The 71,871-nt window shown below is 40.5% G+C and overlaps 6 protein-coding genes across 15 annotated transcripts in view; 4 read left to right on the top strand and 2 right to left on the bottom strand.

Annotated features, from left to right (window-relative positions):
* The window catches only part of LOC129761428 (uncharacterized), a 1,533-nt gene extending 353 nt beyond the window's left edge, over positions 1–1,180 (top strand). The window contains exon 1 of the mRNA XM_055759147.1: positions 1–1,180. This exon is cut by the window's left edge and continues 353 nt beyond it. Within this exon, the coding sequence (XP_055615122.1) occupies positions 1–1,180 (1,180 nt within the window).
* A 347-nt stretch (positions 1,181–1,527) lies between these two features.
* Positions 1,528–3,108, bottom strand: LOC129761427 (uncharacterized protein K02A2.6-like). The gene has a single exon (XM_055759146.1). It carries the CDS (start codon positions 3,106–3,108, stop codon positions 1,528–1,530), a length of 1,581 nt encoding a protein of 526 aa, XP_055615121.1.
* A 166-nt stretch (positions 3,109–3,274) lies between these two features.
* Positions 3,275–5,490, bottom strand: LOC129761426 (uncharacterized protein K02A2.6-like). Its single transcript, XM_055759145.1, has 2 exons — positions 4,598–5,490; positions 3,275–4,529 (listed from the first exon to the last, which is right to left on the bottom strand). Exons 1-2 carry the CDS (start codon positions 5,488–5,490, stop codon positions 3,275–3,277), a joined length of 2,148 nt encoding a protein of 715 aa, XP_055615120.1.
* Positions 5,491–5,751: 261 nt separating this feature from the next.
* Positions 5,752–9,332, top strand: LOC129762277 (uncharacterized). The gene is made up of 2 exons (XM_055760395.1): positions 5,752–5,956; positions 6,016–9,332. The coding sequence occupies exon 2, from the start codon at positions 6,237–6,239 to the stop codon at positions 9,315–9,317; it is 3,081 nt and encodes a 1,026-aa protein (XP_055616370.1). The 5' UTR covers positions 5,752–5,956; positions 6,016–6,236; the 3' UTR covers positions 9,318–9,332.
* On the top strand, positions 9,299–12,701 carry LOC129762281 (uncharacterized). Its single transcript, XM_055760410.1, has 2 exons — positions 9,299–12,392; positions 12,452–12,701. Exon 1 carries the CDS (start codon positions 9,351–9,353, stop codon positions 12,204–12,206), a length of 2,856 nt encoding a protein of 951 aa, XP_055616385.1. The 5' UTR covers positions 9,299–9,350; the 3' UTR covers positions 12,207–12,392; positions 12,452–12,701.
* A 9,722-nt stretch (positions 12,702–22,423) lies between these two features.
* On the top strand, positions 22,424–68,031 carry LOC129762334 (gastrula zinc finger protein XlCGF8.2DB-like). 10 transcript variants are annotated; one of them, XM_055760558.1, is made up of 14 exons: positions 22,425–22,622; positions 28,669–29,114; positions 29,199–29,282; positions 29,338–29,421; positions 35,643–35,726; positions 35,783–35,866; positions 35,923–36,006; positions 36,063–36,146; positions 37,194–37,277; positions 37,336–37,419; positions 37,476–37,559; positions 37,616–37,848; positions 38,727–39,240; positions 61,422–61,549. In XM_055760558.1, exons 1-12 carry the CDS (start codon positions 22,600–22,602, stop codon positions 37,702–37,704), a joined length of 1,314 nt encoding a protein of 437 aa, XP_055616533.1. In that variant the 5' UTR covers positions 22,425–22,599; the 3' UTR covers positions 37,705–37,848; positions 38,727–39,240; positions 61,422–61,549. The 10 variants fall into 10 exon arrangements, with proteins under 10 accessions (XP_055616551.1, XP_055616533.1, XP_055616509.1 ...); XM_055760534.1 differs by having other exon boundaries at positions 37,909–39,240; XM_055760523.1 differs by having other exon boundaries at positions 37,616–39,240.
* The last annotated feature ends 3,840 nt before the right edge of the window (positions 68,032–71,871 follow it).

Below are 71,871 nucleotides of genomic sequence, written 5' to 3'. Positions count from 1 at the left end.
TGTGCCGTACGAAACGAGGTATCCGATGATTCTGCCGAGATATCATCGTGTGACGTGTCTGATGATCGACTACTATCACCGCAGATATGGACACGGTAGCAACGAATCAGTATTGAACGAGATCCGCCAAAAATACCATGTATCTAGACACCGGGAAGCACTTCGTCAGATATCCAAGAACTGTGTCTGGTGCCGTGTTTACAAGAGTAGACCAAAAACGCCGAAAATGTATCCGCTACCGTCAGCAAGATTGTCGCCGCATGTACGGGCTTTCACTTTCGTTGGCCTCGACTATTGTGGCCCGTTCCTGATCAAGGTCAACCGATCAAGTGTTAAGCGATGGATCGCTCTTTTCTGCTGCCTAACAGTCAGAGGTGTCCATCTGGAAGTTGTACACACTCTGACAACAGAGTCGTGCAAACTGGCTATTCGCCGATTTATTTCCTGCAGAGGTTCCCCACAGGAAATATACAGCGATCAAGGAACTAATTTTGTGGGGGCAAGGAGAGAATTGGCCGAATCGCTGCGAAACGTGAACCAAGAGTTGTCAGAGACGTTCACCAACACTCGTACTAAATGGCACCTGAATCCACCAGCGGCGCCACATATGGGCGGAGCCTGGGAGCGTCTCGTCAGAACCGTCAAGGCCGCATTGGCGGCTCTGAAACTTCCGAATAAGCCGAATGAAGAGACATTCGCCACATTTGTAGCTGAAGCAGCATCAATGGTGAACTCAAGGCCGTTAACTTATGTGCCATTGGAGGACGATTGCCAGGAGTCTCTTACTCCAAATCACTTCATCCTGCTTAGTTCATCCGGAGTTGTGCAGCCTACGAAGACGCCGACGAACGAACGTGATACTTTGCGCAATAACTGGAAACAGATTCAAAGCCTGTTGGATCAATTCTGGTCTCGATGGATCCGCGAGTGCCTACCGGTGATTGCGCTGAGAGGAAAGTGGATAGAAGACGTTGAGCCAATTAAGATGGGGGATCTGGTGGTTATAGTAGAGGAGACAGTCAGGAACAGCTGGACTAGAGGGCGGGTTGAGCGAGTGTACCAAGGTAAAGATGGGCGGATCCGCAAAGCAGATGTTTTGACCAACAACGGAGTCTTCCAGAGGCCCGTTACGAAGTTGGCGGTGCTCGATCTTGCAGACCGTGGTATAGCTGGATCATAACACCAGCAATACGGGGCGGGGGATGTTGCGAGCGAACCCCGTTGGGTCGATGAGGCAGGCGAAATGTCAAAGCTAGGTGACAGTGACATAACTGACAGTGCGAACTGTTGCATATGTGGGTGGTTTCCCGAATCGTAGTAATAACACGGTTTGGATAACATATAAATCTAACGTTTATTTAATTGTATTCATTACAAATAATGATTATTAATCGAGCGATAAAATGTACGCGACTTGCGATTTCGTTATTCTGTCTCTAACTGACAGCTCGTGTACACTCAGGTTGGAAGTTAGACAAGTGCATACATAACATTTCCTCCCTCCTTTAAGGAAGAAATCTAAGCAAACTACGGAGAAAATCGAAGAGGGGGACGACGCTGTCTGTCTGAACGGCGTAGCATAGGTGATGAGTTCTCACTTGATCGCTCCGGACTGTTACTCGGTGTCAAGAACCGTGCATCTGGCGTATCCGTCCAATTGGAAGACGACTCTGACATTGAACTGGATCGTTCGTTGATTGTCGGCTGGCGTGACGTCATGATACCTCCGTAAAAATGCATCCTACGGGATTTGTCACCTGATTCGCATAACATTGGTTCGTTCGCAATTGGTATGTACCTTTCGTTATAATCTTTGTCGTGGAAATGTCGAATCTGATCAATATGACGTTTGAGATGTTTACCTTCGTAAATAATGTCGTAGTGCAAATCTCCGAAATCTCCCAATCGAGCAGCAATAATTCCCGGAATCCACTTATCCATTCGAGGATTTCCTGATAGACAATAAACTCGCTGTCCTGGGGTGAATGACCGGAACGAAGAGTTAAACGATGCTTGTTGTTTTTCAGAAACCTTTGTGCTGGCATCTAGTGGTCTAACTAGATCCAACCGTGTTCGGATGTTTCGACCTAGAAACAATTTCGCTGGTGATTCTCCGGTTTCGGCATGTGGAGCTTTTCGGTACTGTTGCAGGAACTCGTTTAAGTTGGCTTGCAAAGTGTTGGTTGTCGTTCCCATCGCCTTCAGTGCTCTTTTTATTGTCTGTACGTAGCGCTCGGCCTGCCCGTTCGTAGCTGGATGGTAAGGTGCAGAAAACTTGTGATACTTTACACCGCCTCGCTGGAGAAACGTCTTGAATTCCTCGGCAGTGAATTGTGGACCGTTGTCCGATACAAGGGTGATAGGTGCTCCGTAAGCAGCGAATAATGTGTCGAGAATGTTGATAGTAGCAGCTGCTGTTGTTGAGGTGGCGATTTTGACTTCCACCCACTTGCTATATGCATCAACGACGATTAGCAGCATCGCACCCGCCACTGGGCCTGCGTAGTCGACATGGATACGCTCCCACGGACCGTTTGGATACTCCCAATGGTGACTGCTGAATTTCGGTGGTGCTGGTGCATGTCGTGCGCATTCTGTACAGGATTTGGCTGTACGTTCGATGTCTGCATCGATTCTTGGCCAGTATACAAAGGAACGTGCTAGTCCTTTCATTTTGACGACTCCGATGTGTGCCGCATGTAGGTCATTCAGGATTGCTTCACGCAAAGTTGGTGGTATGACGACACGATGTTCGAAAAGTAAACAGTTGGCAGCTAGGGTGTATTTTACTTCCGGGGCCTTGTAGTTTGACTGCGCGAGATTTCGTCCTAATTCCAGCTCTCGATAAATCTTTCCAAGATGAGGGTCTTTTCGTGTCTCGCGTGCAATGTGTTCAGCGCGCACTGGCAGCTGCTGGATCTGGTTTAAAGCAAATTGTTCGAATTCGTCTTCGTTATTCCTTCCCTCGTGCAGAGATAATCTGTCGACATCGGTTTGTGTAGATTGACTTGGAATTCTGGAACAGTAATCAGCGTTTGTGTTCTGACTGGTTGGCTTGTAGACCACATCGAAGTTGAAGTGAGCCAGATAATCAGCGTAGTTCGCCATTCGGCTAATGCAAAGTGTGGGGAGTGACTTTTCTGGATGTAGTATCTGTGTAAGCGGCTTGTGATCCGTGATCAGCGTAAACTTACGCGCGTACAGATAGTGTAAGAATTTCTTTACATCCCATACGATAGCGAGAGCCTCCTTGTCGATTTGCGGGTATTTTTGCTCAGTGTTGGACACTGGCGTATGCTATCGGTCGCTCCGTTCCGTTGATCAGTCGGTGTGATAGAACGGCACCGAGACCAGTTTTGCTGGCATCTGTTGCTAGGATTAGCGGTAATGCTGGATCGTACTGCATCAGCACTTGCGGAGAAATTAGAACCTGTTTCAAGTCTTGATAGGCCATGTCTGCTTCGGGTGTCCATTTAAATGTATCAGCAAGCAACATATCACGTAAACGTCTGGTTCTAGAAGAAAGATTGGGGATAAATGAGCTGTAGTAGGTTGCCTTACCCAAAAACAGCTGCAGTTCCTCCGGAGTAGCCGGTCGTGGTGCATCACGAATGGCTTCGATATGCTTGTCCGATTTATGTAGACCATGACGATCTATTCGATGACCTAGGCATTCGAGTGATGGTGTAGCGAAGACACATTTCGATTTGTTGAGCTGCAGACCGTTTTGCTTCATCCTCTCAAGTGTTGCGGTGAGAGCTAGCAGAAGCTCGTCGAAGTTTCGTGCAAAAACGATAATGTCGTCGTAGAAGCTGACGACGTTATCTAATCCTTGAAGAACGGACTCCATGCGTCGTTGCCAAATAGCTGGTATATTAGCAGCTCCGTATACAGCTCTTGTGGGACGAATGAGCCCATGCGTCGTAGTGTTGAGGGTAAGTACATGGCGAAACTCATTGTCGATTGGAAGGTGCGTGTAAGCATCGGTTACGTCGAGGTGACAAAACAAAGCAGCTCCCTTCATTTTGTTGAAGATCGTTTCAATTTTCGGTATCGGATGTTCGTCAATTATCATCCTTGGGTTGACAGTCGGTTTATAGTTACCGGTGATTCGGATGTTTCCATTTTTCTTTACAACGATATGGGTCGGCGATGCCCACTCGGAATAGTCTACTTTTTCGTAGAATCCTAAAGCGAGTTTTTTGTCGATCTCCGCTGCATATCGATCACGTAGTGCGAGAGGTACGTCTCGTGCTTTCACGAAAACTGAAGATACATTAGGTTTTAGATGAATTTTCGCTGATGGTCCTATGAGCTTTCCTGGAACATCGCTGAAGATGCTACCAAAGTTATCCAGTAAAGCCGACAGATGCGTTGCTTGATCCGGAGTAAGTTCAGTGCTCGTAAGTGAATTGACGGATGTGTTTGAAGAGAAGATTCGATTCAGATTGATTTCGTCAGCGAATTGCGCGATCCATTCGCGCCCAAAGAGAGAGTCGGACTCTCCGGACACAATGTACAAATTCAGTCTGCGCGTCAGTTGATGATATGACCAGTATAACTTGAGAACTGTCTGTCTGTTGGTAGCAGAGAAAACTTCGGTTTGATTCTTTTCAGCGTCGATTCAGCAATGATTCCACACGGTGCTCCTGTATCTAGTTCCATTTGCAAGCGACCGTCGATTGCGACGTTGATCATTTTCTTTCCGGTTGAAGAGACATTGTGGATTTTACTCAGTGACTGTATCAAGTCGACTTCTGAAGCTGGATTTTCATGAGTTTGAACCTGATCAGTGGAAGAGTATTGGGACTTCGATTTTCCTGATCGGCAGACTTTGGCTATGTGGCCCTTCTTGTTACAGACGTTGCACGTGACGTCACGGAAACTACATTGACTCCGCAGATGCTGTCCACCACAGCCGTTGCAGGAACCTGATCCACCAGCATTGTTCGGGTGACTTTTGGTTCGATATCTGTCGTCTGATTTATTTTCTTGTTGTTCCCGGTGAGAGGATGTCGTGGGATGATAAGGTTGGGGTTTCTTAGCTCTCGGCTTCTCGTAGCCAAGTTTGTTAGTAGCTTCTGAATACGTCAATTGTGTGAACGTGTTGACTTCTCGTGTCGTGTTCCGGGTTGCTTCCAGCATGTGCGCGATGTCGTACGCAGCGTTGAACGTTTCCGGGTTTTTCGCGATGATTTCGTCACAGATATCTCGTGCTTCAAGTCCGTGTAGAAGTTGTTCGATCAACATCCGGTCCAGAAAATCGCCATATTCGCAGTAGGCGGCACCTTGCTTCAAACGAAGAACGAACTGTGCGACGGTTTCGTCCTTTTGCTGTATGATGTGTCTGAATTTGACGCTCTCGACGAATTTATTTTTCGCACGATCGAAGTGGTTGACCAGGGTGTTACGTAACTCGGTATAGGGAATCTCAGCAGGATCACGGGGTGTAACAAGGAATTTCAAAGTGTTATTGAGTTCAGCTCCCATGTGAACTCGTGCAAAGGGTGCAAACTGGTCTTCTGGAATGTGACTCAGCTGCAAGCCCACTCGAATCGGTTGAAGTAATCAGCGACGGACGTTCCTTCGGATGGACGGTACTCTGGCATTGTGAACGGTGGTACTTTCGGCGATGGAGCAGCAGCGTCTCCGGCCGGAACCTGTTGACCAGCATTGACCTGATCGATGGCACCCGCGATGGATGCTTTGAGGGCTTGCGCGATCATTGCGGATAGCGCCTCTGTACACACCGCTACGCACAGTCGACTAAGGCCTACCTGCATGAGTTAACCATCTTGCGACGAAATGTCAGAAAAGGCACCAGAGTGAATAAAAACAGTATAGAAAGGAGAAAATAGATAAACAAAAGGCAAACGGATGAATTGAGTTGGATAGTTTTTGAAAGTGTATTGAAATTTACAGAGAAATCGTTAGAATTTCTAAAAGGAATTTATTGGTAATATTTTAAAAATTGTATAATTAAAGAATAATGTTGACCAATCGATGTTTTGATAGCCGCTGATAGCCAAATAACTGCTGGATCCTGAGAGACCTGAAAAAAAGAAAAATATTGTAAAATTAATAAAGAAACTGTAAAATGTAAGTAGAACCTGAAAAGAAAAGAAATGAGATTAATTAAATACATAAAATTTCAGTTTCAAGCTGCGAAACAAGAAAATTGCTGCTTTGAAAATTAGTTTGTTGTGACGACCCCGAACAAACTTGAAAATTTTACAATGGCAGAATTGACCCTTTCACCCGAAGCTGCCGAAAAGACGGGTTACAATTGTGCCGCTTGTGAGCGACCGGATCACGCAGAGAAGGATATGGTGTTTTGTGACCAATGTCAAAACTGGTATCATTTTGGATGTGCCGGTGTAACGAATGCGGTAAAGGACGATTCATCGTGGATATGCGGCAAGTGCATGAAAAATGCCGCTGGTAGTTCCGTGACGTCAGAGTTGGAGCAAGAATTGAAAAGGCTCGAGGAAGAAAAAAGAGTCCAACAGCTAGCTATGGAGAAGGAAAGAGTCCTGCATAAACGGCGCCTGGAGCTGCAGCAGGAAATGTTTCTGATGCGAAAAAAACTGGAACAGGAGAAACGCGAAATGGAGTTAGCCTTCGAAAAAGAGCAGTTGGAGAAGGAAATCGCTGAGGAAGAATCGTTCCAGAAGAAAAGTGAGCAGATGAGAAAGGAGATGCACGGTAAATTGAATAAGCTTAGACAGCAACGGAGCAAGGATTTCGATAGTGGTGTGAAAGAAAAAACGGAAGAAGCTGAAGGTTGTGAAGATGATTGCTCGAGTGACAAAGAAAAGCCGAAGCAGTCGGGACTGGAGAAAACAAAGCCAGGAAAAGCAGAAACCGAAAAAAAAAGGTCGGAAAAAGGCAAACCTGGGAAAATGGATCTGGTCGAGACTGGCAACGGAGATTTTCGAGGAGCATATCAAAAATACTCCACTCCAAAAACATGTTTAGTTCCGTTGGTCACATCGCCATCATTGGAGGAAATTCCGCCTGTCGACGCGGAATCCGTAAAAGGTGATACACAGGAAAAGATCGAAAGTAAGAAGAACGACGCGGTTTCAAATGACGTGCGAGAAGCAAATGAGGACGATAGTGAATCCAGCGAATCAAATGAGGATCACGAATCGGTGACAGTACAAGCTGGTCAAAACAAGCAACAAAGATGTCGTCGAGGACCTACCAAAGCTCAGCTGTCCGCCAGGCAGTTCCTGTCGAAGAAGTTGCCGGTATTTTCCGGAAAGTTAGAGGACTGGCCGATGTTCATCTGCAGCTACGAAACATCTAGCGAGGCTTGTGGGTTTTCGAATGTCGAGAACCTGGCTCGACTACAAGAGTGCTTGAAGGGCCAAGCATTGGAAGCAGTTCGTAGTAGGCTCCTACTTCCAGACGCAGTTCCACAGATCATTGAGACTCTCCGGATGTTGTACGGTCGCCCGGAGCACCTTCTAAATATGCTATTGGTGAAGGTGAGAAAGGCTCTCCCACCGAGAGCAGATCGTTTGATAACGTTCATCAATTTCGGGATGATTGTCCAGCAGCTTGCAGATCACCTGGAAGCAACGAAGCTTACTTCTCATCTTCTGAATCCCATGCTGATTCAGGAGATTACCGAAAAGTTGCCCGCAAGTACACAACTTGAGTGGGTGCGGTATAGAAGGAGAGACCGTGTAGTCACGATTCGAACTTTAGCCAACTTTCTGTCCGAAATCGTGAAAGACGCCAGCGAGGTGACGTCATACTGTGAAGCACCTGTAGTTGTAGACCACGCCAATCGAAAGTCCAGAGGAAAGGATAAAGAGCACGAAGGTTTCCTCCATGCCCACTGTGGACAAGAAAACGCCAACAAAACTCAGGCGCCGAGGGTGAGAAAGCCATGTATGATTTGCGACCGTACTGATCACCGGGTAAGAAATTGTGTAGCCTTCCGGAACCTCTCCGTACCACATCGTTTGGAAGCGGTGCGTAAATGGAAGTTGTGCTCGATGTGTCTCAATGAGCATGGAAATGCCCGCTGTAAGCTGAATTTCCGCTGTAATGTCGGGACCTGTAGAGAGCCTCACCATCCTTTACTCCACGCGGCAGGCCCGGAATCGGGATCGAACTGCAACTTTCATTCGTTTCAACGCAAGCAATCGGTGATTTTTCGAATGATTCCGGTCACATTGCACTGGGGAAATCATACAGTGAACACAGTGGCTTTCCTGGACGAGGGGTCGTCCTACACATTGGTGGAGAAGTCGGTGGCTAGCGCTCTTAGGACGAATGGTGTAACGCAACCACTTCGTGTGACGTGGACGGCTGGAATGTCCCGATTGGAAAGGAACTCGCAGAAAGTAGAACTGTATATTTCGGCTCGAGGTTCAAGTCGCCGGTTCCACATAAAAGCAGCTCATACCGTGGATAACTTGAGGCTTCCCCAGTCGACGCTAGCCCTGACGGAAGTAGTCAAGCAGTATCCCCATCTTCAAGATCTATCCGTGGTGGATTTCCAACATACTGTTCCGCAAATTCTGATCGGACTGAAAGACGTTCACTTGTGTGCACCGTTAGAATCACGAATCGGGAAAGCGGAAGAGCCAATCGCTGTGCGGTCCAAGCTTGGTTGGACCATATTCGGACCTGTAAGCGGTGGTGTTGAGTCGAGCATCGTTGGTCATCATGCGTGCAGCAGTGTTTCGAACGAGGACCTCCACGATCTGTTGAAGAGCCACTACACGCTAGAAGAGTCTGGCATTTCGGTTGCGCTGCTACCGGAAAGCGAAGAGGATAGGAGAGCGAAAGATATCCTGACGCAAACGACGGTAAGAGTAGGTGATCGTTTTGAGACGGGGTTATTATGGAGATATGATAGTCCGTGCTTCCCCGACAGCTATCCTATGGCTGTGAAAAGGCTCAAGAGTTTAGAGAGACGTTTATTGAAGGACAATGAACTGTACGATAAAGTACGGTGCATGGTCTCGGAGTACCTAACCAAGGGCTATGCGCACAAAGCTTCAGAGTTGGAGCTAGCAGACACCAACCAGAGTAAGGTGTGGTATTTGCCATTGAACGTGGTTATTAATCCGAAGAAACCGGGTAAAGTCCGCCTTGTTTGGGACGCAGCTGCGGCTGTAGCTGGGGTGTCCCTGAATTCAAAACTCTTGAAGGGTCCCGATATGCTGACTGCTCTCCCAGCAGTTATTTGCAAGTTTCGAGAGAAAAAAGTGGGTTTTGGTGCAGACATCAAAGAGATGTATCATCAGTTGAAAATTCGAAAAGAAGATAAGCAAGCGCAGAGGTTCCTGTTCTGAGAGAATCCAGCCAGCGCTCCGGAGGTATTTATTATGGACGTTGCTACCTTTGGGGCGACCAGTTCACCTTGCTCCGCCCAGTTTGTGAAGAACATGAATGCAAAGGAGTTCGCAGGGCGGTTTCCAGAGGCAGCGAGAGCGATTCTAGAGAACCATTACGTCGATGATTATTTCGATAGCACGGAGACAGTCGAGGAAGCAGTGAAGCTGGCGAAGGAGGTAACGTTTGTTCATTCAAAGGGCGGCTTCGAGCTTCGAAATTGGGTCTCTAGTTCAGAGGTGTTCCTGCGAGAAATGGGGGAGACAAAAGAAAATCAATGTGTTCATTTTAATCAAGACAAGGAAACAGGGCAAGAAAGGGTCTTGGGAATAGTGTGGAATTCAGTAAGCGACGAGTTTACGTTCTCAGCAAGGTTACGTGAAGATTTGCTGCCGTACCTGATAGGAGAGAGGCGGCCCACGAAAAGGGGGGTCATGAGCTGCATCATGAGCTTGTTCGATCCCATTGGGTTTTTGGCTTCCTTCACTATTTATGGAAAAATGCTTATTCAAGATCTTTGGCGCAGTGGATGTGCCTGGGACCAGCAGATCAACGACGAGTGTAGCGAGAAATGGAATCGTTGGGTCGGTCGGCTTCCAGAAATCGAAAGAGTGCGGATCCCTCGTTATCACTTCACGGGAGGATTATCTGTGGACTACAGTACGTTGCAACTACACGTTCTTGTCGATGCTAGTGAGAATGCATATGGTGCTGTTGCATATTTCCGTGTCATGACTGCTTCTGGTCCTATTTGTTCGCTTGTGATGGCACGTTCCAAGGTTGCACCTTTGAAGCAGCTGTCAATTCCGCGCCTGGAACTACAGGCCGCGGTACTAGGTTCTAGATTGCTAAATTCCATCATCGATAACCATTCCGTAGAGGTGAAACAGCGGTTTATTTGGACAGATTCGAGGACAGTACTTTCTTGGATCCACTCGGATCAGCGACGCTACAAGCAATTCGTTGCTTTCCGAATTGGTGAAATCCTTAGTCTCACGAAGCTCGATGAATGGCGGTGGGTTTCCACTAGAAACAACATCGCTGACGACCTAACCAAATGGGATCGAGGACACAATCTAAATTCGAACGGTCCTTGGTTTCGGGGTCCACATTTCCTGTTCCATCAGGAAGATTCCTGGCCAGAACAGAAGCGCGTAACACCGAATGTGCCTGAAGAGATACGTGCCCACATACTGTTCCACGACATTTCACTGTCAGAACCTGTAATCGATCCGTTGCGTTTTTCAAGATGGAAGGTCTTAGTTCGAACGATAGCCTGCGTCTACCGGTTTGTTTCGAACTGCAAGCGAAAAAAGGAAGGATGGGCCATCGAAGGTGTACCAACGACCGATGCTCTCAAGAGAAAAGTAAAGGCAAAAATTGCATCTACGGTAGTTCCTTTGCAACGAGACGAATACCAAAAATCAGAAGCATATTTGTGGCGATTCGCACAAGCGGAAGCATACGGGGATGAGGTGAAAACTCTCCAGAAAAATCTTAAAGTGGGGAACGAGAAACAACGACAGCTGGAAAAATCGAGCAGTCTATACAGTCTGAGCCCATTCTTGGATGCACAGAACGTTCTTCGGATGGAAGGGAGAACCGCACAAGGTACGTTCTTACCGTTCGAACTACGTTTCCCAATTATACTCCCTAAAGGACATCCAGTTACCGTTAAACTTCTGGAACATTATCATCAGAGAGTGGCACACGGCAATCAAGAAACGGCGGTAAATGAAATACGACAAAGGTTTTGGATTCCCAATCTCCGAGCGGAACTCAAACGTATTTCAAGAGCTTGCATGCGATGCAAGGTGAGGAAATGTGAGCCAGGTCATCCGAGAATGGCTCCTCTTCCGATTTCGCGGATCTCGCCTGGATTGCAGCCGTTCAGCTACACAGGGGTGGATTATTGTGGTCCATTGACTGTCTCCGTCGGGCGCAGATCAGAGAAAAGGTGGATTTGTTTGTTCACGTGTTTGACGACGAGAGCTATTCACATTGAGGTTGCTCATAGTCTGACGACTCAATCGTGCCTGATGGCCATACGGCGATTCGTGAGCTACAGAGGAGGTCCTCTTGAATTCTTCTCAGATAATGGGACGAATTTCCATGGCGCCAGCAAAGAAATTGTTAAGCAGATGGAGATTAATTGTGAAGATGTGTTCACCGATTCGAGAACCAGATGGAATTTCAATCCGCCTTCCGCACCTCATATGGGTGGGGTGTGGGAGCGAATGGTGCGCTCCGTTAAGACGGCGTTGAAAGCGTTGGATGATGGCCGCCGAATGACGGACGAAGTACTCCTGACCGTGTTGGCAGAAGCGGTGGATTTAATCAATTCTCGGCCACTGACATACGCTGGCCTGGAACCTGATGCAAAGGAAGCGCTAACACCAAACCATTTTGTTCGCGGCGTAGGACTAATGAGTTCTGAGTCGTTTATCAGACCTACCAATGAAGCAGAGGCACTGCGGGACAGCTTCAAGCGGTCACAGTTTTTGGCTGATTGTTTGTGGAAACGATGGACTTCTGAGTATCTCCCGACGATCAATCATCGCAGCAAATGGCACTCTGAAATGCCTCCTATTGCAAAAGGTGATCTTGTGTATATTGCGGACGAGAATATCCGAAAGCATTGGGTTAGAGGGGTTGTAACCGAGGTATTCAGTGGTGCTGATGGTAGGATCAGACAGGCTTTGGTGAAAACAGCAAAGGGTGAGTTCAGGCGGCCGGTGGTGAAGCTTGCGGTGCTTGAAGTCCAGGGTCGTAAATCTACTGCGGCTGACGCTTTCGCACCAGAGTTACGGGGAGGGGCTATGTACACACCGCTACGCACAGTCGACTAAGGCCTACCTGCATGAGTTAACCATCTTGCGACGAAATGTCAGAAAAGGCACCAGAGTGAATAAAAACAGTATAGAAAGGAGAAAATAGATAAACAAAAGGCAAACGGATGAATTGAGTTGGATAGTTTTTGAAAGTGTATTGAAATTTACAGAGAAATCGTTAGAATTTCTAAAAGGAATTTATTGGTAATATTTTAAAAATTGTATAATTAAAGAATAATGTTGACCAATCGATGTTTTGATAGCCGCTGATAGCCAAATAACTGCTGGATCCTGAGAGACCTGAAAAAAAGAAAAATATTGTAAAATTAATAAAGAAACTGTAAAATGTAAGTAGAACCTGAAAAGAAAAGAAATGAGATTAATTAAATACATAAAATTTCAGTTTCAAGCTGCGAAACAAGAAAATTGCTGCTTTGAAAATTAGTTTGTTGTGACGACCCCGAACAGCCTCCATAAATTCGGGATTCATTTGAGCCATTTTTTTAGACGGAAAAATGTGCTTTCGATGCGATTATAACCTCACTTCCCGCGCGCGAGAGGTTTCTTCGACCAATCCCACTTCTGACACCAAAATTGTTGCATATGTGGGTGGTTTCCCGAATCGTAGTAATAACACGGTTTGGATAACATATAAATCTAACGTTTATTTAACTGTATTCATTACAAATAATGATTATTAATCGAGCGATAAAATGTACGCGACTTGCGATTTCGTTATTCTGTCTCTAACTGACAGCTCGTGTACACTCAGGTTGGAAGTTAGACAAGTGCATACATAACACGAACCGAATTAAAATAGACAAACAATCAGACATACAAAACACAAGCTAAAGAACACAGTAGGCAGACGTGAACAATTAGATTGGAAAGTGAAATTTATAAAACTTACTATTGAACACACGGATTACACAAATTAAAAGTTAAGGGACAGAAATGTGAGTCATAAATTAAAACTACATTGAATTATAAACAAATTAAAATTTAATGAATTATAAATTTACAGCTTGAAGCTACACACATTAAAAACGTGTTTGCTCTTGAGATTGCCCATAATCTCCCGTGGAAATTCCGTGTGTTTCAACATTACCATTTTGGGGGAACGACACTGCTTAGATATAAACTCTCCATACATTTGTTCAAAGGTTTTTTCATTATTCTTATAATACAGGTGCGATAATTTCACTGTTTTGACGTAGAACTACATCTTTCAGGAATGGGGCCAAATCAGAAAACAGGTCACGTTTTTATGAAATAATGTTAACGTTAATAACTATTTTCACTGTGAACGAATTCTCATGACTTGCATACCAATCGAATCGGAAATTCTCCAAGATTTGTATATGCTATACATTTCAATTCGCCAGTCTCTAAACGGTTTAAACTCATGAAAACTGGAAGAACTTCCTTTTTCCCATACATTTGTTCGGCCGATTTGTGTTTCAGGTGGAAATGTAAAATAAAATGATCGTTTGATAATTCACGCTTAATTTTTCAATAGGACCTATCTATTTTGATCGATTCTCTTCAGTGACTTTCTCTTTCGATAACCACGGCTTTGTAAACAAATTTTGCGCCAGTTTTGCTACATAGTTTGATAAACGAGATTTCCCTCTACACTCCCGTTTATCCAACACATCAGGGAATGCTTTTTCCGCTAAGTTATCAACGGTAGAGAATGTCGATGGAGAGAATCGATCCAAACAGATAGGTCCTATTGAAAAGTGTGGCGTGAATTCTTCCGTTCACATATTTTGGTAGTCTTAAGGCGCGTCCACATTATGCCGAATGATGCCGATCGGCCTGTACCAGGCGGCATATTCGGTTCGTTATGTAATGTGGACGCCACATCGGGTGCACGAAGCCGAAGCCCCATCGGATGCGCGAAGCGTCACGAACACACGAAGCACAATGTCGTCAACGCTAATTTACTTCGTTTTGTTTTGGTTCGACTTTCTCGAACCGGACCCTCTTGTTTCGGGTTGGGTTCGGTTTGTTTCGAGTCGGTTTTCGGCACGTCGGCAAGCCCGGGCGGTACGTCCACATTTAGCTGGCTTTACCGAGCGGCCAAGGCCGCTCGGCGTGATGTGGACGCGTCTTTAGGCATCATATCAAACGTAAAAGGACGTTCATCAAATTTATTTGTAACGAAGAACATAATCTAAAGGGTGTGTCACATCAAATTGCATCACGGAAAAAACGCTGTAGAAATTTAATTTTTAGGAATTATATCTTCAGCTTTCGCTTATAATCAGATATGTGTATAGATCACGTTGGCCATGCTTCACTGTCAATTTTTCGTAAATTTGGAAAAATGTCGTCGAACGAAAAAGAGCGTCGTGAATTAATCCTGTGCACTCATTTCGAGAATCCGGAGTTGTCACATCGGGGCATCGGTTAGATGCTGGGAATCGTCCAGTCCACGGTCAGCAGAGTACTAAAACGATACTTCGAGAACCTAACCATCGACCGGAAGGTGAAAAACGGCAAAAATGAATGCGGATGTCAGTGAAAAAGATCACAAGCGCGTAAGTTAAGTGAAAAAGATCACAAGCGCGTAGTTAACCGTAGGACGTGATCCGAGAAGTTCGGTCCGGGATGTCGCCAATAAGCTGAATTTGTCAAGTTCATTCGTCCAGCGGACCAAGCAGCGGGAGGGCCTGCGTACATACAAGGTTCAGAAGGCTCCTAACCGCGACGAAAGGCAAAACATGGTGGGGAAGACGCGAGCCTGGAAGCTGTACACCGAAATGCTGACGAAGCCGCATTGCCTGGTAATGGACGACGAAACCTACGTCAAAGCGGACTTTCGTCAGCTGCCGGGCCTGTTGTTCTTCTCCGCAGAAGACAAATTCAGCGTTCCGGAGGAGATTCGCAAGCAGAAACTATCCAAGTTTGGCAAAAAGTACATGGTGTGGCAAGCGATCTGCTCTTGCGGAAAGCGGAGCGCCCCCTTTGTGATGACCGGCACGGTAAACGGGCAGGTTTACCTTAAGGAGTGCCTACAGAAGCGCTTACTGCCACTATTGAAGCAGCACGAGGGCCCGACCATCTTCTGGCCGGATCTCGCTTCGTGCCACTATTCAAAGGACGTGTTGGAGTGGTACGAAGCCAACGGGGTCACCTTCGTGCCAAAGGAAATGAACCCGCCCAACGCGCCGGAGCTTCGCCCAATAGAGAAATATTGCGCGATTATGAAGCAGGCCCTCCGGAAGAACCCAAAAGTTATCAAATCGGAGGCGGACTTCAAGAGAAAATGGATTTCTGTTAAAAAAAAAAACAGGAAGTGGGTTATATCTATGGTATAACCGCAAGGGTGACGTAGGACTATCGTTGATTTAGAGATCATTTGTTTGAAGTTGAATCTAAATCCATCCTGAATGAATGAATAAATAAATATTTGGGTGACTTCAAAAACGAGAGTGTTACTTTGAAGACTCAAGGTTTTATGCATCCAATATTGGATACAAAAAACCTTGTTCTGAAGAATAATCTTCAGAAGCTTTCCTGTTAACTGCACTTGATTGACAAATCACAAAACCAAATGTATGTGGTCGCAGTATTATATGGATATAAAACATTAAAATAAACTCGCTTGAATGTAATTTTCAATTCCAAGGGGAACTGGCAGATTATTTTTCAGCAACGATCATTTCTTTCCAGGTTTCCTCTCGATAACCAGCAAACGAAAAGAGTTGCGCGCGTGTATGTGTGTGTGTGTGTGGCGGCTGCTTCTATGTCTTCCCGAGGAACCGTATTTCGATGCTGATACTCTCTTGGTCACCTTCTCTTCTCCTTCTGATCGATCGGCTTTTCTGCGCTCCCTCACAGTTAAAACAAACTGATTGCATTTCAGGTCAGGTCAAGCCAGGTAATGAATACCTCGATCCCTCGCCGTTCAGCTCGTTCAGTAACGATGTTGTCTTGTCGATGTCCTCAGGCGTCGTGCACAAATTACGTAACGCAAAAATCCGGATTTTGAACCTGCCCCCCCTTTCGTAACGCAATTTCCTATCTCTAATAAACAGAAAGTAACGCAACATCTAACCCCTCCCCCCTTATCGCGTTACGTAATTTGTGCACGACGCCTCACGAAAAATGAATTGGTTTCACCATCAGAATATCATTTCAGTATGCTTTTCGTGCGTGATTGAATCGAGAGAAGGTGTGGTTTACGATGGCAATTTGGAAGGCAAACTAGAGGAGAATGAACTCTCTGAGTATGAAAATTTCGGCGACTGAGCAATAATCGATTGAAAATTATATAATTTTGGCGATACGAAACATTTTCCGTTTTTCATGTTATGCATCCATTATTGGATACGAAAATATCCTACTGATGGGAAAGAATAATCTACAGAAGCTTTCCAGCTAATTACACTTGATTGAAAAATTACGAAATCAAATGTATTTGGTCGCTGTGTTCGCCATATAATTAGAAAACATTAAAATAAACTCTTTCGCATGGATGTATTCTTCAATTCCCAGGGAACTGGCAGATTGTTTTTCAGCAACGATTAGATCTTTCCGGAATTTTCTCGATGCTGTATGGCATCCAAACGAAAATTCTCGTTTCAGTTTGGCCTGCAAAAAACTTTTCTGAACTCTAATCCATCAAATTTGGAGCCCTGAAAAGGGCCGTTGATTATATGCTAAGCTAATATAGCACCCTCTCCTTGGATTCGACGGGCCAGCTGAATGTCCTTGGGCATGATGTGACGCGTTTTACGTGGATAGCACACAAATTTGTATCTTCGAATAAGCCTCCTGCAGCGTCATAACCGCGGAACTTTGGAAGCGCAAGTCGGTTTTGAAGTCCTGAGCAATTCCACGATCCAAAAGCTGCAAAGGTAGCTTGCGGATCAGCAATTCGGTCGACTTCCGATAGCGATGAATTTCACGCAAAGTTCCCGGTCGATAGCGATGTGGCTTCTTCACCTATCCTGCGGCTGGTGCGCTTATCCGAGCTGCTTTCGTGTGCCTTACCACTGAAAGCCTAACCTGCTATCTGCTTGGTCCCAAACAAACGAGTCGTCACGGTGCGAGAGTAGAGTAAGAAATGAACGAAAGCAAAGGAAGCGTCATTTTATAACCTGTTTTCGAAGCTATCATTAAGCTATTGAAACAATTTTCCGACTCAATAAATAGCAATCATATAACTCTTGGACATTTTATCTTTTGTATGAAATGATTATCACTGTTCCGTTGATCCGAAGCAGAATGAATCATGCTTAAAGAAGGAATGGATTTTTTCTTGGAATTTACTCAGCAAAAATAATGCCCTTTCCCAACACTTAAAAACGACAAACGGTAAACAGTTTCATCAAAGTGATTTCTTCGATATGGGGATATATTCACTACATCATGTCATGTATTTCATATTCTTCATTATGAAATCCATATCCATGGCACCTATCGGTAACGAATTATTATCGAAACCACGATTTTCGCTAAATGCTCCTTTCAGTTCGGCCTGGAGAAGACTTTTATGAACTCTAATCCATCAAATTTGGAGCCCTGAAAAGGGCTGTTGATTATATGCTAAGCTAATATAGCACGCTCTCCTCGGATACGATGGGCCAGCTGGATGTCCTTGGGCATGATGTGACGCGTTTTGCATGGATAGCACACAAATTGGTATCTTCGAATAAGCCTCCTGCAGCGTCATAACCGCGGAACTTTGGAAGCGCAAGTCGGTTTTGAAGTCCTGAGCAATTCCACGATCCAAAAGCTGCAAAGGTAGCTTGCGGATCAGCAATTCGGTCGACTTCCGATAGCGATGAATTTCACGCAAAGTTCCCGGTCGATAGCGATGTGGCTTCTTCACCTATCCTGCGGCTGGTGCGCTTATCCGAGCTGCTTTCGTGTGCCTTACCACTGAAAGCCTAACCTGCTATCTGCTTGGTCCCAAACAAACGAGTCGTCACGGTGCGAGAGTAGAGTAAGAAATGAACGAAAGCAAAGGAAGCGTCATTTTATAACCTGTTTTCGAAGCTATCATTAAGCTATTGAAACAATTTTCCGACTCAATAAATAGCAATCATATAACTCTTGGACATTTTATCTTTTGTATGAAATGATTATCACTGTTCCGTTGATCCGAAGCAGAATGAATCATGCTTAAAGAAGGAATGGATTTTTTCTTGGAATTTACTCAGCAAAAATAATGCCCTTTCCCAACACTTAAAAACGACAAACGGTAAACAGTTTCATCAAAGTGATTTCTTCGATATGGGGATATATTCACTACATCATGTCATGTATTTCATATTCTTCATTATGAAATCCATATCCATGGCACCTATCGGTAACGAATTATTATCGAAACCACGATTTTCGCTAAATGCTCCTTTCAGTTCGGCCTGGAGAAGACTTTTATGAACTCTAATCCATCAAATTTGGAGCCCTGAAAAGGGCTCTTGATTATATGCTAAGCTAATATAGCACGCTCTCCTCGGATACGATGGGCCAGCTGGATGTCCTTGGGCATGATGTGACGCGTTTTGCATGGATAGCACACAAATTGGTATCTTCGAATAAGCCTCCTGCAGCGTCATAACCGCGGAACTTTGGAAGCGCAAGTCGGTTTTGAAGTCCTGAGCAATTCCACGATCCAAAAGCTGCAAAGGTAGCTTGCGGATCAGCAATTCGGTCGACTTCCGATAGCGATGAATTTCACGCAAAGTTCCCGGTCGATAGCGATGTGGCTTCTTCACCTATCCTGCTACTGGTGCGCTTATCCGAGCTGCTTTCGTGTGCCTTACCACTGAAAGCCTAACCTGCTATCTGCTTGGTCCCAAACAAACGAGTCGTCACGGTGCGAGAGTAGAGTAAGAAATGAACGAAAGCAAAGGAAGCGTCATTTTATAACCTGTTTTCGAAGCTATCATTAAGCTATTGAAACAATTTTCCGACTCAATAAATAGCAATCATATAACTCTTGGACATTTTATCTTTTGTATGAAATGATTATCACTGTTCCGTTGATCCGAAGCAGAATGAATCATGCTTAAAGAAGGAATGGATTTTTTCTTGGAATTTACTCAGCAAAAATAATGCCCTTTCCCAACACTTAAAAACGACAAACGGTAAACAGTTTCATCAAAGTGATTTCTTCGATATGGGGATATATTCACTACATCATGTCATGTATTTCATATTCTTCATTATGAAATCCATATCCATGGCACCTATCGGTAACGAATTATTATCGAAACCACGATTTTCGCTAAATGCTCCTTTCAGTTCGGCCTGGAGAAGACTTTTATGAACTCTAATCCATCAAATTTGGAGCCCTGAAAAGGGCTGTTGATTATATGCTAAGCTAATATAGCACGCTCTCCTCGGATACGATGGGCCAGCTGGATGTCCTTGGGCATGATGTGACGCGTTTTGCATGGATAGCACACAAATTGGTATCTTCGAATAAGCCTCCTGCAGCGTCATAACCGCGGAACTTTGGAAGCGCAAGTCGGTTTTGAAGTCCTGAGCAATTCCACGAACCAAATGCTGCAAAGGTAGCTTGCGGATCACCAATTCGGTCGACTTCTGATAGCGACGAATTTCATGCGAAGTTCCCGGTCGATAGCGATGTGGCTCCTTCACGCTTCCTGCGGCTGGTGCGCTTATCCGAGCTGCTTTCGTGGTGCCTTACCACCGAAAGACTAACGAGCTGTTTGCTTAGTCCCGATGAAACGAGTCCTCACGGTGCGAGAGTAGAGTAAGAAATGAACGAAAGCAAGGGAAGTGTCATTTTATAAAACATAAAAGAATCGAATGTAAACCCCACCCTCTTTATTATATAAGCTTACTGTATACTCACGAATATAATAAGGGTGGGATTTAGATTCTATACTTTTATGGTTTATAAAATGACGCTTCCTTTGCTTTGGTTCATTTCTTACTCTACTCTCGCACCGTGAGGACTCGAGCTCGTTAGTCTTTCGCAGACAGCTCGTTAGTCATTCGGTGGTAAGGCACACGAAGTCAGCTCGGATAAGCGCACCAGTAGCAGGATAGGTGGAGAAGCCACATCGCTATCGACCGGAAACTTTGCGTGAAATTCATCGCTATCAGAAGTCGACCGAATTGCTGATCCGCAGCTACCTTTGCAGCATTTGGATCGTGGAATTGCTCAGGACTTCAAAACCGACTTGCGCTTCCAAAGTTCCGCGGCTATGACGCTGCAGGAGGCTTATTCGAAGATACCAATTTGTGTGCTATCCATGCTAAACGCGTCATATCATGCCCAAGGACATCCAGCTGGCCCATCGTATCCGAGGAGAGCGTGCTATATTAGCTTAGCATATAATCAACAGCCCTTTTCAGGGCTCCAAATTTGATGGATTAGAGTTCATAAAAGTCTTCTCCAGGCCGAACTGAAAGGAGCATTTAGCGAAAATCGTGGTTTCGATAATAATTCGTTACCGATAGGTGCCATGGATATGGATTTCCTTATGAAGAATATGAAATACATGACATGATGTAGTGAATATATCCGAAGAAATCACTTTGGTGAAACTGCATTATAAAATTATTTGTGTACGAATGCCGCAATCGATAGTCGACTCTAATTTGCGCTCGATAATTTCCTCGGAGGACTCGATTCCTCCTTTGAGCATTAATAATCTCTTCCTGGCAAAACGATGTGGTATGAATCACATTATTTGAATGATAGAATGAAGAAGTTTTCTGCCAATTTCCTTCAACCTCCAAATATCTTTCTCCCGTTTGTCGTTTTCGCGTTCGCTAATCCTTTCTCACAACACCCATTTCTCGTTTGAGAAATTGTTGAGTAAACATTGTTTGCCAGTGCGCGTAGAGCGGGAATTCCTAAAGATTCATTGCACCTCTAATAAATTGCCGAAAGACGTGGTCTTACGTTGATCGCACTTGATTGAAAAAATCGAAAACGAAATGTATTTGGTCGAAGCATTATATGAGTAGAAAGCAAATAATCGCTCGAAAATGACTTGATTTTCGCGATGTGAAACATTTTCCGTTTTTCATGTTATGCATCCAATATTGGATACGAAAATTTCCACTGATGGGGAAAAAAATATTCAGAAGCTTTCCTGTTAATTGCGATTGATTGAAAAATCACAAAACCAAATGTATTTGGTTGCAGTGTTATATGGATAGAAAACATTAAAATAAACTATTTCGCATGAATGTATTTTTCAATTCCCAGGGGAACTGGCAGATTATTTTTCAGCAACGATGATAGCAACGAGAATTCCGCGCGTGTATGTGTGTGTGGCGGCTGCTCCGATGTTTCAAGCGGAACCGTGGCATCACTCTCCTCCTGATGGATTCCCTTTTGGCCTTAGGTGCACAAACAGGCTCTTGGTGACACCGTTCATCAGCGTTTTCATGATAAACGAAATTAGCTTCACAACAACAGCGACAACCTGCTCCAATCGCTGTTCAATCATAACTGAGTGGGTTTACGAGCGGCGCTCGCTTATATACCGATTGGTGATTTCAATAGCCTGTTTTGAAAGCAATTTTAAGACTATTGAAACAAGTTTTTGGATGAAAAAGTAACAAGTATATGACGCGTAGACATTTTATCTTTCAAATGAAGTGTTTATCATACCATTTCGTTCAGTTGTTTAAGAGCTATTAACGCTCAAAATCTCGGTCTCCAGCGTAACGCTTTCGTTCTCGAAACTTTGGTTTTACACCCCGGTATAGAAATGAAAGACGTAGTCCTACGTCAAAAAACTACAACCTGACGTTGTACAGAACCTTATGGACGGGGTAAAGAAGAAGGTGCGAGCATACGGGCTTGGGCTCGAAGTATGAATAAAAAGAAAATGCCAAAAGTTGTTTAATAGTTTTTATTTTACTGTCTAAAATTTTCAAAAGGATTGGTCTACTGGGCGAATTTCTACAGCGTTTTTTCCGTGATGCAATTTGATGTGACACACCCTTTATTACAAAACTATCGATGCATTCTAAAATAATATTCGAATTGGTAAACAAGTGGATTGCATAATATAATTGCGAAGTTCTACGTCGAAAATATGCGGTCCTGTCCTAGATACAACCCATTCCATTTTTTTTTTCATTTTAAAATGATTAAGTAAACTGCAATTTCATCATTTCGAAACATATTTCAAGACAGTTCTTGTGTTACAATTGTAAAAAATTAAAAAATGTTCGAATCTATATGGATTTGATCGATGATTTATTACTATTTTTGCTTTTTTTTCTTTGCCTACCACTACTTGAACAAAGCAGGGAGGAGACTACTTTCTTATTATAGTACTTTGTTTTGTGATGTTGTGTTTGCTGCTGAAATATAGAGTTCTAGCATTTCTACTTTAAAATTATACAGTTTTGAACTTTGAATTCATTCGAATGGATAAAATTTAGTCTTAGCAGTGAGATGGCGATTGTTAGCAACAATTTGTAAGTTTATTGAGAAAATGTTTTGCAAACTATCTTGTATTCTAGTCTCAGATGTTATATATCTGTTAGTATACATTAAGGTGCGTTTCCAGTAGAATGAAACTGGAGGACATCGTGCGTAACTTTTGGAAAGGACCAATGTAGTAAATGTAACCATATCGAGTTTAATTGTAATCCAATAGTTATTTTCAAATTCTTATCGTACAAAATAATTTGTCCTGGCGTTCGTGATTAGGCCCACGTTGGTCAATTTAAAAAAACAGGAAGTGGGTTATATCTATGGTATAACCGCAAGGGTGACGTAGGACTATCGTTGATTTAGAGATCATTTGTTTGAAGTTGAATCTAAATCCATCCTGAATGAATGAATAAATAAATATTTGGGTGACTTCAAAAACGAGAGTGTTACTTTGAAGACTCAAGGTTTTATGCATCCAATATTGGATACAAAAAACCTTGTTCTGAAGAATAATCTTCAGAAGCTTTCCTGTTAACTGCACTTGATTGACAAATCACAAAACCAAATGTATGTGGTCGCAGTATTATATGGATATAAAACATTAAAATAAACTCGCTTGAATGTAATTTTCAATTCCAAGGGGAACTGGCAGATTATTTTTCAGCAACGATCATTTCTTTCCAGGTTTCCTCTCGATAACCAGCAAACGAAAAGAGTTGCGCGCGTGTATGTGTGTGTGTGTGTGGCGGCTGCTTCTATGTCTTCCCGAGGAACCGTATTTCGATGCTGATACTCTCTTGGTCACCTTCTCTTCTCCTTCTGATCGATCGGCTTTTCTGCGCTCCCTCACAGTTAAAACAAACTGATTGCATTTCAGGTCAGGTCAAGCCAGGTAATGAATACCTCGATCCCTCGCCGTTCAGCTCGTTCAGTAACGATGTTGTCTTGTCGATGTCCTCAGGCGTCGTGCACAAATTACGTAACGCAAAAATCCGGATTTTGAACCTCCCCCTTTCGTAACGCAATTTCCTATCTCTAATAAACAGAAAGTAACGCAACATCTAACCCCTCCCCCCTTATCGCGTTACGTAATTTGTGCACGACGCCTCACGAAAAATGAATTGGTTTCACCATCAGAATATCATTTCAGTATGCTTTTCGTGCGTGATTGAATCGAGAGAAGGTGTGGTTTACGATGGCAATTTGGAAGGCAAACTAGAGGAGAATGAACTCTCTGAGTATGAAAATTTCGGCGACTGAGCAATAATCGATTGAAAATTATATAATTTTGGCGATACGAAACATTTTCCGTTTTTCATGTTATGCATCCATTATTGGATACGAAAATATCCTACTGATGGGAAAGAATAATCTACAGAAGCTTTCCAGCTAATTACACTTGATTGAAAAATTACGAAATCAAATGTATTTGGTCGCTGTGTTCGCCATATAATTAGAAAACATTAAAATAAACTCTTTCGCATGGATGTATTCTTCAATTCCCAGGGAACTGGCAGATTGTTTTTCAGCAACGATTAGATCTTTCCGGAATTTTCTCGATGCTGTATGGCATCCAAACGAAAATTCTCGTTTCAGTTTGGCCTGCAAAAAACTTTTCTGAACTCTAATCCATCAAATTTGGAGCCCTGAAAAGGGCCGTTGATTATATGCTAAGCTAATATAGCACCCTCTCCTTGGATTCGACGGGCCAGCTGAATGTCCTTGGGCATGATGTGACGCGTTTTACGTGGATAGCACACAAATTTGTATCTTCGAATAAGCCTCCTGCAGCGTCATAACCGCGGAACTTTGGAAGCGCAAGTCGGTTTTGAAGTCCTGAGCAATTCCACGATCCAAAAGCTGCAAAGGTAGCTTGCGGATCAGCAATTCGGTCGACTTCCGATAGCGATGAATTTCACGCAAAGTTCCCGGTCGATAGCGATGTGGCTTCTTCACCTATCCTGCGGCTGGTGCGCTTATCCGAGCTGCTTTCGTGTGCCTTACCACTGAAAGCCTAACCTGCTATCTGCTTGGTCCCAAACAAACGAGTCGTCACGGTGCGAGAGTAGAGTAAGAAATGAACGAAAGCAAAGGAAGCGTCATTTTATAACCTGTTTTCGAAGCTATCATTAAGCTATTGAAACAATTTTCCGACTCAATAAATAGCAATCATATAACTCTTGGACATTTTATCTTTTGTATGAAATGATTATCACTGTTCCGTTGATCCGAAGCAGAATGAATCATGCTTAAAGAAGGAATGGATTTTTTCTTGGAATTTACTCAGCAAAAATAATGCCCTTTCCCAACACTTAAAAACGACAAACGGTAAACAGTTTCATCAAAGTGATTTCTTCGATATGGGGATATATTCACTACATCATGTCATGTATTTCATATTCTTCATTATGAAATCCATATCCATGGCACCTATCGGTAACGAATTATTATCGAAACCACGATTTTCGCTAAATGCTCCTTTCAGTTCGGCCTGGAGAAGACTTTTATGAACTCTAATCCATCAAATTTGGAGCCCTGAAAAGGGCTGTTGATTATATGCTAAGCTAATATAGCACGCTCTCCTCGGATACGATGGGCCAGCTGGATGTCCTTGGGCATGATGTGACGCGTTTTGCATGGATAGCACACAAATTGGTATCTTCGAATAAGCCTCCTGCAGCGTCATAACCGCGGAACTTTGGAAGCGCAAGTCGGTTTTGAAGTCCTGAGCAATTCCACGATCCAAAAGCTGCAAAGGTAGCTTGCGGATCAGCAATTCGGTCGACTTCCGATAGCGATGAATTTCACGCAAAGTTCCCGGTCGATAGCGATGTGGCTTCTTCACCTATCCTGCGGCTGGTGCGCTTATCCGAGCTGCTTTCGTGTGCCTTACCACTGAAAGCCTAACCTGCTATCTGCTTGGTCCCAAACAAACGAGTCGTCACGGTGCGAGAGTAGAGTAAGAAATGAACGAAAGCAAAGGAAGCGTCATTTTATAACCTGTTTTCGAAGCTATCATTAAGCTATTGAAACAATTTTCCGACTCAATAAATAGCAATCATATAACTCTTGGACATTTTATCTTTTGTATGAAATGATTATCACTGTTCCGTTGATCCGAAGCAGAATGAATCATGCTTAAAGAAGGAATGGATTTTTTCTTGGAATTTACTCAGCAAAAATAATGCCCTTTCCCAACACTTAAAAACGACAAACGGTAAACAGTTTCATCAAAGTGATTTCTTCGATATGGGGATATATTCACTACATCATGTCATGTATTTCATATTCTTCATTATGAAATCCATATCCATGGCACCTATCGGTAACGAATTATTATCGAAACCACGATTTTCGCTAAATGCTCCTTTCAGTTCGGCCTGGAGAAGACTTTTATGAACTCTAATCCATCAAATTTGGAGCCCTGAAAAGGGCTGTTGATTATATGCTAAGCTAATATAGCACGCTCTCCTCGGATACGATGGGCCAGCTGGATGTCCTTGGGCATGATGTGACGCGTTTTGCATGGATAGCACACAAATTGGTATCTTCGAATAAGCCTCCTGCAGCGTCATAACCGCGGAACTTTGGAAGCGCAAGTCGGTTTTGAAGTCCTGAGCAATTCCACGAACCAAATGCTGCAAAGGTAGCTTGCGGATCACCAATTCGGTCGACTTCTGATAGCGACGAATTTCATGCGAAGTTCCCGGTCGATAGCGATGTGGCTCCTTCACGCTTCCTGCGGCTGGTGCGCTTATCCGAGCTGCTTTCGTGGTGCCTTACCACCGAAAGACTAACGAGCTGTTTGCTTAGTCCCGATGAAACGAGTCCTCACGGTGCGAGAGTAGAGTAAGAAATGAACGAAAGCAAGGGAAGTGTCATTTTATAAAACATAAAAGAATCGAATGTAAACCCCACCCTCTTTATTATATAAGCTTACTGTATACTCACGAATATAATAAGGGTGGGATTTAGATTCTATACTTTTATGGTTTATAAAATGACGCTTCCTTTGCTTTGGTTCATTTCTTACTCTACTCTCGCACCGTGAGGACTCGAGCTCGTTAGTCTTTCGCAGACAGCTCGTTAGTCATTCGGTGGTAAGGCACACGAAGTCAGCTCGGATAAGCGCACCAGTAGCAGGATAGGTGGAGAAGCCACATCGCTATCGACCGGAAACTTTGCGTGAAATTCATCGCTATCAGAAGTCGACCGAATTGCTGATCCGCAGCTACCTTTGCAGCATTTGGATCGTGGAATTGCTCAGGACTTCAAAACCGACTTGCGCTTCCAAAGTTCCGCGGCTATGACGCTGCAGGAGGCTTATTCGAAGATACCAATTTGTGTGCTATCCATGCTAAACGCGTCATATCATGCCCAAGGACATCCAGCTGGCCCATCGTATCCGAGGAGAGCGTGCTATATTAGCTTAGCATATAATCAACAGCCCTTTTCAGGGCTCCAAATTTGATGGATTAGAGTTCATAAAAGTCTTCTCCAGGCCGAACTGAAAGGAGCATTTAGCGAAAATCGTGGTTTCGATAATAATTCGTTACCGATAGGTGCCATGGATATGGATTTCCTTATGAAGAATATGAAATACATGACATGATGTAGTGAATATATCCGAAGAAATCACTTTGGTGAAACTGCATTATAAAATTATTTGTGTACGAATGCCGCAATCGATAGTCGACTCTAATTTGCGCTCGATAATTTCCTCGGAGGACTCGATTCCTCCTTTGAGCATTAATAATCTCTTCCTGGCAAAACGATGTGGTATGAATCACATTATTTGAATGATAGAATGAAGAAGTTTTCTGCCAATTTCCTTCAACCTCCAAATATCTTTCTCCCGTTTGTCGTTTTCGCGTTCGCTAATCCTTTCTCACAACACCCATTTCTCGTTTGAGAAATTGTTGAGTAAACATTGTTTGCCAGTGCGCGTAGAGCGGGAATTCCTAAAGATTCATTGCACCTCTAATAAATTGCCGAAAGACGTGGTCTTACGTTGATCGCACTTGATTGAAAAAATCGAAAACGAAATGTATTTGGTCGAAGCATTATATGAGTAGAAAGCAAATAATCGCTCGAAAATGACTTGATTTTCGCGATGTGAAACATTTTCCGTTTTTCATGTTATGCATCCAATATTGGATACGAAAATTTCCACTGATGGGGAAAAAAATATTCAGAAGCTTTCCTGTTAATTGCGATTGATTGAAAAATCACAAAACCAAATGTATTTGGTTGCAGTGTTATATGGATAGAAAACATTAAAATAAACTATTTCGCATGAATGTATTTTTCAATTCCCAGGGGAACTGGCAGATTATTTTTCAGCAACGATGATAGCAACGAGAATTCCGCGCGTGTATGTGTGTGTGGCGGCTGCTCCGATGTTTCAAGCGGAACCGTGGCATCACTCTCCTCCTGATGGATTCCCTTTTGGCCTTAGGTGCACAAACAGGCTCTTGGTGACACCGTTCATCAGCGTTTTCATGATAAACGAAATTAGCTTCACAACAACAGCGACAACCTGCTCCAATCGCTGTTCAATCATAACTGAGTGGGTTTACGAGCGGCGCTCGCTTATATACCGATTGGTGATTTCAATAGCCTGTTTTGAAAGCAATTTTAAGACTATTGAAACAAGTTTTTGGATGAAAAAGTAACAAGTATATGACGCGTAGACATTTTATCTTTCAAATGAAGTGTTTATCATACCATTTCGTTCAGTTGTTTAAGAGCTATTAACGCTCAAAATCTCGGTCTCCAGCGTAACGCTTTCGTTCTCGAAACTTTGGTTTTACACCCCGGTATAGAAATGAAAGACGTAGTCCTACGTCAAAAAATTAGCGGGAAATGTTCTTATAAAATCATATTCAATGTAACCATGGCTTTAGAGTAATACGCTTCATTGAACCGATTCTAAATTCATTGAAGGATTCTGTTTAGTTTAATGACGGGGAATACTCTGATATGGCTTAACTGATAACTGTTGCTCATTCGATTCAAAATCTATAATCCGCACGTATATCGTGATTGTTAAATATTTTCAATGGCACTGATCACATTCTATTTTAGTAGCGACCAATGCAGTTTTTGCTCTAATATTTGCAACGGGGAATTTCGTCATGTACTGCTCCTCACTCACATTAAAAATCAGAAACAAGAAATTATCCTGCAGAAATTGGCCCGTTCCACTTCCCAGTTGAGCAGTTATCCCACGTGCGACAAATGTCACCAAGAATTTATAAGCCTCCATAGCATTCCCGAGAGCTGCTTTCATATTTTGCCCAGCGCCGAACCGACTGACATTAAGATGGAACCAGAGTTAATGATTGATGACCACGAGTTGTCGGAAAATGATAACGTTGTTGAGACAGACCAAACAGCGAATTCGGAGTCAAATGAACAGGAAGCCGAAATGCAAATCAAGGGAGAAAACGGAGAGGTATTCTTTCTAAACGAAATGGATGGGGAAGACGATTATACATCCAACATTTCGCTTGCTTCGGGCCGTCAGATAGGTACGAAAAACCATATACGGTTCCACACGGGTGCAAATATGATGTCATTTTCTAAACAATACTGATACTGATAATATATTTCAGGAGAAAACCTGCTAAAATGTGGAAACTGTGACAAAACATTTCGCTCAAAATACGGACATCAATTGCACGTTCGAACTCATACGGGTTGGTTAAAAAAGCTTTGTTTAATGAAGTATTCAGCAGAACCATTCCTTTGCAGGTGATTGTCCTTATACTTGTCCACATTGTCCAAAAGCGTTTACGAGGCCGACAACACTCCGAGAGCACCTTCGAATTCATACGGGTTGGTGAAGAATATTTTACTTTAATCTATCATGAAGCAGGGTCATTTCTCTATTGGTGAATAGTACAGCAAGTACAGCATTATGTAACGATAACAACGTAATGTATGAACTGTTTGTAACCGCGATTACTCGTTTTTTTGCGAACTTGGAAATAAGTACTCTAGATTGGCGTTGTGAAAATACTTAGCTTCATTGCGAGTATAAGTACTACGATTTTCGGTGTGATGCGTATGCATTTACCACTAAGAGATCGACTACTGTGCAGTTTGGATTTTTAAGGTTATACGAGATAACAGCTGCACAGGCAATCATTGAAGCTTCCGGCGATACAATATCTATAACAATCAATACAGGAGCCTATTTCAAAGTTTCTGATTAAAAAATTAAAGATTTTAAACGTTAATATCTCTTCAATCTCCTTCTTCTATAGGAGCATTGTACCCTTACGACCATTAGTTTGATCTATTGTAATGCTATGTATGTAGTGTCAGTTCGTTCTATCACTCAGGAAATAAGTGATAGTCGCACCAGGACTTTGCATACGAAGGTATGACTTCCTTTATGAAGTTCCTTACCTCTTTTGGTTCAGCAGACCAAATCTCGTTAAGCATAAGAATGCCCTTCCAAGAATTCGCAGTCTTCGCTGAATTAGTGTACTGCATTGAAACAGTAAATGTTCCGAAGTCTCAGCTTCGAAATTGCAAAAACGACAGTTATCATCTGACAGTTTTCCGATTTTTTTAAGGTGATACCTGCTCGGACAGTGTCCGGTGAATAGACCGGTTGATGTACTCAAATCTGCCTTATTCAAGCTGAGTAGGTTGCGTGTTATTCTGTTACAAGGTGTAATGAATAATTTGGATTGTGTTGGTGCCCTCCAGTTGGCTTCAATCATTGATATTTCCCAGGTTTTGAGCTCAGCTTTCATGCATGATGTAGATAATCCATAAAATGGTTCCGGCCCGACGAATTTTGCTGAAGATCCTTATCTTGCTAAGTGATCGGCTCTTTCATTACCTTCTATACCGCAGTGACCAGGCACCCAGTATAGGTTAACTTCGTTAGTAGCAGCTAGTTGTTTAAGGATAAAATACACTCCCAAACTAGTTTTGACTGACATGTGTGCTTTTACTGCATTAAGAGCTGCTTGGCTATCTGAGAAGATACAGATATTGGCATATTTGTATTTCCTAGTCAAACAAATATTGGAATTGACATGTCGATTCCTGGTCCAGTAATCCCAGCTCCAGCAGCTATCTCTTCAATCAATGGATGGATTTTGATACACAGAAAATTATTACAAGTGGTAACAATAAGGGATACTTTCATTGCTAAAAAGAAATAGAAAGTCTCATCATTCACTATGCAGATGGCAGAGTTGTTAGCTCTAGCTCCTAATTATAAAAAAGGGATGGTTGATACCATCCAGGTTGTGCTTTGCTGACTACCAATAGTTACACTGCTGACATGTTGTTTCCCGCTGACTTATTTTGATGATGTAAAGAGCTACGAGTTTTGTTCTGTTCTGTCGAGGAAAATTTTCGCTCTATCGACGGCGTACTCACAGTCGAGTTCAATATTCATGTCATCCACATTATCACTAAAATTAGATGAAGCTGAAATTCGATATGATGTCGATTCACTGTCTATCAATCTCTAGGCTGAACATTCTTCTCGCCGCTTTGATAGTAAGTCCATCAATCCAACAAGATATTCTTGTGTATCGGCTGTATGCGAAGCATTCGGTACTACGGTCATGTATTGCGAAAAAGCGAAAAAGTCACGATTGTTTCTGAATTACAATGGAGTTGAGCGCCGTTGTTTTGCACGAATCAACGAGAAAAGATTCACCAGACAATCTTGGACGAGTTGTTATGGATATTATTATTATATTATAGATATGGGTATTTAAAATACTTATTTTATCCTTTATCCTTTTTGAGATTGCCTTATTGAAAATATGAAAACTCATTAAATTCGCACCAACCAAATGTTACGATTCAAAAAAACAGAAATTAAAAAAAATCCCAAATTTTATATTTAGCAACTCTGGCATCTTTATATCATGGCTTCGTTTTGACGTAGGACTACGTCTTTCATTTATGTACCGGGGTGTAAGTTCAAAGTTTCGAAAGCGAGAGAGTGACGCTGGACTGCAAGGTTTTGAACTTTAATACCTCTTTACTGGCTGAATGGGGTGATATAATAATCACTTCATCAGAAAGATAAAATGTCAACGAGGTATATGATTGTCACTAATTTAAAGTGACCAGATGGTCAGAGGCCTAACGCGGGACACAACAAACAAAACGTTATGTATATACGTTTTGTGATCATAAACTATAGTTTAGCGAGTCTAAACTGATCAGTTTTGTTTCTTTCTGAGTATCAGCACTCAGTTGTGATTTTTCGGTGTTTTTGATTTTGTTTACGCCCAAAAATCACTCGCTCAATCAGAGCATTTAAGCCTGGCAAGCACGATTCAAATTCTACAATTTTCTTCAAATTACCGAATGTAATGCTCGAAAATTCCATTTCATTTTTCATCGATTTTAGTGTTAACTTATGCAATCATAAAAATGGGCTAATTTCGGATGGCGATGAAATATAATTTATAGGAACAAATTTTCTTTAAATCTTACGTTTATTAAGTCTACAACAAAAATGATTCAAGGATGTTGATTCGCAGCAGCAGCACTGTCAAGCAACTTGAAAATTTTTCCATACTGCAAGCTCCACCCCACAGCGAAGGAGTTGGACATCCTGAGGCACTTTGTGTCCGCCAGATATAGCCGATCTGGTATTTACAATATCATCTCTTCGTCGCTCCTTGAGCCGGGAGATCGAAGCAACCGGCCAAACGGTGGAGAAGAATCTGGCCTAAATGGACATTTTTATGCGGAAGCGTCAGACGAGACCGGCCGTATCTGAGCAGCAGGCAATTACCCAGAAGGAGTAGCTTGAGGTGCTGGTGAAAAACTTCTTTCCGGCGAAGGAGGGAAAAACTTCTTTTCGTACTCATAATGAAAGACGAGACTAGAATTCAACGAATGGCAGGGACCGGGTACTTAACGTTCCCCAGGTAAGCGATGACGTCGACTATATCATTCACATCAAGTTCTCGAAGAAGGTCCTTCTTTGACAGACGTGAAGGGATTGTCCAAGCCGCTCTTCTTTCGAGTCATATGGTGAATGAGGAGATATAAAATACGAAGTGCTTGCCGGAGTTGAGAAGGTGATGTGGTCTTTATGCCGAACCTGGGATCAGAACATTATGCCAAAAGATCACTGGAGGATGGATCGGCTGGAGATAAACATTGTCGCGAAGACCATCAACCTTCCCAACGTTCCCCAGCTGCGCCCGATAGAAAACTTTTGGGCGAATGGCCAAAATAGAGAGACAGACGGCCACCAAAGCCACGGAAAGGTAAAATAACACGCCTATATACATCTTTTCATCGGTTCCGGCCAATGGCACCATGGTTCAACTTCCGTAAGACCGCCCAGCGCTTCATTTACGTTACTTCATCAAACAACTCTGCCTCTTCCTGTCGAGTATACACTAGTTCTTCCGGCTTATTTAAAACGTTAAACCCTGACCGAGATAGGGGACCAAAGATGAACCTTTCGTCTGACTCACGTTAGTCCCTGCGGATCAATAGGGGACTTTCATAAAAATCATTTTCCAAATTTGGTTGCTGTCGCTTCAAGTTGATACTCTTTAAACAAAAAGCCCAATGTCGGTGCGATGAAACTAGCTCAACATATCAATCTTTGGATGCATTAGAAGCGCTCTTGAACAGTCTGCCAAATAAGTTTTTTTTGAGGTTCATCCATTTAAGAAAATCAACATGATCAAATTTTGATATTGAAATATCACAGAAACGCGGGACATTTTCGTTTCTTTTGCCAAATGCGGGACGTTTCGCGGGACGAAATCTTACGCGGGACATTTTGTTAAAATGCGGGACTGTCCCGCGTAACGCTGGACGTCTGGTCAGTTTACACTAATTGGTCCAAAAATCGTTTCAATAGCTTTAAAATTGCTTTGAAAGCAAGCTATTGAAGTCATAACAATCTAGCTCATTGATGATGATTGGTGAACACATTGCGATCCCGAACACGGACGCAAAGCTAAGCACCTGGAGAAACCGTCATAGCGAATACATGCAAACTGTGATTTCTTTTGCTCGCTTGTATTAGTGTTTGGGAAACCATAGCGGACACAGGTAAGGTGTGAGTACTTTTACTCGCATCAGTTTCTGTTCTGCTTTCGCATGGAACAGTCGTGAAAAATTGTTTGCGTGTGAATGCGTCCGGGCGAAGGAATATTCGCACCCATTTACGCATTCGACCTGGTGTTCCCGTGATGCAATCCAATAGCATCAGTTTCTGTTCTGCTTTCGCATGGAACAGTCATGAAAAATTGCCACAAAGTTATATAGACTTTATTTCGTTTTCACCGTGAAATGGCGCCCTCAGTTTCTATTCTGCGCATGGAGTGATCATGAAAAATCTCGTGTTATTCTCACGAATCACATATCGAGCATCTTCAGTTGCTTTTACAAGGCCACTCAAATTTCATCGGTTCGTTTCGGGACCACCAACAAGTTCGAGAGAGCTGAATTTTATGTTAATAACAATTCCACACTTATACTCATCCTCCCACACACTAAAAAGAAAAACTTTCAAAATATTCATTCATTCATTCATTAAGAATTGATTCAGATGCAATTTCAAATAAATGATTACCGAGCCAACGGTAGTCCTACGTCTACCTTGCGGTAATATCACAGATATAACCCATTGTTTTTGTACGACGAAGAAGAGTAAGAAGCCAGTTGTCTCATCTTGTCTTAAGGCTGATTTAGACGATGCCAGTCAGCGCTCTAGTTGAAGTATCCAGTGAATAGAGAACAGACACGCTGTTCAAGTTAGAGGCCAATTACTTGTTCGATACTGGTACAAGTAACTTGAACAGAGTGTCTGTTCTCTGTTCACTGGATACTTCAACTAGAGCGCTGACTGGCATCGTCTAAATCAGCCTTTAGCTTTATTTATCCGTCACGGGTAGGGTTGTTCTTCCTCGACCAACCGAGGGGCTTATTAAGAAGATGCGCAGCCAACTAGGATAGTGGAAATAGTAAGTCAATTGAACAAGGTAACGAATAAAAAAGGTCGATTTTACTCGTACATGCTTTACAATACAACAAGTAGCATTCCTCCATCCCATTCAATTCGAGAGTAAGCTTACATGGGATGGCTGCTGGGAATGTTGTTGCTATGCCCATTCTTGCGCCACTCAGATATCGAAGCGTGATGCATAGATAATAAAAGGATGGAAGATGCAACATTCAGTCACACTTCAGCCAGCATGATGTGTTGACGTTGAGAGTTTATTTAGTTGTTGTTGCTGTGTCCATTGTTCGCTCCGCTCAGTGAAAGCGTACTGTACAACGAAGGATGCGAGGATTAAATGGAATAAGTTGCATCGAGAGTATTAATTGTATACATTGTCCGTTCCGTGGTTTACATTTTTAGAAGCAATTACAATTCGACAGTCAGCCAGTGCGCAACCAGTCGTCGTCGGTGGCGATGGTGTTCATCATCATCAGCATCCAGATATTTCCGCCAAATGAAAAGTTTAAGTACAAAGCTCCAATATAACAACCCAAAAGAAACAAAAGGAAGTGATAAGGTGTAGTCCCATGTCTCGCCGGTTGTGTCCATGACATTACCCACTCGTCTTTTCTTGTTAACGGCTGTATCTGTTTTTGTTCGAATGCTCGAACCCGGTCGTACGAATCTATTTTCGAATGTAAACACTGTTGGTGTTGCCAGATGTGTTTCGAAAATTTAAACTTATCTAGGGAGGTTGAATTGTCAAATTTCTATAAAGAATTAATCCGCGATGACGACTGTGCGTTCGTGGTTCACTTCGAACATAATGGGTGCATCCAATGCGGTCGCTGAGTGTTGAAAACAAGGCGGAACACAGTCTTGCAGCCTGCGTAAGAAGGGCATACGCGCATGATATGGTCACCGAATAGACTGCGTAAGAGAGATACGCTTAAAGACAGTATGAAAACAAGGCGGAGCACGCCTCCCCCTTACCCAACATCACATTAGGTTACCAACCTCAACCTACCTCTCATCGCGTCATGCGTTACGTAATTTTTGCATAATGCATATAATGAATCATTCACTACGGTCATTGCAGATGAACTTCAATTGCCTTGTACACATTGTCCGAGAGCGTTTAAGAACGCTAAAGCACTCCGATCGCACATTCGAACTCATACGGGTCTGTAAATAATGTTTCACTCTAATGAACCATTTAGCTAATCCCTCCCTTTGCAGGCGAACGCCCCTATTCTTGTCCACATTGCCCGAAAGCGTTTAAGGATTCTAAGGAATTCCGAGTGCATATTCGAATTCATACGGGTGTGCAAATAATGTTTTGCTATAATGAACCATTTAGTTAAATCCTCCCTTTGCAGGTGAACGTCCCTATTCTTGTCCACATTGTCCGAAAGCGTTTAAGGGTCCTAAAGAACTCCGAGTGCACATTCGAATTCATACGGGTCTGCAAATAATGTTTTATTATAATGAACCATTTAGCTAAGTCCTCCTTTTGCAGGTGAACGTCCCTATTCTTGCCCACATTGTCTGACGACGTGTAGACAACGTACGGCGCTCCAACTTCACATTCGAACTCATACGGGTAGGTGTAGAATGTTATGACGTAGGACTACATCTTTCATTTTTGTGTCGGGGTGTAAGTTCATAGTTTCGAAAACGAGAGCGTGGCGCTTAGAGTGCAAGGTTTTGAACGTTAATATCTCTTTGCCGTCTGAACGGAGTGGTATGATAATCATTTCATTCGAAAAAAGAAAAGCCAAGAGTTATATGTTTGTTATTAATTGACCCGAAAACTTGTTTCACTTGCTTGAGAATTGCTTTTTAAGGCGGGTTATTGAAATCATACGAATCTGTATATGAACGAATGTCCGCTCGGAAAACCACTCAGTTATGATTGCGCAGTGGTTTATGTACGATTGCTGGAATCTGTGTGTTTCCCCAACGCAGATTTCGAAACCAACGAGCCTGGGTATAATACCGATTGCAAATATATGCAAAGTGCTGGTACTTTCACACCCGCATGATTTTATTCACATCGGAATGTGTGCGGTCTTCAAAAGAGGCATGAACACAATGCTTTGTTATTCAAGACTGTATTGGAAGATATCTCTTAATGTCTTCACCTCACTGAACTTCTACGTATACCTTTTGGCAAAATATAATATAAACAGTTTGCTGCGATAACGTCGATAACGTCGATCAAACAATATGCGTTCAACTTACATGCAAAATAAAAACTGGTTATCTGAAGTTCATCATATCAAGTAAATTTGTGGTTCGAGAAGTACGTACACTTAGGATATGCAATAACTTCAGAGAGAAATGTAAAATACATTGATCGTTGAGTCAGTCTTCCTTCCTTTTTTTCATGGCATCATGCCATACGTCAGACATGCAACGAAAAACGTAATCTATCACAATGCATGAATTGACCTAAAGTGGAATTTTCTCACAATTGAATTCGGAAATTGTTTCATTCAATCATTGGTTTAATCAATAATATAATCAATACACTCAAATGATTACTAAGCCAACGGTAGTCCTACGTCAATCTTGCGGTTATATATTGGGTATAACCCACCAATAGTTTTTCATCGATGAACCATTCAACGAGGTCTTCCCTTTGCAGATGATCGTCCACATTCTTGTCCACATTGTTCGAAGACCTTTAGACAAAGTTCGGCACTCGTACGTCACATTCGAATTCATACGGGTTGGTCAATAATGTTTTTTTCTATATTTAACCATTCATCAGGGTCATTCTTTTATAGGTGAACGTCCCTATTCGTGTCCACAATGTCCAAAAACGTTTAAGGATGCTACATCGCTCCAAGGGCACATACGAATGCATACGGGTAAGTGAAGAACGTTTAACAACGATGAACCATTCAACAGAGTCTTGCATTTGCAGAAGATCGTCCATATTCTTGTCCACATTGTCCAAAAACGTTTAAGCGTTCTTCGGGGCTCCAAGATCACATGCGAACTCATAGTGGTTGGTGATGAATGTTGTACAACAATGAACCATTCAACAGATTATTCCCTTTGCAGATGATCGTCCCTATCCTTGTCTACATTGTCCGAAAGCGTTCAAACATAGTAGTTCGCTCCAGAAGCACATTCGATTACACACCAAGTAGAAACGAGACTTTTAACAAGTCCTATAAACTCACCATGGGAAACCAACTGATGGTTTCCGTGTCACTGAAAGCTGCTGACAAGTAATCATTTAGAGACCACAAGACGAAGATTTTTAAGAATTTACAAAAATATGCAGAATCTACGTAGGTTTTTCATTAGAGGTGCCATATGTCAGATTATTTCACAAGTTCTTACCCCCAAAGGCCAATCGCTTCCAAAGTGCCTGGCATCATGCTCTTCATCACCTTAATGCTTTTCACACAGAAGAGATGCCCCATAATGCGTGGGTTGCTGTACCATCCACTGTGTCGTTCATGTGCTCACACTGAGCAACCGCACCCATCATGCGACTTACCAGACGAGATGGTTGGCTAGACTTATACCGCTAGCCGGGACACCTTGTTTGATCGGGATAACTTTACTCACCGGAATCGGTACCAGATCCGGGTGTGGGCCGGATTGCGATGAGGTTCTGGTGTTCTAGCACTACTGCTCGCAGAAGAGTGTGGCAGGAGCTAACAGGACAGGGAATGTTTTAGGCAGATAGAAAAAAGAGTTGATAGAATGCGATTATATAGACGCTGTGGGAAATCCGAAGAACTATTTTAGTGAAATAAATTATCCTGATTTTGACATAGGACTATGTCTTCGATTTCTATATAGGAGGGTCACTCTACGAAAAATGTAACGATTTATTAAGAGTTTTCAAACGCATATTACGCAAAATCGTCATGTCATAATATCGAGCATGTTATTTGGTTATGTAAAAATGCAGTTAATGAATTTAACTGGATGCTGATTCAGAAGATCGAAAGAGTATACTCACGCATATCAGATTATGAAAGCTTGAGTAGTCGCGATCTTAATATTATGCTCTCTAGATATGTCTTCCTAAGAAACCCGCTTCACTTCCTCGAATGCACATGTCAGTTCTCCTTTCCCTTTCCTATACATAAGCAGAACTTAGCACCCAATGAGATTAATTCACTACAGCAGCTACAAAAAATTCTCTTCTCAACAGAGCACTCATGGCCATGGAATACTCAATATACATCACCGGACTATAAAGTCATTACAAAAAATGTTTCGGACAACGTGGCGATGAAGGAGAAAATGCTATTTTTATCTATAATATATTTCTGTAGTCATAGATACTTTTAAACTCTTATACTTTTAACATAAATAGGGAAACTGTTATTTCATGAGGTCGGATCGGGCAGTCGTCGGGCGCGGACGTATTTTTTTTGTTGCTCCGCGCATACTTACGTTTCAAATTACTTGTTTACGTGAGACAGGAACAAATATGTTTTCGTTTTGCTCTCATTGTTTTAAATGGAGATTTTAAATATAGTCGTGAAAAGTGCTTAAATTCGCGAATTCGAAATTTTTTCCCAATCACTGTGTTGAAAAAGGGACTTGAGCAACGTACCGAAGAAATGTATTCGTTTGGGCGCAGTGTCTTTAAACGTGTTTGGAATGCACGAAAAAGTGTGCTCCCTGCTTTAGTGATTGTGGAGTGTATAAAGTTTTCTAACGTAAAAATGTTTATAATTTTGTGAAATGAAATACTGAACGAAGCTATTTTTATACTTCGCATGTTGTAGTTTTCTTTGCACTCTCGATTATTCGCGTGTTCGGTTTGGTTTTATTGCTTTTCCCTTTCCAACTAGTGTGGTGATTGATTCGCTTGCATTAGCCTGATAGATACATAGTGACGTATATGTGTTTGTTCTTGTCTTTCTTATATCGAGTGCGATGTATTACGGGAATGATTTGCTAGTCCCAAGCGTCATTCTGAGTGTTCTGTGTGCAATTTGGTTGGTTCAGGTCAATCACGAAGAGCAACTACGAATTTACAGTCTATCCAAGCTCAAGCTCAAGCTCAAATAGGGAAACGGTTATTTCATCAATCCGAAGCATATTAGGGAACATGTTTTGCGTTATAATTGAAAAACATGTTCAGATTTACATGCATTCGATCGATGGTCTCATAATAATTTTCTGCTTTTTGAAATAGGACTATGTCATTGATTTCAATATAGGGGGGGGGGGGGGGGGTGGTGTTAACTCTACAAAAAATGGAACGATTCATGAGGAGTTTTCAAACGCATATTACTCAAAATCGTTATTGCGATATATGTTGTGTTGTATACCATTAGACAGGAAATTAATCCAGCATTTTTTTGTTTGAAACACGAACAGAAAATATAGTAAAAAAATAAACAATTCGAAGATTAAAATGGGTATTCTTTTCGATTGCACTAACCACTCGCTTTCCTCCCACACGCAACAAGTAATCTTTTTGTTTATATTCGAGCATTAGTTCACAATGTTATTCGATGTTGTCCAATCAATTTTATCATGTAGGTCACGATTATGATAGCTTGAGTAGTCGCGATCTTGATAAATGTATGTCTTCCTTAGAAGCCCACTTCACTTCCTATAATGCACTAGCCCATTCTCCTTTCCCTTTTCTATACACAAGCAGAACTTAACACCCAATGAGATCAGATCACTACAGCAGCTACACGAACATCCCAAAAAAGGACTAATGGTCATAGGATACTTAATATACTGGCTATAAAGTTATTACAAATCCCTACAAATAATGTTCCGGACAACGTGGCAACGAAGGAGAAATGCTATTTTTATCTATAATATATTTCTGTAGTCATAGATTTATTTGACTTAGGATTATATTTATGTAGATCTTAACTATTAAAACTCTGTGTTGAAAAATGATAAATGATGACTCCTTGTTTTCTTCTGCATAATATAATAAACGGAAGAAAAGGAAATAATAAACGGAATATAATAAAAGGAAGAAGTAATAGCTTTAATCTACATTTTTGAACAGAATGTGGCTCCGGATTCTACCACGTTATCTCATCCAACCCGTTTAAGGTGAAGGTGGAAGCTAGCCACAAATGGCTGCCACAATTGCACTCATTTCTTTCATCTCCCTCCCTCACCCCTCGCCCGAAAATCAGTAATTTTGCAAAACAGTGCGAAGAAAATTATCGTTTTCGCACACTTCCCATCAAGTAATATCAAGCAAACTCTAATCGATTACTCACAAGATATTAAATTTTCATCTGCTGTCGTACTGTATAGTGAAAAACGTCGGAAAACTCGAGCTAGTACTCTGAAAGTTAAATTTTCATTTTTCAATTTACGACAATGGTTTTGTTTGTATTGGTAAAAGCACTTTAACATTGGTTAAGCAAATTGTATTGCAGAGCTCGGAACACTGCCACGGCTGCCTATGCTTTCAAAAACAGTAAACGGAAAAGTATAACATTCAATCAAAATGTCTCGACCAACGAGGAGAAGAGTTTAGGCTCTCCAACGTGAATATGTGAAATACGATCAACGAAGGAAAATATTAAGGAAATATCAACATCGAGTTACTATGCGGAAGAACTTGTTATTACCAAAAGAGCCACAATTCGCATGTGTTATGAATTTGCTCATGTTACGCTCGCGTATAATCAGAATTTTACTTCATATGCAAATACACCTTCTATATATATATTTGCAATTGTTCATCGGAACATATCGTTTATATATTTTATTTGAGTATTGAATTGTTATTTTTTTCAAATGTATTCAAAGGCTCGTGTCAATGAAGCGCCACACAGTCTGATAAATGAATTGATCTTTTTACGTGCGCTTTGCTCTGCTCTCACAAACACTATTACCCCATTTTTATACGTGGTTTTACCTATACTACTACAATGGCTAGCTTCCACCTTCATCTTAAAGGATGTAAGTTTATACAGGAAAAAGTTCTTTTTAGGGCTCTTTTCAACTTTTGAAGTAGAACTACGTCTTTCATGAAGGGTGCCAAATCAGAAAACAGGTCACATTTCTATGAAATAAAGGTAACGTTAATAACTTTTGTTGCCGCGAACGAATTTTGGCGATTTACATACTAAACGAATCGGAAATTCCCTAAGATTTGTTTATTATGCTATGTATTAGAATCCCTTGGTTTGTAAATGGTTAAAATTCATGAAAACTTTAAGCGTTTCCATTTTCCCATACATTTGTTCTGTCCATTTGTGTGCTCTCCCGAACAGAGCTGTCAATAACGAGCAACTTATCGACGACCAACGGAGGGGAAATCGTAGGATTTAAAGTCTCCGTGAACAAAGGAAAAGTAGAAGAATGAAGGGGAATACTTGCCTAGAGTATAAACAGTGGATCTCGCTGAGGCAAACTTTTATTCGGTATCGGACTGTTGAGCAATCCAGTTCACTTTGATTTCGCTGCGCTTCGATCTAAGATTGGACCCTACCAGTGGTAATCCAACTTGGATATCGTCGTTTGGTTTTTCTGTTCGTTTTTCGCGTTATACGTATCGTGTGTTTTTCTTTCCGCGTCATAAATTGGACGCTTCGCGTAGTGTGCGTAGAGTGCGAACGCATTGCCAGGGGCAATAAAATTTCTAGGCAAGCGTCGCTGTTGTTCGATGCGGTGTCACACTCGTGAAGGCTCGGTTCAGTGCGAGCGCTTTTCACTGCACCAACATCGCGTGCATCATTAGATGACGCTTGCCTCGAAATTTCATTGTCCCTGGCAATGCGTTCTTTTTTTGCAGGGCTCGAGCCTGCCTTCCTCTTCTTCTTGTTCATCACACTACGCGAAGCGTCCAATTTATGACGCGAGAAGAAAAACATACGATTCGAATAACGAATAACGAACAGAAAAAGCAAACGACGATATCCAAGTTGGATTACCACAGGTGGGGTCCAATCTTAGATCGAAGCGCAGCGAAATCAAAGTGAACTGGATACTCATCAGTCCGATGTCGGATGAAAGTTTGCCTCAGCGAGATCCACTGTTTATACTCTAGGCAAGTATTCCCCTTCATTCTTCTACTTTTCCTTTGTTCACGGAGACTTTAAATCCTACGATTTCCCCTTCGTTGGTCGTCGATAAGTTGCTCGTCATTGACAGCTCTGTTCGGGAAAGCACACAAATGGACAGAACAAATGTATGGGAAAATGGAAACGCTTAAAGTTTTCATGAATTTTAACCATTCACAAACCAGGGGATTCTAATGTATAGCATATTAAACAAATCTTAGGGAATTTCCGATTCGTTTAGTATGTAAATCGCCAAAATCCGTTCGTGGCAAAAATAGTTATTAACGTTAACTTTATTTCATAAAAACGTGACCTGTTTTCTGATTTGGCACCCTTAATGAAAGGCGTAGTTCTACGTCAAAACCATTTCAGAGATTATTCTACTCAGCAGTTGTCTCTAAAATTTCACAGCATTATAGATTGATAATAACAAGCGACTTACATAAAATAACAGCGTAGTTCTACGTCAACAATGCGGTCGTATCCAAGATGCTGAACTATAGGTGTTTCGTTCTTGACACTTTCAGGACATGACGTGAGACGAGTAGCGAGACGTAACTTTCAGAATTATTTACTTTTTGTTTGGGTGTGTGGTTATGATTTCAATGTCAACTCGCTAAGGAAAATAATTGAAGGAAAAAATAAGCAAATATATATACGTGGAATATAGTGCATAACCTCCTTTTGCTCTAGCCAATTACTTGTAACGGCCCTTTCCGGATCTCCTTCCCGGTATATGCACAGCATTCTCCTCCTCCCTGAGCGAAATCAGTGGAGCCACAATCAGCGTTATTTTTTGTTACCATCGCCGTAAGCTGATAGTACTCTTTTCCCCGCCGATGGGAACCAAACAGAAGTACATTTTGCTTGGAAAGAAAGGCGAAAAGATATACTAAAACATCCTTCTGCACTGTTATGATTCGACAATAAAGCGCGAGCAGCTATTTTGCCAACGAATGCATTTGTCACCAAAAGCTACGACTTGTTTTGTAAACAAATTTGTTTTTTCACGAGCAATGGTCGAACAGCAATTTTGACATTGCGGTCCACCTATAGTATAACGCCTTGGTCGTATCTTCGACGCAACCTCCTATAATTTTTTCTCTTTGTCTACCACATGAACAAAGCAGGATGAAATATACCTGTTATCTTATTGACTTTGACCTATAGCATGTTCTAATGTTGTGTTTGCTGCTGAAGCATTTCAGCATTTCTGATTCAAAATAAAACAGTTATAAACTTTGAATTCATTTGAATAAATAAAATTTTGTCGTAAGAGTGAGATGGCGATTGCTAGCAACAACTTGTAAGTTTATTGAGAGATTGTTCAGCAGCTATATCGTATTCTAGTCTCAGGTATTCTAATTCTGTTAGTATACATTAAGGTGCGTTTCCATTAGAAAGAAACTGGATGAGATCTTGCGTATCTTTTGAAAAGGACCAATGTAATAAATGTAACTAAATCGAGTTGGATTGTTATCCAATAGTTATTTTCAAATTCTCATCGTGCAACGTAATTTGTCCAAATAAACAGTTTTGCGCACCTTTAAACTAGAATCACGGAACAAGTATTACGATTGGGTTTTCAGAGTTCTTATCGGTTGTTGCGGTGACACTTCTGGAAGATGTTAAAGTGGCAAAGATAAAGAACTTACGATCGATTTCTTTTAAAACAATTCGCGGAACATTGTTCCTGTTTTCAGCTTCGTTTCTCTCAAGGTGACGTGAATGTTGCTGATCACGAACGCCAATTCACGGTGTTAACGAAATAAATTGTTTGCAAGGTTATATAACAGTTAGGCTGAAAAGTTTATTAGATAACACAGTAAAACTATTTTTTTTTGCAAAATTCAATTTTATTGTTCAACATAATTGCCTTCGAGAGTGATACAGCGATTATAGCGATCTTGCAACATTTTTTTTATCTGATATATTTATTTTTATTAGGCTCATTTAGCAATTCAGAGCCGAATTTATCATGTACATTTTTCTCATGTTGTATATTGCACATTAGCCATTTTTAGGCGTAAGATTATTCCTATCTTATCGATACACATTTTTTCTATTACACAGTAACCGTTTAGGCGTTAGAGTATTCCTATTCTATCGATGCACAACTCATGTCTCCTTTTTTCGGCGTAGGATTATTCCTATTGTTGGAATGTTCACAGTTGGGATATAAGCGTGACTGTTGATATGAGGCTTCCATTGTTATGTTACAAATAACACTAATTACCGATGCAGCAGACCGTAATGTGAGTGGTAAGGTACTGGGATTGCCGACACATGATGATTGTTGCGTGGACGTAGTAGCTAGAATAACACACAAAGATGGTCAGTTGAGGGTCCTGAGTTAGACCTCATGATTGTTCGCTTAGTAGCGGACACGCAACCAATTAGGCTACGAAGACCCTTATCTTGCAACTTTTCGATACCATTTTTATAGTACTCTCGGTTTTTTTTCCAAAATAGGTCTCAGTTTCGGTAATCACTTCATCGTCGGTCTTAAATTTCTTACCAGCGAGCATTCTCTTCAGGTCTGCGAACAGAAGATAGTCGCTAGGGACCAGATCTGGAGAATACGGTGGATGTGAAGCAATTCGAAGCCCAATTCATGCAATTTTTCCATCGTTTTAATAGATTTGTGATGTTTCCATTTTTTTCATAATATCAAAAGTTGCTTCACTCTCAATGTTGTAACTCACGAACCAATCGACCGATTGCTGTCAAATTTTGACACGTATCAATTGAAAGATGGTGTTTTGTGTGATAGTCGAGTAGATTTTTGCAAGAGGTGGACAAGCGTGGACATTTTCATACCCTTACCACCCTTTGTCCACGTGGGTATTCGTGTTTTAAATAAAATAATTAAGTAAATAATTGAATTGCGTCTAAATTCCATTTAAGTTTATTTTATTTTCAATTTTACAATTATCAATTTATTCGCTGTGGCTCATTGTTGTCGACGGCAGAGAAATGCTTAGCATAACAAAGCACATGTTTCATTCAATTTTGGAATACTTGTGAGTAAACAATCGTTTTTTTTTTGTTTTCCATTATCAGCAAAGATATGTAGGCTATTTAGTTTGCCAACACGGAAACTCGTAATGTACAGTTGACAAGATGAGGAACAATTCGCATCTGAATATTAACTACACAACTTCAAAGATTAATCTTGAGCTTTACTAATTGTGATTGCAAACGCCAATCAATTAAAAATAAATGGATTTAACATTATTTTCCAATACAATTTTAGTTCAGGAATTTTTCAACACTTGCAGAAAAAAGTGTTGATATGTGTGTGTTGATGATACAATAATGTTAATTTAAGTTCACAGCTTTATTTCAGAAGTGTGCTTATACCATCTGAAAATCCACTAACATCTTCGCCAGTAATAATCCAATTAACCTGATTGATTCGCTTCCATTCGATTGATATGAAATTCCAGTAGAATCTTTTTTACAGAGATATTCTCGATCGAATGAAAAATTATCCTTTTATTTTGGATTATGAATATTTCATCACAAAACGATCGCACAGCAAATCGATGGGCAGTTTTGAAATGTTCTATAAAAGGCTATACAAAATTTTCAATGTCGCATTCTGGTCCTTTATTTTTTTGTTGTTGAGTGCAGATCTCCGGAATATGATCGATCACAGCAAATGTCGATTCATCTTCGCTCTGGATTTCCGATTCACCTTTAGTCGGTAGCGCAATACGAAACCTTTTCCGCCATAGTTCGGAGAATTTTCAGAGGGTATTGAAAGGGTATTAAAATATTTTATTATTTTTCGAATCCTTATCGACCATTCGGCAATTAATTAAACCTTTGCCGTCGTATGTCTGCTTTCAGCCACCACAGCAAGGAATCATACTAAATACTTTATCCCATGCAATGATTTACACTTCTTTTGTACGAATTTTAATGTCTAGTGAATTTGATCACGAATTAATACGCAGTTTCTATGGATAATTGAAAACGGTACTCGGTGAAAACAAAAGATTATTAGCGCAGAGAGATAAGAGGATCATAGGAAATTATAACGACTAGTGGTGCATGGATAACATTACGCAAATGTAAATATTAAATCCAAGGAATTGACGAAATTCCAATACTTTGAAAAAATTTTAAAATTGTAGTACAGGTCGGACTCGGTTATATACAGACTCGATTATATACAATTTTGGATTCGATTATACACAGTTTGGATTTTTTATTTATTTATCAAATATGTCTTATTTCAAGAAGAAATGTAACCTTTAAACGTTAAGGTGAAGTTTAAGTGGTTATTACATGTACAGTGGGGTAAAAATCGTGATTTTTGAAGATTTTGCTTGAATTTTCGCCAGGAATTGTTTATATCGATATGGCAGCCAAATTAAGAAAGATAGAAGTTGGGCGTCAAAGAACGATTGTAGATGGATTGAAGAAATTCAATATAATTGATAGAAACAATCTAGGTTAATATAAATTTTCATGGACAAAATAATAATAACACATTAAAAATTATTATCTTTAAGTTTTTTACTCCCAAAATGTTATTAAAATCCACTAATTTAGTTGTTACACTACTATATCCTGTTCTAAATTTTCTCATCTTTCAAATGAAACCATCAGAATCATCTTCCGTAGCGTATTTTTTAATGTAGAGCCAGTTTGAGACAACAGAGTCCGAAACAAAAAAAGAGTTCTATAACTCTGTCATTGTTGAAATTCGAACTTATGCGTAGGAGAATTCTTCTCATCAATTAGGATCGTCTATCACCTCCTGAGAGAATCTGGATAAATTTATTTTTTTTCATGTGAGAAAGAGGTTTTCTGACTTTAAGGGAATGAATCAAAAATCAAATTTCTCTTTTATTTTCAAAAAATGAAAAATACATGCAAAAAAAAAACAAATAAAAAAAGTTTTTGACTCGATTATATACAGTGAAAATAAATCAAAAACTTTATATAATCGAGTCCGCGCTGTAGTACAAAAAATTGATTTTACACGTAATTTTGCATTTTTATTGTAAGACTAACTTATTCTATTAGAAAAAAAAAATGTAAAAAAATATATTTCATGAAAAAACCATATGCGTAATATCCTGAAAACTCAATCATTATGGAATTGTTTAAGGGGGTAGTATACTATGGACATCAATCAAAAGTGTGTGATTTTCGCGATTTTTTTCAACGAGAAAATAAATTACTATAGTTTATCTGATATCACAGTTTTATTAGGTATTTATTACTAAACAAACAAAAACTATATTGGTGTCAATTGGACTGTCCCCTGAATAGCCGCAACCGGTTTGGAACGGTTTGGTCTTGTAAACTGGAGGGAGTTTGACAAGTTTTTCTAGTGGACCGATTTCAACCAATGATTTTTTTCCGTAATCTTAGATATATTTACTGTCATCGTACGTAGAATTTTTTCAAAATATTGATTTTTGACGAGATGGCGTTTTTTTTTGTAAAAAAATGCGCTTTTGCCTCAAAAATCGAGATAAAAACATTCACCAAAATTTTATTTTTCAGAAAAATCCTACTTACGATGACAGAAAATTTAGTGGAGAATCTGGGAAAAAGTATCTGATCAAAATCGGATTAGCCGTTTCGGAGGTAGAACTCACACTAGTTTGCAAAACTTAGTTTTGAGAAAAATGAGTTTTAAATTTTGGAACAGCGTTCCTTAGGCAAAGACTTAGGTTCTCTAATTGGCTTGTAACTTTGGAACGGAACATCGGACAAACCTGGGACAAAAACAAGTAGACATCACAGAGAACATTTTAGGCCAGGAATATTTTTTTTTAATTCTTTCAAGTTCCCATAGTGTACCCTTAAGAGGGGACCCCTGTCTGGAAGGTCGAAAAATAATGAATCTCCGTGATTTTTTTTCGGATGTTAAGAATATAGTGAAGTGTACGGGTATTTTGGTTATTGTTTAAGCTTTATTTTAAGATGAATTTTCCGTTTTTTGAGTGCACGAATAATGATTATTAGGCTGTTGACAACTGGATCCGTAGATGCTGTCTGAAAATCGGTATCTTGCTGGAGGTATCGGTTCTGAAGCAACGGGATGTCGCAGAACGCATCGCAATGAATATTTTGAAACTTTAGGACAATAATTAAAGTGTTACATAGGGGTTTTTGAAAATTCGAAAAGTTACCAAAATGGCTGCCGTTTTTGTTAAAAATGAGTTATTTTCCATGGAAAATCGCCGTTTAGAAGTTCATAAAACATCGAAAAAATGAGATATCAAAGTAGCGCTATAGATAATTCATTTTGACATACTGATAAAAAATTTCAGTCGGATCGGTCGAGTAGATGCTGAGATATCGATAACACCAGTTGAAAGAACATGGTCTCGAGAAAAACGCGTTTAAAATTCGTACAGCAATACTATATCCCTTGAGGTGACTTCATACATTTGGCTGTAACTTTTCAACGAAATCAAATATCGAAAAATGCTTTTAGGACAACATTTCTGAGGGCATAAGCTTCCCAAGCGTGCAAGAAACAAAAATATGATTTTTCCGATTTCCCAGAACGGGGTCCCCCCTTAAGTTTTTGGTTATGAACGTATATGCATAGCCCGTAACTATAAAAGTCATAGGAGCATATGAAATAGCTCGGTTGTTCACAGCTTACGTGAGTTATTTTCAGAATACAGATTTCTGTTCAGTCTCTGAAGAAATGAGAGTAATTCCATCGCAACCCCCACCTCTTTGTGATTCTCCTGCCAGCTAGCATTGCAGCCTGGCAACGATGAGCGCCAGTATTTTTCCATCCGTCAAGCAGAGAACAACAAAAATGAGCAAAATAATAACTAAAGAGAAGAAGAGCAACATTACCGGCAGAAGTAAAATCAGTAACAACAGAAAAAATGTGTAAATTCCTGTTATAACGTGAAATAAAATACGAACCGTGTGTTTTCAGGCCCCATTCTTGTCGCATCGTGTTTCTTCTTGTGTTCAACACTAATTCTTAAGAGTGTTTCCGCTGTGGACCTTAGGTTCAAGCATCCACATTTCTACCGGTGAAACGTGCACCATCCGACCAGAGCTCCCGCTGTCGAGCATATCGAACTAACAGATTTCAGTGAAGAAGTCCTATCATTTAGTAAAAATATATGAAGCATCCTCAGGCAACTCAATCAGTTTATTGATAATTACGAAATACTCAACTCAGATTGGGCGGAGTTTTAAAATTCTAGAATACGGAACAGTTTTTTTTTAAATTTAGAATGTATCGGTGATTATATTTGAAAAAATATTTATTCTTCGTGTCCACGTGGACATAGTCTGTACCCCAAGCGTGACCATGTTGATACCCCCTACCTTCCCTAAAATTGTCCACGTAGTATGTGGACAGCCCCTTAAGCTCGCGTTGGTCAATTTCAAAAATTTAGCGGGAAATGTTCTTATAAATTCGTATTCAATGGAACCATGGCCTTAGGCCGAGGTGACACTGGCTCGGAGTACGAACGAAAAGACGGGTGGGTAATGTCGAGGACATAACCGGAGTGACGTAGGACTATACAAAAGGGACAGCTTTTGTTAAATATATATTTTAAATATATTGTTTTATTTTCTTCTCCTACGTGAATACCTACCTATCTACCTTAAAAATGGATTAGTTTACTGTTTACTCTTCATGAATATGTTGATGTTTCTGAAAAGAACCTTTGGTGTTGTGTTTTTGTTATCACTCGATATTCCCATCTTGTTCGGTTAAACCTTCCTGTTTAGCTATTGCGTTTGCCACTCGCCACAGCTTTCACAGTTGGAAAATTTCTTCCCATCCAGCTTGTGACATGTTGTTCAGTAAATTACATTTGATGCGACGTGCCGGAGAAACACTTTGCCACTCACTGAAACTGATTGTTGCGGGTTTTCTGATTGTCGTGAGCAGCTTTGCAAGCCAACTCGAGCACTCCGACGGCCGAAACTCTATAATCGCTGTTAGGTATACTGGTGCTCCGGCACCAATCCGTTCGGCCTAGTTACCCTTGCGGAGCAATCAGTGAATGCGACCAACAGGGAACTGGAGACTTGCACGGTTCGAGTGAGACTTTGCCTTTCCCTTAACTTGTCCTCCTTTGTTACGTCCACGATGCCGATGCCGTACAACCACACGGGTTTACGGTTTGAAAGAAAATAAGATATTTTTTTGGGGTCCGCGTGTTTTATAGTCTAGCGGTACACACTCACAGGATAGAGACAAATCAGCAGACTCAGCCAGAGGGGCGAGTCCAACGAGACGAACGAATGAGCGTTAAAAGGGAGCGATGGCAAAAAAAATACATTCATTACGATTTGTTCGCTCGTTGGATTCACATGCAGGCTAAAAAGGGTCCTTTTCAGGATCACAAAATTATCTTCAATCTAAAGAGTTAATTGTTTCGGCTAAACCTAGCTGTTTAGCGATTGCATTTGCCACTCGCCACAGCTTTCACAGTTGGAAAATTTCTTCCCATCCAGCTTGTGACATATTTTACAGTAAATTACATTCAATGGCACGTCGCATTACCACCACTCAGTATCGGATTGGAGGTAATTTTAACCTGTAATTGAACATTTGCGATGACAGTGGTACAGTGTCGACCTTCAATGTGGGGTCATAATTTGGACCCCGAACTCTATGTTTACAAAAATGTCCAACTAAATATGTCGCATTACTGGTCCGTCCAATTAGCTAAATGTCGAGATAAGTGTAAATTACTGTACTTTCAATCTAGAAGCAATTTAAGAATTGGTGAAAATCAATAAGCTCAGAACAACTGCCAAATTCACATACTCATCATATCCTGGCAAACAAATTATGAAAAAATCAATTTGTGTTTTATTATTATTTTGGATATTGTTTTAGAAAGCATTGAACTGTATTTCCTAAACTCTTTTTTGGAAGGTTTAATGGCCCTGAAAAGCGCCTTGTTTTATGGAATGGTTCCAATTTAGAAAACTTAGTACTCGTGGTTTTGAAAAAAACAATTTCGAACGCCCTCGATGCCGCCTTGTTCTGGATTTGCCACCAAAGCAGTTTTTATAAAGAACAAATTTTTTTTTCTGCTACCTGATGCCGTTTTGCGATTGCGTTTGCCACTCGCCCCTCGCTGCAACTGCCTGTTGTCTTGATGTCCACAGAACCGAATGTGTTCTGTTCCGAATGCGGGTTTTCTTATCGTCGCGAGCAGCTTTACCAGCTAACTCGATCACTTCGGCGGCCGAAACTATATAACGCCGGCTAGGTGGACTGGTGCACTGGTACTAACGCGCTCGGCCTAGCTACCCTTGCGGGGAACTCCAGATCAACACGGTTCGAGCGGGATTTTGCCTTTCCCTTCACTTTTCCTCCTTTACCATGTCCAGACATGGCTGCATTTTTTCCAGCCAGTCTCAGGATAAGAAAACATTTAAAAATAAAGCTTTTTTTTTGAATGAATCAATAGTAAAACAAAACGTCAAAAAATTTCTCAGCTTTGTGATAGCAGATAATCATTATCCATTTGAGTTGTATGAGTATTCCATTCCCCCACAAACTGTGGATAGTCTATCTGCATACAAATTATGTAGAGTGCCACAATCCAAAAAAATTATGAGCAAATATTTACGTGCTTAAACAAAAAAAAACACATGTTGACATATTTGCGCTAATTTATGTTTTTTTATTAATTCAAGGTAATCAAGGTCTTTTCTAGACACCAGTTTACTCGGCCCCGAAAAAAGTGGTCTGTATTTGGGCAGGTGGAAAAATATATCTCGCAAGACCACGTGTTCGATGTCGTAAAAGCCTTGGCCAATAACGCATTTACATTAACTCATAAAATTAGTGATTTGAGAGGGATTATTGTTTGTAGTCTCTTGATTAATTTAAACACCATCTGAGAAATCCTCCGTGAAACATGAAACATTAAAGTCGTCCTATCTGCTGTAGCGCATTTTTTTATTTTACCCAGTTTCATCGAAGTAAACGCGCTCGGAAAGGAAAATTGAACGCCCGGATGAGAGAGCGAGAATCGTACGTCATAGAGACACTCATTCCCATGGAGCAAATTCTTGTTAGGAGTTGAAAGCAAAACGAGGAAGGAGAGTAACTCAATTATTCGAACTAGTTTCAGTCTAGCAATGCTTTGGTCAACTCAGAGTTACCAAGAGAAAATCATTTGGTTATGATGGGTGAGGATTAATAGTTAGTCGCAGTTTGCACAGATTACGATCTGTGCAGTTTGCGATTAATCGTAAATCACATCATGCTCCCTTGTTTTCCATCCTTGCTCAAGAATTACCATTTTGGCCGAAATCGTTCAGGCGCACGTATCATACTGACTTGACAGACTTTATATACCTTTTTTGTAATCAGATACAAGTATAAAATCAATTTTTTTGCGAACATAACTTGTGAACTGTTTGTATTTTTCATTATTTTACTGAAATGTTGCATACTTTCTTACAAAACACTGATAGGGGAAGAAGTAGGATTGATTTTGCCTTTCCCTTCACTTTTCCTCCTTTACCATGTCCAGACATGGCTGCTTGGGTTGGTTTGTTGATGTGTTGTGATGCGAACCGATGTGGTGTACGGTTTGAATGAGAATGATCGTTACGGCAGCGGAGCGGGGATTTTTAAGCTGACTGGCAGGCTCGAGAATTACGCATGTGTGAGACTGCGACCAATGTTTCGTTTATTGTTTTCTTTTTCCTTTCCAATCGTGCTTTATTCTATTTCGCTGCTGCTCTGGTTGCCCGTTTTTGTCGGTACGATTTGAGGAGCACAAAATGGACCAATCAAAAATGGGCACATAGTGCATTTTGACAATGCTTGATATTTCACAATTATTCAATTATTTATCTCAAGAAAAATGAAATGTTATTCATTATGATAGATGCGTAGATATATTTCCTATCAATTGATGCAAAAATCTTTGCGATCTATTGAGAAATGCTCGAGTTATAAGCGTTCCAAATCTTGCATTTTTTCCTACTTGTTCAGTGCCTAGATCTCCATTTCACCCCCTATATCTTCCGGTTAGACGTAGTCCTACGTCAAAATTTGATTGTACGATAACTGACGAAGAGAAACGAACAATTTTGTTCGATAGAAGCTAACGAATTCGAACGAAGCAGGGAGGAAGCAATGTAACCACACCAATACAATTTAATGTGGTTGTTTACTTTCACCATTCATTCAACTTTGAATGAACCAACCGTAAAACAGTTCAGTTGCTCTAAAGCTCTCACACTAATGTAACGAGCAACTGCTGTTTGCGCTGAGGATACCACTAGAAGAATAAAAGAGAGAACGATTGTTTCCATGCATATGTACTGAAGAACTTGTAACGCTAAAAAGCCGTGAGAATGTTTCGAGAGAGTCTAGCACAGTGATTTTCAACCTGTGGGGAATTTGGTCATTAAAAGGGGGGAAATGGGCAAGGGAATTTACTTCGCTTTGAAGATGACAGTGATTAGCAAAAATTGCCACAAAAACTTTTTTGGATACGCTAAAATTTGCAATTCTCGACGAACATTTCCATATCTGAAATGTAATGTTCAATTGAACAACTTCACAATGTTTGAAAGACTTTCGTCAGTGAATGATGACAAAAAGGTGAAGGAATAATCGAAGATGACATGAGATGGGCTTTTCGAAAATCGTTCTCAAGAACAGGGATGGTAAAAAATCACATTCAACGATCAATGAATAAGTATATCCCTCTAGTCGGATGTTTTTAAATGACCCCCAGCAGGCGAGGCTCTTTTATTCTTCATATGTACACAGAGAGAATACTTGGAACGGTGAGCTACCAAGATCTCAAAAAAGCAATATGAAAGCGGAATCCCCACTGCTTGCACTCTCGAAGCATTACTTCTACTACTCAAGTTTTATCGTGAGTGCAAGCCACAAACGATTAATCCCATTCCATAGAGCGGATGATGAGTTCTTGATCGGAAAGTGTAACACGAGACGATCAACTGAAATCCTACGACACTCATCGAGGGATTTTTAATTCTCTATTGCACTGTCCGCAGTGTGAGTGACTGACTCAGTCTCGTGTCGATTTTATTTTGCTGTCGTCTCCCGCCCGATAAACAGCAGACGGGTAATGGATGCAATTGATTAATTTTATTACCAGCAGATTTGGGCGAATCTCATCCCGCCCAGAATCGTTTTTAGATTCCAATAATTCTGAACATTCACATTTCTCTCCAAATAATTTTTCCAACAGTAATTCAATTAGTGACTTCACGAAACACCTTTCGAATTCGATTGAATTTCAGACCCTTTTTTATTTTGTAGATAAAACGGATCACATATTTGATTAATTCAATTCTGTGTGGTTACGTTCTTCGTTGCGAATAAATGTAATGAAATAGTATGGACGTATGATATTCATGTATCGTGGACTTCCGACATATGTGGCAGTAGATTTGTCGAACGACTAATGTTTTTTTATATCCCTTCAAACTTGTTGCATCTCTCAAGTGTACATACTGCTTTGACCGCAGATTTGCATGGTAGAATCTGGTTAATTTCAGGTATTCAGTCTTCATATTGTCGAATGAATACTGTTGGAACAATAGGTATCGCAGCAAATGATTATCAACATCCTACCTTATCATCAAACGGTATGCGAATAATTTCAGTGAACTGACGGCATTGGAATATATGCTTTGTGAGGACCACACAATTATTATCAGAGCGAATAAACGTCCGACTGGAAGTCATGAACATCAATTCAATGTGCCCAAGATAAATTTATCCTTTGAAGGTCATTAACCTTTATAAAGATGATCAGATGGAATATATTCCAATGTCGTCTGGAATAACCTGTCCAACACCTTATGATCGTAATATTGTTTTTGCTATTATTCTGATGTTTCATAACACGGTACTCTATTGATTATTCGCCGAAAATGAATAAAAAATATCCTTGAAGTTAGCCTACGGTTTTAGTAGCAGTGCAATATGGTGAGCCAGTCTCAGGATAAGAAAACATTTAAAAATAAAGCTTTTTTTTTGAATGAATCAATAGTAAAACAAAACGTCAAAAAATTTCTCAGCTTTGTGATAGCAGATAATCATTATCCATTTGAGTTGTATGAGTATTCCATTCCCCCACAAACTGTGGATAGTCTATCTGCATACAAATTATGTAGAGTGCCACAATCCAAAAAAATTATGAGCAAATATTTACGTGCTTAAACAAAAAAAAACACATGTTGACATATTTGCGCTAATTTATGTTTTTTTATTAATTCAAGGTAATCAAGGTCTTTTCTAGACACCAGTTTACTCGGCCCCGAAAAAAGTGGTCTGTATTTGGGCAGGCGGAAAAATATATCTCGCAAGACCACGTGTTCGATGTCGTAAAAGCCTTGGCCAATAACGCATTTACATTAACTCATAAAATTAGTGATTTGAGAGGGATTATTGTTTGTAGTCTCTTGATTAATTTAAACACCATCTGAGAAATCCTCCGTGAAACATGAAACATTAAAGTCGTCCTATCTGCTGTAGCGCATTTTTTTATTTTACCCAGTTTCATCGAAGTAAACGCGCTCGGAAAGGAAAATTGAACGCCCGGATGAGAGAGCGAGAATCGTACGTCATAGAGACACTCATTCCCATGGAGCAAATTCTTGTTAGGAGTTGAAAGCAAAACGAGGAAGGAGAGTAACTCAATTATTCGAACTAGTTTCAGTCTAGCAATGCTTTGGTCAACTCAGAGTTACCAAGAGAAAATCATTTGGTTATGATGGGTGAGGATTAATAGTTAGTCGCAGTTTGCACAGATTACGATCTGTGCAGTTTGCGATTAATCGTAAATCACATCATGCTCCCTTGTTTTCCATCCTTGCTCAAGAATTACCATTTTGGCCGAAATCGTTCAGGCGCACGTATCATACTGACTTGACAGACTTTATATACCTTTTTTGTAATCAGATACAAGTATAAAATCAATTTTTTTGCGAACATAACTTGTGAACTGTTTGTATTTTTCATTATTTTACTGAAATGTTGCATACTTTCTTACAAAACACTGATAGGGGAAGAAGTAGGATTGATTTTCGTAAAGGGGGGAATGGAGCAAAAAAGGTTGAAAACCACTGGTCTAGCAATTCTCTTTTATCTCCTTAACGTAGGCTGTAAGCAGTATATTTGGTTCAGTAGCATTTGAGATCCACGGGCCGGTTTGTCGTTGAATCATTTAGATTCATGGGATGCTACTGAATTTGAATGCAAATAATTCCTCAAGCGTATTTCATTGGAGCCCGCTAGAACCTATATTTTAGAAATGCGCGCGACCCGTGTGTCGCACTTTTTGTATTCATATCGTCGACATTATTTTGAAGCAGGTTCATAAGGCGCTCTATCATGTTTTGAATCTAAGTTTGTGTAAATATAATATGATGAATGGGTGAGCGATGCAATGTTTGATAAATTATAAGATATTTTCATTCTCTATTCTATTCCTTAATGATATTTCATAACTTAACCATCAAACGTTATATACTGGATTGATATGTAGTATTACTTCTTCCATCAGAAAGTTCACCGTAGACAACACTGTACGTATTTGCTGTATTTCGCTGTACGAAGAATGTTTTCACGTGAATAAAGCTCGTGGTGAACTTACCTCAAAACTTTCTGAAATCGAATTTAGGGATATCGTGTAATAACAACGATGTAATGTATTTTCTGATGCGCATCTATAGTGACAAGTTTTATTAACAAGTCGTTTAAAAATTATATGTTTAGATAACAGATATTTGTACTCTTGGAAAATAATATATGCTTGAAATAAAATCATTTTTTTTAAAACTACTATGCGAAGCAGTATGTCGTTGTTGATCTGGATATCGCATATAGCAGTTTCTATATAATTTTCAACAGCGTTTGATACAGTTCCGAAATTTCTAATATACATACTAAACTTTTTATTTCTCATTTATATCTTACGCATATTGATATCATCAATAATAGTTTCAAGCTAATCATGATCATCATCCTCGTCGTGATTTTCAACAGATAAATCCCTGTTTTCTCTAATTGACTTATTCGCTATTTTCAAGTAGTTTTGACGTAGGACTACGTCTTTCATTTCTATACCGGGGTGTAAAATCAAAGTTTCGAAAACGAAAGCGTTACGCCGGAGACCGAGATTTTGAGCGTTAATAGCTCCTAAACAACTGAACGAAATGGTATGATAAACACGTCATTCGAAAGATAAAATGTCTACACGTTATATGCTTGTTACTTTTTCATCCAAAAAATTATTTCAATAGTCTTAAAATTGCTTTCAAAACAGGCTATTGAAATCACCAATCGGTATATAAGCGAGCGCCGCTCGTAAACCCACTCAGTTATAATTGAATAGCGATTGGAGCATGTTGTCGCTGTTGTGGTGAAGTTAACTTCGTTTACCATGAAAGCGTGATGAACGGTGTCACCAGGAGCCTGTTTGTGCACCTTAGGCCAGAAGGGAATCCATCAGGAGGAGAGTGATGCCACGGTTCCGCTTGAAACATCGGAGCAGCCACCACACACACATACACGCGCGGAACCCTCGTTGCTATCATCGTTGCTGGAAAATAATCTACCAGTTCCCCTGGGAATTGAAAAATACATTCATGCGAAAGAGTTTATTTTAATGTTTTCTATCCATACAACACTGCAACCAAATACATTTGGTTTTGTGATTTTTCAATCAAGTGCGATCAACGTAAGACCACGTCTTTCGGTAATTTATTAGAGGTGCAATGAATCCTAAGAAGGAATTCCCGTTCTACGCGCACTGGCAAACGATGTTTACTCAACAATTTCTCAAACGAGAAATGGGTGTTGTGAGAAAGGATGATCGAATGCAAAAAATATGTAGACTGATTTTATGCAACAGTTATTTTGTCTATTGGAAATGTAATACAAATCATATCACAATACAAGCAACGTATTATGTATTATACAACTTTCGTGTGACTGCTTTTTTTGCTGAATATTGTGCCTTCAATGTAACGCTCTCATTTTCGAAGTCCCCCAGATATTCATTTATTCATTCATTCAGAATTGATTCAGAAGCAACTAAAGATAAATGATCACTAAATCAAAGATAGTCCTACGTCACCCTTACGGTTATACCACAGTTATAACCCACTTCCTGTTTTTTAGTTATGTGTTTCATGTAGTTGACAAATTGTGAATTTCCAGAAGCGACTACGTTGTCTACTGTGTATTTAACCAAATAGCAAACCAACTTTTTTTGGTAAGGTTTGTCAAGTTGTGCTTTTCATCAAACTCTACCATGCCTAAGAGAACTATTAGTAGGAATGGTTTTGTTCTAATCTATATAAATAAAAATGTAAGGCAAAATCTATTGGTAAGTGGAAAACCCGAAGAAGGGATGGTCCGATTTGAGCTGTCTTTATTTTGTAATATTCTCTGTATCAAACATCCATGCAACGGAGAAGCATTTTATCTCCAAATGCTTGAAGAATCTTAAACGAGAATTGTGTCTGAAAATAATTTTTGTTTTGTAATTTATAGTAAAAGGAAATTGTAACGGGTCGAAGGGTGATTATCGCAGCAAACAATTATCAACATTTTGCCTGATCATCAAACGGTACGCGTAGAAGTTCAGTGAGCTGGCGACATGAAGGGATATGCAGTCTTTAATAACCGAGCTAAAACTTTGCATTTGAACCCGCTTTTGTAGACCGTGTTTGCAAAACGAATTCCGGATGCATGGGGGTATAAAAGTACTGCCGAGATCTGGAATGCCGATTTTCCCAACTTGTTGGTTTCGGAATCTGTACAAAAGTACCCGCTGCTTGCATCTATTTTGCAATGCCAGTTTTACCAAACTCCAAGGTTTTGAAGTCTGTGTTAGGGAAACATCCATTCATTCCAGCGATGGTACCTCAATCGTTGCGCAATTCAAACTGAGCGGATTTCCGAGCGACACTCCCTTTTATACCGATTGGTGTGATTTCAATAGCCTGTATTGAAAGCTGTTTTAAGGCTATTGAAACAAGTTTTTTGATCAAGAAGTAACAAGCATAGAACGCGTAGACATTTTATCTTTCGAATGAAGTGTCTATCATACCATTTCGTTCAGTTGTTTAGGAGCTATTAACGCTCAAAATCTCGTTCTCCGGCGTAACACTTTCGTTTTCGAAACTTTGAACTTACACCCCAGTATAGAAATGAAAGACGTAGTCCTACGTCAATGCAAACGAAACACACGACGGTCGTACTATTTTACGTAATATTTTATCTGGGAATTTATCATTGTGACAGCAATTGAACAGTGTTTGCCAAATAAATTCATGATACGTGTTTTATAATCAGCCACACTGATATACTACAGGTGCAATAAATATTTTCTTCCAGTTTCCAGTTTCCAGTTGAAAAATCTAAGGAAAATTGTAATCGGTGATACATTCCTAGATCAAACAACATAGTCCAACTATTGAAGTTCAAAAATTATGATGATTTCTGATAAACCTATTTCAGTGGAGATAATTCAAACCTAAAACCCTTGTTAGGTAGATTAACTTGTTATAATAAATAGAAAACTTGAACTAACAGTAATAGTTCAAGTTTCATATTATATATATATATAATATATATATATATATATATATATATATATATATATATATATATATATATATATATATATATATATATATATATATATATATATATATATATATATATATATATATATATAACTCAAGACCTTCGATGGCCTTTTGGGATTTTTAAAAAAACACTACTCGACTACGTTCCTCGACGTTTACTACTATAATGTCAGATGAATGTTATATCTAAACAAATAAACAAATAATTCTCTTCATTCAAGTTGTTGAAGCCTTTTTATAACTTCCCTAATCTTGTTTACTAAACTAAGCATACAACGGTCTCGCTGCGCATTCCATCGATAGTTGGGTAGCTGGCGGAATATGACACCTTGTTGACGGAATATCAGATTGTGCGTTATTCGTTGATAGTTGAACGGCTGGCTGGTTGGCTGGCCGCGTTACTGACGGGATGTTTATTCGTGGGAGGTTTGATGCAGCTGATGAAGCGAGATACACGCTTGGGGCGGTTGGCGTTTGTTTCCAAGTTGGGTTTGCAGTTTCGTCGTTAACTTATATATATATATATATATATATATATATATATATATATATATATATATATATATATATATATATATATATATATATATATATATATATATATAAGATACGTAACGTTCAATCAAAACATTATGACATTGAAAGTTTTATAAACTTCACGTTTAAGCCTAGTAGTTTGCTGTAAATAAAAAAAATGCGAAACCAGAAAAATGCTTCAATTCAGTTCTCCTCGCGTGCACCATACGTGCAGCCAAGACTCGTCCACAGCCCGCTAAGAGAGCACAAGCGCCTGTATTTAGTTAACAGTTGCGCGTGGATGACGCAAGTAGGTATCATAACGAATAGAAGAAAGAATGAGCTTAGAATGCTCAAGCACCTCGTTTAAAATACAAGCTTCGAATGTCGGTGGCAGTGAATCAAGGCAATTCGCTTGGCACCGAGTGTTGGATGGTTCAAAGGGAGCACCGTTCATTAATGGGAAAACGAATGAAGGGCATTGGCTCATATTCAGTTCATTCAAAATCCAAGCACTGACTTTCACTATTGCATACAATTCGTACGACCACATTTCCGCATATCAGTGTCTTTGATATGGCTTAACTGATAATTGTTGCTCAGTCGATCCATAATCTATAATCCGCACATATATCGTAATCGTTAAATATAATATGAAATATGAAATGTGAAATGTCACTGATTACATTCTATTTTAGTAGCGACCAATGCAGTTTTTGCTCTAATATATGCAATGAGGAATTTCGTCATGTACTGCTCCTCACTCACCTTCGAAATCAGAAACAAAAAATTATCCTGCAGAAATTGGGCCGTTCCACTTCTCGGTTGAGCAGTTATCCCACGTGCGACAAATGTCGCCAAGAATTTATAAGCCTCCATAGCATTTACGAGAGTTGCTTCCAAATTTTGCCCAACGTCAATCCGACGGACATTAAGATGGAACCGGAGTTAATGATTGATAACCACGAGCTGTCGGAAAATGATAGCGTTGTTGAGACAGACCAAACAGCGAATTCGGAGTCAATTGAACAGAAAGCCGAAATGCAAATCAAGGGAGAAAACGGAGAGGTATTCTTTATAAACAAAATGGACGAAGAAGACGACAATACATCAATCATTCCGGTTGCTTCGACCCGTCATAAAGGTAGGAAAGACGACACGGTTACACACGGATGTAAATGTGATTTAATTTTCTAAACAATAATTATACTGATATATTTCAGGGGAAAACTTGTTAAAATGTGAAAAGTGTGACAAAACATTTCGCTCAAAATACGGACATCGATTGCACGTTAGAACTCATACGGGTTGGTTAAAAAAACTTTTTTTAATAAACTATTCAGCAGAACCATTCCTTTGCAGGTGAATGTCCTTATTCTTGTCCACATTGTCCAAAAGCGTTTACGAGGCCTACAACACTCCGAGAACACATTCGAATTCATTCGGGTTAGTAAATAATGTTTAACTGTAATGAACCATTCAGCAAAGTCTTCCCTTTGCAGGTGAACTTCCATTTTCTTGTACTCATTGTCCAAAGACGTTTAGACAACTTTCGGTACTCAAACGTCACATTAGAACTCATACGGGTTGGTAATGAATATTTTACCATAATGAATAATTCACTACGTTCGTTCCTTTTCAGGTGAACTTCCATTTCCTTGTCCACATTGTCCGAAAGCGTTTACGCGTTCTTCAGGCCTCCAAGAACACATTCGAATTCATACGGGTTGGTAGAGCATATTTTTCTTCAATGAATCATTCAGCAGGGTTATTCCTCTGTAGGTGAACGTCCCTATCCTTGTCCGCATTGTTCGAAAGCGTTTAGGAACAGTGCAGGACTTCGAGCGCACATCCAAATTCATACGGGTTAGTAATGAATATTTTACTATGGTGTGGTTCACAAATTACGTAACGATAAAAATTCAATTTTTGGACTCTTTGGATATTCTTAGTTCTCTCACTGATATATTTATATTTTGATCGATATATTTTGTGATTTGTCTCACGATTCCATATACAATCTTAGGCCGAGGTAACATTGGATCGGAGTACGTACGAAAATTTGATTGCACGATAACTGACGAAGAAAAACAACTTTGTTCACTAGAAGGTGGCGAATTCGAACGAAGCAAAGGGGAAGCAATGTAACCACACCAACAAAATTCTATCCAGTTGTTTACTGCGTTTCGTTGCATGCGTTTCGCGCAGCCACATTTTCATAAGAAGCTGCAAGTAGTGTCATCGCGGCCACATTCTTGTTAACGGTCGTATCTGCTTTCGTTCGAATGTGTTCGGAAAAAGTATCTTTGGTTTCGTTCGAACCAGATCGAACTAAACCAATTTAGAATGTAAACACTGTTGGTGTTACCAAATTTGTTTCAAAATTTCAAACTTAGAGTCAAATTGCCCAATTTGTCATTGAGACGATGACGATGGTATGGTGTCGACATTAGTTTTGACGTAGGACTACGTCTAAACGGAAGATAAAGAGGGGTATAACGAAAATCTAAGCATTGAACGAGTAGGAAAAAATGAAAGATTTCCAACGCTTTCAACTCTAGTATTTTTTTTGTATTATAGTGCTTTTCAACACTTTTGGCTGGTTCTTCTTTTCCACTTCCATTTTTGGGAAAATGTCGTGAGTGAGAATTGAACTCGTAATGCTTAGCGTGAGAAGTACGGATGTTACCACTACGCCAGATCACCTCCACTCAGCGGAACACAAGCAAAGAATCAATACATTCGATTAACGGTAGAGTCACTCCCTTTGTGATTCCACCGTTAATCGAATCGAATAGATTTGGCAGTAGCTTTCCGAAAACATAATTCATTTTCTAACCGCGAAGCAGAACTGGTATGCTAAGGCCATTGTTCTAGCATGTAGCGGTAGCAGAAGAGAACAGAAGAGACAGAAGTGGCAGAAGTGGCAGCGGAAACAACGGCAACAGCAGGAACGAATTTTTATTTTGTTGCGATTGTATTGGTGTTCGTCACCAGTCAGTAAAAATACGAAACGAAGTGCAAGAATTAATTCAACTTCAGCATACGGGGGTAGTATGCTGAAGTTGAATTAATTATTGCAGTTGCAACTGCAATACAACTACTGCCAAATCACTCAAATTTGATTTATAAATTCATATAAATCAGAAATAAAATTCATATAAGAGCCCCCGCACACTACAGACTTTTTTTCAGCCGACAGTTTGGTCGGATCGGCCGACTGGTGCAAAAACCGACCCAACTGATTCGGTGTAATGTGCGCACATGCATACTGATTAAGAAGCCGACCGAACTATCGGTCGACAAGTCAGTCTGTAGTCTGCGGGGGCTCTAATGCAAATGAACATCAATAGTATATAAAGTATGAAGAAAAAAGAATAAATTGCGCTGTAAAAATTGGTATAAAAAGTGATGTTCCTGAGAGTTCCCGCGTTCGAAGAGTAGTTTGCCGTATACTCCAAACTCTGACGAACAAAATGACGTTGAGTATTGATGCACATACGTGCACATTTATGAATAATTTAATGAATGAAAGTGACATATTTTTGCTTTGTAACCACTGTACATCGCAATGGTGTCATTTAACACTAATAGTGTCTTCAGCAAAGTTATGTATTTTCATGTTCTATAAAACTTTGTGAAACATGTTGAGTTGATATAATATAATTAAGGTATAACTTAAGTTAAAAAAAACTAGTTTTGAGATAGTCTCCCTAGAAAAACAGTTATATCTCTGAAGGACCGATACATAGATATTATGTATCTTTAGCAAAACTTCGTGAAATTTATAGCTCTACAATGTTGCTGAAAACATAACTCAACTATCTCGTAAATATAAAAAGTTAGTTTTTTTTTAATTTTTCACTGTAACTTAGTAAATGTTTAAATAGAACCGTCAAATTTTCCGAATCAACATTTTGAACAACTTTTCTGAAGACACCCGCCTCTAAAATGTAAGGTAAGACGAGAAAAGATTTTTGACCGTCTTTTTTCAGAACGGCCCCACTGAGCCCCGGCCCGATTGGATCAGTACTTCTATTTAAATAAAGGGGGGACCCCTGTCTGGAAGGTCGGAAAATAATGAATTTTCGTGAATTTTTGGCGGATGTTAAGAATAAAGTGAAATGCTCGGGTATTTTGGTTATTGTTTAAGGTATGTTTGAAGATGTATTTTCCATTTTTTGGGTGTACGAATAATGATTATTACGCTCGTGACAGCTGGATGTGTAGACGTTGTCTGAAAATCGGTACCTTGCTGGTGATATCGGTTTTGAAGCAACCGGGTGTCGCAGAACGAAACCCAATGAATATTTTGAAACTTTAGGACAATACCTGAAACGTTACATAGCAATTTTTAAAATTTCGAAAAATTGCCAAAATTGCGGCCATTTTTGTTAAAAATGAGTTATTTTTTATGAAAAATCGCTGTTTAGAAACCCATAACAAATCGAAAATATGAGATATCAAAGAACGGCTATGTAACGTTCTAGATAATTGATTTTTTACATGCTGATAAAAGATTTCGTCCAAATCGGTCGAGTAGATCCCGAGATATTGATACCACCAATAGAAAAAACATGGTTTCGAGAAAAACGCGTTTAAAAATTCATACAGGAATACTGTATCCTTGAGGTGACTTCATGCTTTTGGCTGTAACTTTCCAACGAAATCAAATATCGAAAAATCCTTTTAGGACAACATTTCTGAGGGCATAAGATTCCCAAAAATGCAAAGAAACAAAAATTCGATTTTTTCGATTTTTCAAACCGGGGTCCCCCTTAATGTTTACATTTAGTTCTTATTTACTAACTTAATTTGGGCGATGTTGAACTCCCCGGAAATTTTTCGAATAAACAAAAACTAAAGTGGGACAGGTTCTCTAATAAATTATCAGGTCTCTTCACGACCATACACTGTTTGTTTGCAGCCTACGAAGACTTTAAGGCTACTGTTCCACGTATATCATCAGCAACGATCAACGAGTTTTCGTTTTATTGTCATCCAATAGCCAACCGTAACCGATCGCTTTCCTGAAATCGATCCAGCACACAGTAATGATACTGATTGCATGTGGCTGCATTTAATTTGTGTAGGAAAGTGCATCAGCAAAATGAGGACACAAATTTCGACATCGCGAAAACAAGAATGAATCCATTGATGCTTTTCAGGATCACCTTTCACAAAAGAGTTTGAAAAAACATATTTAAACAGCCTTGGTTAAATATGTTTTTTCAAACTCTTTTGACATTACCCACCCGTCTTTTTCATTGAAATATCATAGTAGATGTGCTGAGACAAATTCTGAATGCGTGCGGCAATCTGCTTGGCGAATTGCTAGACAGTGCGTTTGTAAATGGATCAGTGAAAATTATGAAATTGCAACCTTCGAGAAGATACCGAAAATATTTCATAAACCAAGCGGCTACCATGACGCATCGGAAAGCTGTTGAAGCATCGCTCCTACCGGTTCTGGAAAAATGTCTATCAACAAAGCAAGTGGTCTTGACGAGACTGGATAATGGACTAGTGCTGCTTAAAAACAACTCCTTTATCTATGTTACAATGATACTACATCTCATGAAGAGATTATCCATAACATTGTTTCGCCAATGAACTCGGTTTATAGCTACAGTTCTCCAACTCCCGGCCACACCGATTCCTGTGAAGTCTTACTTCATCTGATCCAACCCTTTGCCCGCTAGGCTCCTTTTCATCTTGCTTCCATCGGCTACTGTCCGGCAATCTTGCAACATGCCCTGCCCAACGCACTCATTCAGTCTTGGCGACTTTCTGGATGCTGGGTTCGCAGTAGAATTACGCCAGTTCGTGGTTCATTCTGCTTCTCCATACTCCGTTTTCCTGTACACCACCGTATATTGTTCTAAGCACTCGACGTTCAAAGATACCAAGTGCTCGTGTGTCCTCTTTGAGCATTGTCTATGCTTCGTGCCCATAGAGAACAACCGGTCGAATCAGGGATTTATACATGGTACACTTCGTCAGAGGTCGGAGGTTGCTGAAACTAAAGGATTTGCGAAATCTATAGTAGGCGCGACTTCCATTGACTATCCGTCTTCGAATTTGACGGCTGTTGTCAGTTGTTATTAACGAGCCAAGATAGAGATAATGCGTTTGAAGAACAGTGCCTTCCTGAACTAACTGCAACGTACGTTGGGCCACTGTATCCAGCTGCTTTAGCATGAACAAGGTGGCTTTTCTGCATCCTGTGATAACAGATGAAATAAGCTCATGTTTAGCAGCCACCACAACATCACGATCCGGGAGATTAACGCGAAATGCATTAATAGCGGGGCCTGGTTGTTGGTTGCTGCGAAGCCCACCACAACACGGGGTTTATCATCTTAGTTTAGGAAACACATCTCATTCGGTTCAAGAATCGAAGTCTCCCCTCCACCTATGTCACATTAGGTAACGCAACCACAATCAAACATCCCCCCTTAATGCGTTACGTAATTTGTGCATGACGCCTATAATTAATCATTCACTACGGTCATTCCTTTGCAGATGAACTTCCATTTTCTTGTCCACATTGTCCGAGAGCTTTTAAGAGGTCTCCAGGGCTTCAAGAACACATTCGAATTCATACGGGTTGGTAGAGAATATTCTACTCTAATGAATCATTCAGCAGGGTCATTACTTTACAGGTGAACGTCCATATTCTTGCCCACATTGTCCGAAAGCGTTTAAGAATCCTAAAGCACTCCGAGCCCACATTCGAATTCATACGGGTCTGTAAATAATGTTTTACTCTAAAGAACCATTTAGCTAAGTCCTACCTTTACAGGCGAACGTCCCTTTTCTTGTCCACATTGCCCGAAGACGTGTAGACAACGTTCGGCGCTCAAATTTCACATTCGAACTCATACGGGTAGGTATAGATTGTTTTCAACTTTGGACCGTTCAACAAAATCTTCTTTTTTCAGATGATCGTCCATATTCTTGTCCACATTGTTCGAAAACGTTCCAGCGTTCTTCAGGGCTCCAACAACATCTCCGAATTCACAGGGGTTGGTAAAGAATGTTTCATAACGATGAACAAGATTCAACAGATTATTCCTTTTTAGAAGAACACCCCTATTCTTGTCCACATTGCCCGAAAGCATTCAAGTATAAACAGTCGGTCCAACAGCACATGCGATTACACACCAAGTAGAAGAGACACTTATAACCAGTCCTATAACCTCATCATGCGAAACCAGCTGAACGTTTCTTTGTCACTGAAAGCTGTTGACAAATAATCATTGAGCTAGACCAAAAGATTTTTTAGAATTTACAAAAAATAAAAATATGCAGAATCTACGTAGGTCTTTCATTAGAGGAGCCTTACGAGGGCAGTCCGATAAGTACTTAGCCTACAAAAAAAAACAAAAATTTTGGAAAAGTGGCGATTTATTTCTCAGCATAGTCTTCTTTTGGCTCGTTACACCTTACCCAGCGAAGCTCCAACTTCTTTAATCCATCTGAAAAATACGTAGGCCACCGTGGCGGCGATGACCTTCTCATTCGACTCAAATTTCTGCCCGGCGAGTGACTTTTTCATGTTAAGAAACAAAAAAAAAGTCGCACGGGGCCAAATCTTGAGAATACGGTGGATGGAGCAGTAGTTCGTAGTGCAATTCCACCAATTTGGTTGTGGCGAGAGCGAAAGTTCCATTTTTTCCATTTTTATAAAATCCGTGCATGCACCCATCATGCTTTCGTTGGTAAGGAACGCACAACGCACAGATGGGTAAAAACTTTTTTTTTGTAAGAATCTCCCTCTCGTACATGAACAGCTGACTTTATTCTATCAGAACGTCGGTGGGATGAACACTCACATCTTCGACTGGCATCGTGCTTGTTCGGATGCATCCTACGATGCATACATACTCAACGAAACGTGGCTCAACGAGAATACTTTATCGCAGCAAATTTTCGAGCCTCCCTACAGTGTATATAGACATGACAGGTAACTTGATTTTTGACGTAGGACTACGTCTAACCGTTCAATATGGAGGCCCATTTCAATATTTCGGTGTGAAAATGTGTTCAGTTTTCCAACGCTAATACCTCCTCAATTAATGAAGGGATTTTGGTTCCAAATGTACACATTGATAGAAAATATCGTCAGCAATTGTTTACATGCTATACATTACGGTTTTCAGCTCATATAAAGTTCAAATTGATGAAAAATTGGAAGAAAGAATTCCCTACTTTCCCATACATTTTGTCTGCGCTCCCGCAGCAAACAACTATTCATTACAAGCAACCACTGGTACGGGCGAACCGTATGGACAAAGCGAAGGAGGGTGTAATCTAGGGAACTCGAAATTCCCTAGATGCTTGCTATGAAGGCAAGACTTTTTGCTCGTCCTCTCTCGAGCGTTTCGTGATTTAATCTAGGGAACTTATTTCCCTAGATATTGGCAATTGAATCACGTATTGAGTCAAAATGCCACGAAGCCAGGGAACCTATTTCCCTGGACTTGTTTGATCTCTTACGGGCTAAGTCCCTTCCAAAATTCCCGTAACACGAATACGTTTCAGAATCAGACGGCTCCAGATTGGTCCTTCCGAGTGAAACTCGTAACTACCTTCGGATGGGAAAATTTGGGTTTGGTCGTTTTGGTTATACCTTTATTTTTGAGCTCCTTCCTTGTTAGGAGCTCTGGCCTTGGGTGCGTGGCGCCTGGTTGCTAACGCTGGTGGAAGGTTTCGGATTCAACGAATTTGCACTACGGTTTTAAATACAGATATTTACTTGTATTTAAATTGAATTTATTTAAACGAACTAAGTTTACTGTGTACTTTAACATGAAGTTGAACGTTTGAAATTAGAAATTGAACTGTCGGTGTTTCCGACATTTGGTTTGAAATTAAGAATTGAACTAAATTCCTAGGCCAGAATTCCGAGTATATATACGCAAGAATTCATACCTAGGCGTTAAAACTATAAAGGAGAGAAAAGATCTCTCTTTCCTTCTCAGACAACCGAGCCCATATCGATTATCTGCCTGCTATTTCCTACATGTAAATACTATCCGCTTATCTCTGCGGTCCTATACCTATTCCCTACTTTGCTCTCGTTAAAGGGGTCCAATAAATTTTCACTATCTAACTATAGTCGGCAAAACATCTAATCTCTACGCCACCCGCGTAGGAACCTAAATAAACATTCTGGCTTACTCGCCTTTTTCCGTTTTCGGCCCTTCGCACATTCATGCGATAAGGGACGAACCTAAACTTGGCCAATTGCCGTCAATAAATATTTATTATTTTCGTCTGGCGCACTATCTGGGCCGCACTTGATCCATTTCGAGGATCGTTCTAGTGACGTAATGTTTTGTGTTTGTTTCCTTTCTTTCTCCGACCTTCGCACTTATGCGATAAAGATCGAGACCTAATAAACTTGTTGGAAGCTATACAATGCATAGAGAAGGAAGGAAAAAAGGGTGAGCCACATGGCCGCATCTGGCATTGGTGATTATTTTGACGTAGGACTATATCTTTCATTTCTATACCGGGGTGTAAAATCGAAGTTTCGAAAACGAAAGCGTTACGCCGGAGACCGAGATTTTGAGCGATAACAGCTCCTAAACAACTAAACGAAATGGTATGATAAACACTTCATTCGAAAGATAAAATGTCTACGCGTTATATACTTGTTACTTTTTGGTCCAAAAACTTGTTTCAATAGCCTTAAAATTGCTTTCAAAACAGGCTATTTAAATCACCAATCGGTATATAAGCGAGTGCCGCTCGGAAATCCACTCAGTTATAATTGAACAGCGATTGAGGTACCATCGCAGGAATGAATGGATGTTTCCCTAACACAGACTTCAAAACCATGGAGCCAGAGGAAATCGACATTGCAAAATAGATACAAGCAGCGGGTGATTTTGTACTCGTTTGAGTTTCTGCAAATCGGAACGTTTCCCTAACACAGACTTTAGAACCATAGACCCAGGGGAAACTGGCATTGCAAAGTAGATGCAAGCAGCGGATGCTTTCGTACTCATTTGCGTTTTTGCAAATCGGAATGTTTTGCTAACACAGACTTCAAAACCATGGAGCCATGGGAAACTGGCATTACAAATTAGATATAAGCAGCGGATACTTTCGTACTCGTTTGCGCTTTTGCAAATCGGAATGTTTCCCTAACACAGACTTCGAAACCATGGAGCCTGGGGAAATTGGCATTGCAATATAGATACAAGCAGTTGGTACTTTCGTACTCGTTTCCGTTTCTGCAAATCGAAATGTTTCCCTAACACAGACTTTAAAACCATGGAGCCAGGGGAAACTGGCATTACAAATTAGATACAAGCAGCGGATACTTTCGTACTCGTTTGCGCTTTTGCAAATCGGAATGTTTCCCTAACACAGACTTCAAAACCATGGAGCCTGGGGAAATTGGCATTGCAAAATAGATGCAAGCTGCTGATACTTTTGTACTCGTTTGCGTTTTTGCAAATCGGAATGTTTCCCTAATACAGACTTTAAAATCATGGAGCCTGGGGAAATCGGCATTGCAAAATAGATGCAAGCTGCTGGTACTTGTGTACTCGTTTGCGTTTTTGCAAATTGGAATGTTTTCTTAACACAGACTTCAAAACCATGGAGCCAGAGGAAATCGGCATTGCAAAATAGATACAAGCAGCGGGTACTTTTGTACTCGTTTGCGTTTCTGTAAATCGGAATGTTTCCCTAATACAGACTTTAAAATCATGGAGCCTGGGGAAATCGGCATTGCAAAATAGATGCAAGCTGCTGGTACTTTTGTACTCGTTTGCGTTTTTGCAAATCGGAATGTTTCCCCAACACAGATTCCGAAGCCAATAAGTTGGGAAGATCGGCATTCCAGATCTCGGCAGTACTTTTTATACCCCCATGCATTTTTACACTCCGGAATGCGTTTTGCTAACACGGTCTACAAAAGCGGGTACAAATGCAATGCTTCGGCTCGGTTATTCAAGACTGCATGTCCCTTCATGTCGCCAGCTCACTGAACTTCTACGCATACCGTTCGACGATTAGGCAAAATGTTGATAACTATTTATTGCGATAACCACTGCCATATTGAATGAATTGACCTAAATTGGGATTTGTTTGCAATTGAATTTTGTTTCATTCATTCACTAGTTTAAT

The sequence above is a fragment of the Toxorhynchites rutilus genome, chromosome 1 (assembly GCF_029784135.1).
Source record: "Toxorhynchites rutilus septentrionalis strain SRP chromosome 1, ASM2978413v1, whole genome shotgun sequence".
Taxonomy (NCBI): domain Eukaryota; kingdom Metazoa; phylum Arthropoda; class Insecta; order Diptera; family Culicidae; genus Toxorhynchites; species Toxorhynchites rutilus.
Note: the sequence above shows the minus strand (reverse complement) of the source record. Positions and strands in the feature narration are given on the sequence as shown.

What these genes read in the sequence shown, in the direction of transcription:
- LOC129762281 (XM_055760410.1), top strand. Translation starts at nt 9,351, where the DNA reads ATGGACGTTGCTACCTTTGGGGCGACCAGTTCACCTTGCTCCGCCCAG.
- LOC129761427 (XM_055759146.1), bottom strand. Translation starts at nt 3,108, where the DNA reads ATGGCGAACTACGCTGATTATCTGGCTCACTTCAACTTCGATGTGGTC.
- LOC129761426 (XM_055759145.1), bottom strand. Translation starts at nt 5,490, where the DNA reads ATGGGAGCTGAACTCAATAACACTTTGAAATTCCTTGTTACACCCCGT. An exon ending in CTGAAAAGAATCAAACCGAA is followed by an intron (nt 4,530 to 4,597) that starts GTTTTCTCTGCT and finishes ACTGACGCGCAG; the next exon opens with ACTGAATTTGTACATTGTGT.
- LOC129762334 (XM_055760541.1), top strand. Translation starts at nt 43,860, where the DNA reads ATGGCGATTGCTAGCAACAACTT. An exon ending in CCACATTCGAATTCATACGG is followed by an intron (nt 67,473 to 67,528) that starts GTCTGTAAATAA and finishes CTACCTTTACAG; the next exon opens with GCGAACGTCCCTTTTCTTGT. An exon ending in TCACATTCGAACTCATACGG is followed by an intron (nt 67,613 to 67,667) that starts GTAGGTATAGAT and finishes TTCTTTTTTCAG; the next exon opens with ATGATCGTCCATATTCTTGT.
- LOC129762277 (XM_055760395.1), top strand. Translation starts at nt 6,237, where the DNA reads ATGGCAGAATTGACCCTTTCACCCGAAGCTGCCGAAAAGACGGGTTAC.